The sequence below is a fragment of the Gastrolobium bilobum genome, unplaced genomic scaffold (assembly GCF_033153095.1).
Source record: "Gastrolobium bilobum isolate Gb01-03AN ecotype WA unplaced genomic scaffold, APGP_CSIRO_Gbil_v1 utg3218, whole genome shotgun sequence".
Classification (NCBI taxonomy): Eukaryota; Viridiplantae; Streptophyta; class Magnoliopsida; order Fabales; family Fabaceae; genus Gastrolobium; species Gastrolobium bilobum.
In genome coordinates, this window is record NW_026897874.1 from 216,040 (window position 1) to 276,987 (window position 60,948).

The 60,948-nt window shown below is 35.9% G+C and overlaps 5 protein-coding genes across 10 annotated transcripts; 4 read left to right on the plus strand and 1 right to left on the minus strand.

The window, feature by feature from the left end:
* The first annotated feature begins 11,705 nt into the window (after window positions 1-11,705).
* Window positions 11,706-13,082, plus strand: LOC133311012 (UDP-glycosyltransferase 13-like). Its single transcript, XM_061512014.1, has one exon. The coding sequence runs from the start codon at window positions 11,706-11,708 to the stop codon at window positions 13,080-13,082; it is 1,377 nt and encodes a 458-aa protein (XP_061367998.1).
* Window positions 13,083-29,860: 16,778 nt separating this feature from the next.
* Window positions 29,861-40,889, plus strand: LOC133311017 (uncharacterized). Of its 6 annotated transcripts, none has more exons than XM_061512021.1 (15): window positions 29,861-30,011; window positions 30,445-30,776; window positions 34,690-34,767; window positions 35,019-35,074; window positions 35,714-35,833; window positions 35,948-36,018; window positions 36,439-36,532; window positions 36,687-36,890; window positions 37,571-37,819; window positions 38,414-38,522; window positions 38,908-38,975; window positions 39,860-39,929; window positions 40,040-40,114; window positions 40,183-40,286; window positions 40,540-40,889. In XM_061512021.1, exons 2-15 carry the CDS (start codon window positions 30,456-30,458, stop codon window positions 40,613-40,615), a joined length of 1,695 nt encoding a protein of 564 aa, XP_061368005.1. In that variant the 5' UTR covers window positions 29,861-30,011; window positions 30,445-30,455; the 3' UTR covers window positions 40,616-40,889. The 6 variants fall into 6 exon arrangements, with proteins under 6 accessions (XP_061368005.1, XP_061368009.1, XP_061368006.1 ...); XM_061512025.1 differs by having other exon boundaries at window positions 40,195-40,286; XM_061512022.1 differs by having other exon boundaries at window positions 29,872-30,011; window positions 30,399-30,776.
* A 1,220-nt stretch (window positions 40,890-42,109) lies between these two features.
* Window positions 42,110-44,567, minus strand: LOC133311004 (pentatricopeptide repeat-containing protein At2g03380, mitochondrial). Its single transcript, XM_061512007.1, has one exon. It carries the CDS (start codon window positions 44,565-44,567, stop codon window positions 42,492-42,494), a length of 2,076 nt encoding a protein of 691 aa, XP_061367991.1. The 3' UTR covers window positions 42,110-42,491.
* A 2,255-nt stretch (window positions 44,568-46,822) lies between these two features.
* Window positions 46,823-47,644, plus strand: LOC133311005 (B3 domain-containing protein At3g25182-like). Its single transcript, XM_061512008.1, has one exon. The coding sequence runs from the start codon at window positions 46,823-46,825 to the stop codon at window positions 47,642-47,644; it is 822 nt and encodes a 273-aa protein (XP_061367992.1).
* A 3,493-nt stretch (window positions 47,645-51,137) lies between these two features.
* Window positions 51,138-51,647, plus strand: LOC133311006 (B3 domain-containing protein At3g25182-like). The gene has a single exon (XM_061512009.1). The coding sequence runs from the start codon at window positions 51,138-51,140 to the stop codon at window positions 51,645-51,647; it is 510 nt and encodes a 169-aa protein (XP_061367993.1).
* The last annotated feature ends 9,301 nt before the right edge of the window (window positions 51,648-60,948 follow it).

Consider the following 60,948-nt stretch of genomic DNA (forward strand, 5'->3'; position numbering starts at 1 on the left):
ATTAGATTTAAAAATTTATATATATTTAGTGGTTATTACATGTTTGACCAACGTTAGGAAGAATCTAACATGTTTTGGAATGGTTTCAGATTGTAGTTTTGGAAAAATTTTATGGGAACAATGTTTCTGCAGTTGCAGATAAGTTATCTGCTTTTTTTTTTCAAAGCGATGTCGTTTTGGTATTGAAATCTTAAAAATTTATAAATATAAAGACTGTTATAACCTTGAAAGAAATTAAAATTACAAAAACATCATGATTTTCGTCCTAAAACGATATCGTATTAGGCTTACTGCAGATAACTTATCTGCAGTAACTGCTGAAAAAGCGAACCCATTTTTTAATATACTCCCAGAGTATAAAAAAAATTTGTGCTCCTTTTCCTTTTTTGGTAAAAAAAATTACTCTTATACTCCTCTCTTTTCTTATAGGATTTTTTGAATGTTATGTAACAGGAAAATTAATCCATCATGTTATAGAGACATGTTTTTGTAGGGCTTGCAAATATTTAATTTTTTTTTTATATTTGCTTTTCCCTTTCTTATATTTCCCTCTCAATCTCTTTTTTTTTTTTTTTCATTTTTGATAAGGAACATCATGACCCTGGACCACAAAAGAAGCTATAGTAGTTTTTTTGAATGTTCGGCCTATAGAACAAAGGAGTTTTAATTTGTCCTTTAACATGACATTAAAATTTTTTTTACACACATAATATTTTGTGGGGCTCGCACTTTTTAAAGAAAAAAAAACTAAGACACACAAATCGAATCTCTATAACATTACACAATCATTTTTCCTATAACATAAAATGGGCTTTATGTTTATCACGTGACATAATCTAATTCCATTTTCCTACACACACATCAAAGAGGTGGGGTGGGGTCCACATTTTTTTCCTTCTCTTTCATCATTTCACTTTCTCTCTTTTTTTTATTGTGTGAGTAGGAAAATCAAGTTAGGTTATGTAACATAATAATCATAAAACCCAACATAAATCTTATAAAACCCAAAAACAAATTAGAGAAAGTGAGATTTAAGACCTTTTATAATAGCACATTTTGGATAGTAAGGTAACATCAACCAATGGGACATAAGTGTACATACAAAAGTGACTTTTTTTTTCTCTTTCCAGTACAGGTGACATAGCATATTCTTATTGGTCTGCTGTAGATACATCTGTGCGCTAGATTTTTTTTATAGGTGCAGTCATCAAAGGCAGCAAGTAAGATTTAGGACCTTTTATAGGTGCAGTCATCAAAGGCGAGGTGTTTTGGGAGGTCAACAGAAGACAAGTTCTTCTGACAGCTGTGCTGTTCAAGTGGAAGGATGGAAATCATATTTATTTTTAGATAAACCATATATATTTTGGATTTTATTAATATTATGTTAAAAGAGATAAGTTATCTCATGTCATATAAATAAACTTGTGAGCTCCACCATCTGAAAAAAGAAAAAAAAAATGGCACAGTTATCGAAGAATGTGTAGGAGAAAAATTTATCACATGTAACATAAAATTATTTTTTCCTAAATATTTTCTATAGTCAATTCTGTTCGGTCTAAAATTAAAATTTTAAATTTTTCACAAAATAAATTGAGAAAGATCAAATACATACTAGTCATCTTTTACACGCCAACTTGATGAAAACCATATTAGAAATTCAGAAACCATAAAACAAAGCACTTGCAACAGAAGATGCATAGGGCGTTTGGTTAAGGAAATTTTTTTGAAATAGTAGGGAAATGAGATAGATAGAGAAATAATTAGAAAGATAGATAAAGTGAGATAGGTAGAAAAATGTAAAAAAAAAGTTGTTTGGTGAGAAAAAACTTTACTGAAAAAATTAAGTAACTTTATGAAATCAACAGTGCATTAAAAGCCAGAAAACCGGTTTTTCGAAAAAAAATTACCTTCAAACTGGGTTTCTAAACAGTGCGGATATCTATGTTTCTCATAAATCTAGACAAATTGGATAGATGAGTTTTTGGTGAAAAAAGTTGAAACAAACATAATGTTTCTAAAAGCCATACTTGAAAAAGATAGATATCCGCTGAAAAGTTGTCAACCAAACACCACCTTATAGTCAAATCAGCACAACTTAAAGAGGTAGGAAGGAAGGCCATGAGTGCTGGTGGGGATTGCGAGCTTAACCTTCAGAAACTAATGGAAGAGAGGAAGAAGAATATTAACAACGTTTGAGGGTCAATGATTTGGCACTTTGGTCAAGTACTTCATATCATTGCAGGTGGGTAATTATTTTTCAATTACTAGGACACTAGGAAGCATATGTTTCCTATAGAATGTTTCCCTTGTATTGCAGTTCCTGGGGATTCCATTTGCATAGATATGGAATACTTGGCATATCACTAGAAAATAATAATAAAGATGAAGCCTTTATTAATGTACGTATTGTTTTTCTTACCCTTTCTTCCCAAATTCCCAAGTCAAGCACTGCTATTTTTCTAAATAGCTGGTAGTTCTCTGCATAGCCAAAGATTTTAGTGTTCCTTCTTCAACCCACTTGTAAGTTGAAGTCATTTGGATCAAATTCCTAACTTCATCAACACCAACCTCAGGTGTTCGTTTCTTTTTTAATTATTATATGAGTGGCAGTTTCCAAAGCTTGTGATACCCCAGATGTCATGAAACTTGCTAAGTGCAGATGCTAAAAGCATTAACGTCGCATTTGGATGAGGAGAGAAAATCAAAATAGAGGAAAAATGAACAAAGAAAATGAAGAGTGAAAGAGCTATTGTCAGAAAATGTAGTTGGTATATCCCAAAGAAAAGTTCTGAGCGGTGCCCATTTGATATGTACTAAAAATAGAGTTTATGTGCTTTGACACTTGAATTATTAAATTCAAAACAAACAATTTCAAGAAAACTAAGGCGATTTCATTACTCTTAAAATGTGTACAATTGTGCATCACTTTCTGTGTTCTGACGTGGATGGTGTAACCCTATCATGAACTATCTTTGTGGCTCTTGAATATGTAGATTAAATTTGGAAGTCTACATGTATTAGAGCTGGCCAGAAAGCTACTAAAACTGAAAAAAAAAAAAAAAAAAACATTCCCCATTAATGAATGACCAAGTTCTAGAGTTATACAAACTTGTGTCCTTATCCTCATTCTTTGTTGTTCGAGCATCACCAACGGTAGCAGAAGCTGATCTTTTGTATCATTCAACATTGTATTAAGGATTATGAAAATTCGGGGCAAGCGCTAATTAAAGGGAAGCTCGGGGGAGTTTTCGGAAAAGACCGAAAAAGGAGGGAATCAAGAATTAAAACAGAAGCGCAAGGAGGGAAAGCAAAACCTGGGCTTTTTGACCTTAGTAGTGTCATTTTCATAAGGTTTCATCGGAATAATTTCTTGGTCAAACATATTACCTATATAATGCATAACGACGCGGTACTGTGAGAATCACTTTAAGACGTGACACTTTAGCAACCACGTCCTTTGCATTTGTTCCTGACCACTGGAACGTGATACCCTGGCAATCACGTCCTATTCCCAAGACCTGGAACGTGATACCCTGGCAATCACATCCTATTCCCAAGACGCGGTACCCTCTCAGCCACATGTCAGTGGGCCCCATCCCAAAAAGAATTCAACGGGAAGCGGTAGTGTATAAGCCGCGTTCCAGGTTACAAGTCAAGTCGGAGTCAAGCAAATATATATATTTCACCTAAAATTTAGACATATTGATATATTCACGGTAAAAGAGTTCAAAAAATCCAATAAAAGCAACAAGTCATTTTCGTACAAAATGGTTTTTATAGTTGCTAGCAATTTATTCTTTACTGGTTAGAAGACTAACTCTTAAACCAGAGAATAATTAATTTAGAAATTTACTAACAATAAATTATAATTTTAAGGTGTTGGATGAAGGTCTTTATAATAGTTTATATTATTCACTTACACACTCACTCATACAAAAGCCCTTTGGGCTTGAAGTATGAATTTTGGATAGATTCTATTTTTTTTTTGTTTACCTTAATATAAATCATTAAAAAATTTGGATTAAATTGTTTCTTTCACATATTAGAAATCGGGAAAGCAGACCAAACACGAAACAGGGGTATAAGATTGGGTACTATTGGATTTATTAGATTTTATGTACTCTTTTACAATGAATATATCAATATGCCTAAATTTTAGGTGAAACATATATATCTGTTTGGCTTTGACTTGACTTGTAACCTGGAACGCGGCTTATACACTACCGCTTCTTGTTGAATTCTTTTTGGGATGGGACCCACTGACATGTGGCTGAGAGTGTACCGCGTCTTGGGAATAGGACGTGATTGCCAGGGTATCACGTTCCAGTGGTCAAGAACAAATGCAAAGGACGCGGTTGCTAAAGTGTCACGTCCTAAAGTGATTCACACAGTACCGCGTCGTTATGCATTATATAGGTAATATGTTTGACCAAAAAATTATTTCGATGAAACTTTATGAAAATGACACTACTAAAGTCAAAAAGCCCAAAACCTGCATTCTTGAGGAGCATCGATATACAAGGTGGGGGCAAGAGCATAAAAAGAATGATAGGGGAAAAAGAAAAAAAATGATAGATGAATGTTGTGGTGATTTCCCTTAATTGTGGATTTTAAACATGGGTTTTATGTTTATCATTTAACATAATATAACTTCACTTTTCTACACACACATTAAAGAGGTGGGGTCCACATGTTTTTCTTTCTCTATCATCATTCTACTTTCTTTCTCCCTTTTGATGTGAGAGTTGAAAACAACACTTACATTATGTTACATAACACTAATAAAATCCTTTAAACATATATTCTAGAGGTTAGTTTAACGTACGTTGGAGAAAGAAGTTTGAACCCTATTGATATTAGTCTATTAACTTCTTTTTTTTATCTCAACCGTATGTCAATGTGGGTGCATCTTTGTGTATTCTATTTGTTGCATTTGTGATATGGAGACCGTATGCTGACGTCGAACAAATCTTTGGTATTACTACTGTATCAAAGATTCAGTGCATCTCATCAAAGAAAATATTATATGTCAGTTAAAATTCTTTTTTTTCTGTCAATTTTTTCTCTTTCCTCTGATGTGTAATGCTCTCATTGATGGAATGCACTGAATCTTGGAACAACAGTAGTACCAAAAATTTATTCGCTGATTTCGGTGCATGAGTTTTGTCTTGTGTTTCTTACTATTTTCATAATATAAGGTAGAATAAACTAGTGTCTAATATTTCCTGAAGTTATCGGAAACATTAGATGCTAAAAACATCATTAAAATAATGAAGTTAGATGATATCACATGCAAGATTCACTTTTGACGAGGCACACTCGTGGATGTAGCCGTGTTATTTACTGAGAAATATGCATATCCATGATGCAGTATTGCCATCTTCCAATATTTTAATGTTTTAACAAGTGGCGGAGCCACGAATTCATGGGTGGAGGGTGAAAATGTACACATACAAAAGAACTGATTTTTAGAAAACAAAAGAACTAATCTCCAATAAATTTTAGGCACATTTAACTACAACAACATAACATAAAAATGAAATGGAAGCAAAAATCATAAGTAGAATCTCACTAATCTCCATTAAATTTTCACAGAGGCGCGATACTTCAACTCCACAACTAGTTTCAATCTCAAATTTGAACAAGTTAATAGCTTTCTCAATCTAGACTATTTCAAATATATTCAAAAGGGACTATTGCAAGAAAATGAACCATGAGTAAAACAAAAAAAAAAATGAAAAAACAAGATAAAAAAATTACCAATTTTAGAAAACAAAATAACAAAATAAAACAAGAGCAACCCAGAACAACCCTTTTGAAAATGAATTGATTTTCATGATTTTGAGCTCTAACCAGAGTGACCCAGATGGAAGAGAACGGAGAATAGCGAAGAACAAAGCCTGTTGAGGAATACCTAGAGGGGAAACTGGTGTAGGAAACGTGAAGCTCATTGAAAACTGTTGGGTCACCACCAAAAGAGATTTGTATTTCTAAAAGGAAAATACAAGCTGAAGATGGGGAATGTAGTGCGGAACTGCTAATGGGATTGCTTGATGAGGATACAACAAAATCTGAATTTGAGAAGCATGATAAAACTATAACTTATAAACCAACTGAAGAAGGGAATGTGATGCAGATGAGAAAACAAGTTCTTTAACAAATGATGGCGTAAAAATAGAGACCAATGCTAGATGAGAAGGAAGAAGTGCAGTCTAGCGTAAAAAAAAAAAATTCTTCAAATTTGGGGGCGGCCCACCCTTAGCACCCCCGTCCCCCGCCCTTGGTTTTAATGCAATGTTAACATCCACTTTGTGAAAGGAATATTTTAATGTTTTATAGGTTTTGGACGGTGCAACTTCAATGTTTTAATATTGTAATGTTGCTATCTTTTAATTCTTATATTTTAATAATTATAGATTAGCAAACTTTAGTTTTTGATCTAGGTACTCACGATGCAATATTGTCTCAATTCGATGTTTTAACATTTTAGTTTTGAAATGTTGCCATGTACTTTTGATTTTTATGAAAGACAAATATTTTATTATTATTTAAGCAAACATCATCTTTTGTCTCTGTCCATACACTTCACGGTGGCCTTTTGACCTTGGTGATGTGATTTTTAAAATGTATGACCTGAATAATTTGTGGGTCAAAAGTTTTGCCAATATAATGCATAACAACGCGGTTGGGAAACGGACGCTTAAGGACATGATAGGTGTAACACCCCGTGTATATCCGGTCTGTAACATATCATCGTATTAAGTAGGGGTGTTCGCGGTCTGGATTGGATCGGTTTTGGAAGCAAAAATCATCTGATCCAATCCCTCCGGTTTGATCATATAATCATTCATTCGGTTTGAATTTTTTTTCAAATCCGATCCAATCCAATCCAATTTTTTCGGTTTGGATTGAATCGGTTTTCAGTTTTTTAAAAATCCTAAAATTTATTTTGTAATTATTATGCAAATAACATCTTTTGTATATATTGGCTTTGTAATTTTATTTTTTTTTAAATACAAAAGCATTAGTAAACTATAATATAGTTTTTTTTTGGGCAATGAGATATGAAACTCTACAAAGATAAAATTGTTGATGAGATGTGACTAGATTTTTTCTTGGGTTTAGTTGATAGTTTGATACCCAATGAGTCTTGGGTTTAAAAATTTTTGGGCTATGATTGGGGAAAGATCCAAGTAGGTAGAGGGGAATTAATATATTGGATCGGTTTTCATCAACCCATCCAAAAACTGATCCAATCCAATTAAAATTTGCGGGTTTTTTTCGGTTTTCGATTTTTCGGTTTTCGGTTTATTCGGTTATTGGTTTTTCGGTTCGGTCACCGCGGTTTGAATCGGTTTGGATCGGTTGATGAACACCCTTAGTATTAAGCTGCGCTTAATTAAAATTGCAGAATATCTTTTTCTTTTCAATTTTGACGTCATTATACTTAGCCAAGTTGATTACTTAATCAATTTCATAAAATATCGCCTGTATGTAAATTGCAAAAAGACATCTAACTGAAATACCTTATAATATAGATAAAGTGAGTATCTATGTCACGGATCCACTACACGTAGTCCGGACTATAATCCTGATACATTAATACAACTCCAACATAAAATAAGACATAATCAAGTCTATGTGGCATGGACAATCCTCATGCTCACCAAATCAATAGCATAACCAACAGAGTCTCAACAGAGAAATTCATAAACTGAAGCTAAAAGCATAAGACAGTAAATAGGATCCAACATCCAATCATAACAGCATATCAGCATAAGCAGCATAAACATGTAACATCTATCAACTAAGCTCTGGCCTCCTGCCACTAGAGGTTCAACCCCCGCATTACCTGAACCTGAAATAAGCATTCCCCAAACGTGGGGTGAGATCTCTAAACCAGAAATCTCAGTAAGACAAGGGGTCTTCAAGGATCTTCCACCCCAAGTTCACTTACATGTTCAATATAAGTTCCAAAAGTAGTAATTCAATATATGTTCCAAAACTCAATGCAGTGCAACAGATATTCATGCCATGTGTGTTATAACTATTCTACTGGCCATAGAAATGCAGGAATATGTCTATTACCTACAGATAGTACAAGGAACACCGCTTGCACCTCACGCACAACCTCACCATATTGTATGTACTACATACTTAGGCTTACCGTATAGGTGGAACACCACATGCATATCATAAAGGCACTAGCATATAACCGCTCAATAGCATTTCCAAAACATCAAAAGCATGTAACACAGCATGCATATAACCATACCCCCATGGGACATGGTGGAACCACAACATGGCTAAACCGAGGACACGAAAGCCTACCTTGCAAGCTAACAATCCAAGCCAAGAGTCCACAGCTCAAAGTCCAATCACAGCAGAATTACAATCTGTTATGGACCCATAGAATATCAACAATCATACTCTGCAAGCATACAACATAAAGACAACGCCTTTTCTTACGTTTTACGTCTTAAGGGTTCACACAAGCCACAAGCCCTTAATCACTTGATTCTGACTTAGTTCAATTATTACAGAAGTTCAACTTCCTCAAACTAGCTAGGGTCCACAAACCCCAAACATCAGTTCTGGATGAACAGTAAGCTACTGTTCCTTGCAAACCTAGAATATCTGGATATCAATATCCGGATATCATATCCGGATACCAATATCTGGATATCCATATCCGGATATTTCATGACAGAATGCAGTTATGCATTTCGTGAAGATATCCTTCAAAGGTTCCATTTTTAACACTTCAAAACGTCAAAGCATGCATTTTAATTCTGTTTTAGGTCCACAAACCAGTGGGTTACTTGTTTCGCTCAAGAAACATGCCAAGACATCAACTTTAACTCATTAAAACTCATGATCAAGGTTAGGCAACTCACCTCAAGGCTAAAACAGAGGAAAGGAGTGCTCTTGGAGCTCACCAATGGCTCCTCACAGTTCTGACTTTGCCAAAAACGAAAAAGACAACCAAGCTATGCCCTTTCTTCACAATGAAGGCTTCTTGAAGCTCCACAAGCCAAGAAGACAACCCACACAACCCAACCCAAGAACTCATCCCCTCAACACCTCACAAGGCAGCCCTCACAACTCAGAAAAGGTACCCTTAGCACTCTCTCATGCTCACACACAAGTGTTTACTTGATGAAGAAGAGAAACAATGATCAAAGGTGGTGTCTTTGGTGAGAAAATGGAGAATAAGAGGAGTAGCAAGGTGGCTGGTCACAAGGCTTCAACAAGGTTCACGTAGAAGGCACAAATATGCCCTAGGATCATAAGTCACTAAGTATATATAGCCACTTAGGAAATAAACACTCAGTATTAACTTTAATTTCTACGCTTATCATATTAATCCCAAACTCAGGATTCTTAACCTACTCAATTTTACAAGAATTATCATATTTTTATTTTATTTTTCGGAGCACCTTTCCAGTATGCGTTTTTCATAGCCAGTATCAGTTTCTGGCACCAGTTCTCATTATTTTAACTTGAAACTCATTTTACAAGTCCTATATATTATTCTAGTAATATATACTCACTTTTTATAATTTTCCGGGATACTTTTTCGGTACGCATTTATACCGACTAGCAAAATCAGTATCTGCACTTTTCGTCCGAAAAGCGACTTTCACCATTATCAACCACTTTCTATATTTATTTAAGCCTCATAATAATTATTAGGGTCAATTATAGAATTATTTCCTAATTTCACATAGTTAATTAATTAACTTCCTTAATTAACAGTGCGGGTTCTTACAATAGGATCCATGTCGCGTCCTGTATAGTCTTTTGGAACGTGATACCTTTCCTGCCACGTCCAGTACATCTTTTGGAACGTGATACCTTCCCTGCCACGTTTAGTACAGCTTTTGGCAGGGTAATCGATGCTCCTAAGACGTGATGAATTTTTTGTTGGCTCTGTCTAGCTAGGCAAAGAGTACTTTATTTTATTTTATAAATTATATGTATCGTCTGCAAAAGATAATCTTGTTTGGGACGAATCCATCATTAAAGTTTTATGTATATTCTGATCCGGGAGTCACGAGTTCAGAGAGGTCACTATATTTTTTTTAAAAAAATTTATACACAAAATTACGTCTTTTGATGTGTAAAAAAACAAAAACAAAAACTCGTTGTTGCCTAGATTTAGAACTAATCTGAAATTTGAACTCGTTCTTCTTATTTTCTTCCGATCTTCTAGACCCAGTCTCCTTTTTCCAGTGATCTCCTCCACCATGCTGGTTCTCTCTCCCCACCGTTAATTTTTCGTGTCGCCGTCTCTCTTCTGCTATTCTCTATTGAATAAGGGATATCCTTTCTCTATTTGTGTATCTAAATATTTTTTAATGTTTAAAACCAGGTCAGTGAAGTTACCCCGTAACCCCCCAATTGAACCCGTGACCCCTGACCACTTCAATGGCCGTGCCGAATTTTAAACTTTAATGATGAATTCGTCCCAAACAAAATTATCTTTTGCAGACGATACATATAATTTATAAAATAAAATAAAGTACTCTTTGCCTAGCTAGATAGAGCCAACGAACAATTGTACAACTCATAGGTCATCTCTTTGTTGACACATTACTGTTCGATATTTATTTTAAGCATTTCACAACTTTGCACAGTGCCACTGAAATTTTTTTAATTAAAGTAAATACATGATATGAGCAAACAAACATGTCGTAGTTCACTTAAGTTCTCTTACCAAAATTTCATTATTAAATGCAAAAAAATGAATTGAAAGTTGAAACAGATAGAAAGAAAGAGAAGGGGCATTGTTTGTTTACAAGAGGCGGCAGGTAAGGTATCACGTCTTAGGAGCATCGATTACCGTGCCAAAACCTGTACTGGACGTGGCAGGGAAGGTATCATATTCCAAAAGACTGTACAAGATGCGGCATGGATCCTATCATGTCCTTAAGCGTCTGTTTCCCAACCGCGTTGTTATGCATTATATTGGCAAAACTTTTGACCCACAAATTATTCCGGTCATACATTTTAAAAATCACATCACCAAGGTCAAAAGGCCCTTCACGGTTCAACATTATTATCTTTAATTTTTTTTATTATTTCTTTTTTTCTAAAAAAAAAACATGATTTGTGTACCTTACCTTATATTGAGAAACTTTTTTTTATAAACTTGTAAATTATATTATGTCTGACAGGTAATACTCTCTAATCAAGAATGTATTACCGGTCAGACATATTATAATTTATAAGAATTTGTAAATAAAAAGTAGCTTGTAAGAGTTCATAAATAAAAAATTTGTAAATATAACTTCCCCAATTTTTATTTTTAGATAAACCATATCTATTCTCTCCCAGAGTCAATTCTGATCGGAGGAGTCTAAGATTAAGATTTTAAATTTCTCCCAAAAATAATATTGAGAAGGATCAAATACATGCTATTACCTCCTCGTCAGCTTTTTTTTATGTGTCACATGATGAAAATCATACTAGAAATTTAGAAATCAAAAATCAAAGCACGTGCAACAGATGAAAATCATATTAGAAATTCAGAAATCAAAAATCAAAGCACGTGCAACAGAAGATGCATGGAGTGCTAGCTACTACTTACATCTATTATATATATAGAGCACCGAAAATATTTTCCATAAAATATTGCATCAATCACTCTTTCTCTGTCTCTCTCAACTCCAACTGGGAAACCAAACCATTAGCCATAAGCCATGTCTGGTGATGGTGTTCATATAGCTCTGTTGCCTAGCGCCGGCATGGGTCTACTCACACCATGCCTGAGGGTAGCTGCTTTGCTTCTTCATCACCATTGCAAAGTCACTCTCATCACTCCTCACCCCACTGTCTTACTCTCCGAATCACAACTCGTGTCTCGCTTCCTCTCTTCTTTCCCTCAAGTCAACCAAATCCAACTTCATCTTGAACCACTTTCATCTTCAACACCCAACAACTCTGCTGCTGACCCTATTTTCCTTAGAGTCCAAGCTATTCGTGACTCTGCACACCTTCTCACTCCCCTCCTTTCTTCGCTTTCACCTCCTCTATCAGCTTTTGTCTCTGATGTCTCTTTGATTTCCTCTGTCCTTCCAATCACTGATGCCCTTTCTCTCCCCAACTACCTCTTGTCCAGTACTTCTGCTGCCATGTTCTCCTTCATCTCACACTTCCACACTGTTGCTGCTTCCTTACCTGGACTTGATGTTGTTGACATTCCAGGGGTTTCACCTATACCCAGATCATCTATCCCTCCCACGCTTTTCCAACCTGGCAACCTCTTTCGAAACTTTATCATGGAAGACAGTCCTAACGTCACAAAGTTACATGGGGTTTTCCTCAACACCTTTGTAGCACTTGAACCCCAGTCAATGGAGGCTCTTAATGCTGGAAAAGTGGTGAGAGGAATGCCACCAGTTTATGCCATTGGTCCTGTTGTGCCTTGTGAGTTTGAGAAGGTGGGTCAATTGGGTGCACCATTGAAATGGCTTGATGATCAGCCTAATGGCTCTGTGGTGTATGTTTCGTTTGGAAGCAGGACAGCCATGGCAAGGGACCAAATAAGAGAGATTGGAGATGGGTTGGTGAGGAGTGGATGTAGGTTTTTGTGGGTGGTGAAGGATAAGATTGTTGATAGGGAAGAAGAAGCGGGGTTGGATGAGGTGTTGGGGTTTGAGCTTGTTGAGAGGTTGAGGGAGAAGGGTTTGGTGATGAAAGAATGGGTGGACCAAAGAGAGATTCTTGGTCATAGAGCTGTGGGAGGGTTTGTGAGTCATTGTGGGTGGAACTCATTGACGGAGGCAGTTTGGAATGGTTTACCAATTCTGGCTTGGCCTCAGCATGGTGATCAAAAGATAAATTCACATGTGGTGGAGATGAATGGGTGGGGGATATGGAAAAGGAATTGGGGTTGGGGTGGAGAACGTGTGGTGAAAGGGGAGGAAATTGGAGAGGCCATAAAGGAGATGATGAAGAATGAATCTCTTAAAGTCAAGGCAGCACAACTTAAAGAGGCGGGAAGGAAGGCCATGAGTGTTGGTGGGGATTGTGAGGTTACCCTTCAGAAACTAATGCAAGAGTGGAAGAAGAATTAATGTTAACGGCGTTTGAGGGTCAATAGATTTGGCACTCTGGTCTGTACTTCATACTATTGCGGGTGGGGTAAACTATTTTAGTTATTAGGACTCTTTAAGTTTCGTACGTATTGCACACACTGGTGATTTCATTTGCATTTGTACGCAAGACTTGGAATATCACTCAGAAAATAATAATAAAGATGAAGCCTTGATGTATTGCTTTTCTTACCCTTTCTTCCCAAATACGTACCAACTCAAGCACTGCTATTCTTCTAAATAGCTGGTAGTTCTCTGCATAGTCATAGATTTTAGTATTCCTTCTTCAACCCACTTGTAAGTTGAAGTCATTCGGATCAACTTACTTCATCAAGACCAATCTCAGCTGCTTGTTTCTTTTTTAATAATTATATGAGTGGCAGTTTCTAAAGCTTGTGATACCCCAGATGTCAAGAAACTTGCTAACGTTGCATTTGAATTAGGCTAGTGGGCTACAAAAACTGGGGGAAAAAAAGAACACTCGCCATTAAATGAATGACCAAGTTCTAGAATTATACATACTTGTGTCTAATATTATTTCCTGAAGTTATCGGAAACATCATGATGCTAAAAACATCATTAAAATAATGAAGTTAGATGATATCGCGTGCAAGATTCACTTTTGACGAGGCACACTCGTGGATGTAGCCATGTTATTTACTAAGATCCACTTTGTGAAAGGAATATTTTAATGTTTTATACGTTAGCTAAACTTCAAGAAAACTTCACGGCAGCTTTGGTGTGACGTATCTATAAGATCTGATATTATAAGTTTATATCATATACGATGACATTTTCAGTTGTTTGGTGTGACTATCATATAGTATAGGCTTATATGTACAACAGAATCTCCTAATACATCAAAATGATGTATAACTTAATTCGGCTTAAGGGGGAGGAATAAAGTCTGATAAGAGGTTGGTGTATTAATATCGTTGACTAGTGTAATTCTCAAAAAGTAATATATTATTTTAATATTAATATATTAAAATTAAAAATTAATTTTTCAATACATTAATTTTTAAAATATTGAATATTTTTATTTTTATAAAAAAATTATATTTTGGACACACTGATCAATAAATTTTTATAAAAATTAATATCATATTATATTTTTTGAAGAATTATATAAATTCTTTATTAAAGGATATTTTTTTAAGAAAATTATTTTTATCTATATAGTATTATACAGTGCATTACCAAATACTAGATGATATTATCTTATACAATATATTATTTTATACAATACCGTACCAAACGCTGGATAGTATTAAAATTCAATCAGGTCTTATACAATCAGACCTTATACTATCAAGTCTTATACTATCAGACCTTATCCTATACTATGCACTAAACATGCCCTCAATGTTTTAATATTTAAATATTGTAATGTTACAAGGAATATTGTAATGTTAACGGCGTTTGAGGGTCAATAGATTTGGCAGGGTCAATAGATTTGGCACTTTGATCTGTACTTCATACCATTGTGGTGAGTTAAATGTAATTTATTTTATTTTTTAGGACTCTAAGAAGCATAATTTTCCTACGAAATATTGCACTCTCTGGTGATTCTATTTTCATTGATATCGAATTATTGGCATATCACTCAGAAAATAATAATAAAGATGAAGCGTTTATGTATTGTTTTTCTTACCCTTTCTTCCCAAATTACCAAGTCAAGCACTGCTATTTTTCTAAATAGCTGGTAGTTCTCTGCGTAGTCAAAGATTTTTGTATTCCTTCTTCAACCCACTAGTAAGTTGAAGTCATTTGGATCAACTTACTTACTTCACCAACACCAATCTCAGCCGTTTAATTTGTTTCTTTTTTAATAATTATATGAGTGGCAGTTTCTAAAGCTTGTGATACCCCAGATGTCAAGAAACTTGCTAACGTTGCATTTGAATGAGGAGAGAAAATCAAAAGAGAGGAAAAATGAACGAAGAAAATGAAGAGTTTATGAGCTATTGTCAGAAAATGAAGTTGGTATATCCCAAAGAAAAATTCTGAGCGGTGCCCATTTGATATGTACTAAAAATAGAGTTTATGTGCTTTGACACTTTAATTATTAAATTCCAAACAAACAATTTCAAGAAAACTAAGGCGATTTCATTGCTCTTAAAATGTACAATTGTGCATCACTTTCTTTGTTTTGTGGCTCTTGACTATGCAGATTAAATTTGCAAGTCTACATGTATTAGAGCTGGCTAGAGGGCTACTAAAACTGAAAAAAAAAAAAAAAAAACACTCCCCATTAATGAATGACCAAGTTATTTGCCATCTTATTTACTAAGAAATATTTTAATGTTTTAATGCAATGTTAACATCCACTTGTGAAAGGAATATTTTAATGTTTTATAGGTTAGCTAAACTTCAAGAAAACTCCAATGTTTTAATATTTAAATATAGTAATGTTGCTATCTTTTGATTGTTATATTTTAATAATTATAGATTAGTTTAGTTTTTGGTCTAGGTACTCGCGATCCAATATTGTCTCACTTCAATGTTTTAACATTTTAGCTTTGCAATGTTGCCATCTACTTTTGATTATTATGAAAGGCAAACATTTTATTATTATTTTAGCAAACATCATCTTTTGTCTCTGTCCATCCACTTGCATGAGTATTGTCTTGTGTTTCTCACTATTTTCATAATATAAGGTAAAGTAAACTAGTGTCTAATATTTTTTCCTTGGGAAACATCATATGCTAAAAACATCATTAAAATAATGAAGTTACATGATATCACATGCAAGATTCGGCAAGTGCACCAGTCCTGCAAGTAATAAAGTGTATGAGTAATAAAGTGTATGAGTACAGAATCGTTCCCACAAAAATTATAGTTTCAATCATTAATTCACTATTTCCGCTTAAGTTGGACAATCAAAATCAATTTGAAATTTCAGTTTGATTGATATTCATAATATTAAAAATAATATAAAACAAGAATAAAAACAAGAACTTAAAAATTTTGATTACTTGCACGTAAAAGAAACGTAGGTAGGGTTGCAACTTCCCTTCACTTCTCTTTTTTGCTTGAGTTTACTCTTTAGATTAATTGTCCTTAATATCAATTCAATGATTCTTTTAATTTAATTAGGATTCAATGCCTCCGCTTTCCTTTTTCCTTCTTGAAAAGTAAACTCAATACCGGAAAGCGTAACTCTGCTAGTGGACGAGTGTAGAGGACCCTCCTCCACATGACGAATAACCACCTCCAAACTAGGCCTTTCTTCCATCACCACAGGTGAAGACATGACTGGGTCTCTGAGCTGGTCATCGACGGCTTCCCCCCTCCCCCCCCCCCACTTTCCTTCTTCTTTTCTATAGTTTTAGAAGCCTTCTTGGCGAGCTTCCAGACGTCCTTCCCATTTTGCCAACTGCAAAAAATAAGTATCAGAAAACAAATGGTGGTAGCTCAGTTGGTGCATGGGAGCTAAGCAGGTGGGGGTGAGAGCATGTGCTCAAATCTCCCCAGTACCACCTTTGGGAGGGGTTTAAAGCCTTAATCATGGACCCGCCCCGAATCGGATTAGTTGCGAAGTAATGAACGATTGGAATATTTCCAAAAAAGAAAAAGAAAACAAGATGTCCAAATAAGAACATCCATGCCCAGACTGATAAACTATTCATACCAAAAGGATTATATCCATTGATAAGTTGTGAAGAATTTAACCATAGATAATCTCTTAACCATCCCATCAAATAGGTAGAAGATTCATTAAACTGTGAAACATTACCCTAAATTCTAAATATTTTAATATAAAAAATAAAAATTATACATTATTGTCCAATAAAGGATCAAACAAATATTAATGCTTATTATACTGGTGTTTCAGATTTAGTAAACGATATATCTAACTATAAATCAAATTAAAATTATTTGCATAGTGCATAACTGAGATAATATTAGTATTGTAAGTACATAACTTACGTAAGTCAATAAGTAACAGATCACAGATCACTTAAATATGTTAATTATGATTTTTTTGGAATTTTTTTTTAAAAAAAAACTTGGGCCGGGTCACCAGCTAATCAGTTTTCACCAAAATCGGCCGAGTCGCACCGGGTTACACCGGGTTTGGTACTTGGTTGATCGAATGTGATAACTGGATCGGTTAGATGACTGGTTCACCGGATTTCAGGTCTACTCGGCCGGTTCAGTTCGGTCCGATTTTTATAACATTGTTAAAGGATAAAGCAAATATTTTTAAAAACTATTAATAATTTGAACAATTACTTTAAGGTAATTGTTTTTAAACAGATGTGTCAGTGGTGCAGTGAAATTAAGTTTTCACCCTTTCCTATGCATAATTAGACTCCCTTATCTTTGATCTATAATTATAAAGACCAGTTTATAATAAAAGATTTTCTAATTTTTTTAAAGTAAATAAAATTGATGGCGATTCCATTATTTTAATTTTTAGTTTCCTTTCGTTACTGGAACATACCAAATGTCAAAACTTCAGTAAATCACCGAATGAGCAACATTGCTAAGTGAAAAGGAAGGAAAAAAAGTGTGCGATTAGATTGATGAATTTGATGTTCCATTGAAAGCGTTATTATCCAACTCAAAATCCAGCTACGGAAATGGGGAAAAGCAAGTCTATGAATTACAATCATATATTGGAAAACAAGTCATATGCAAAATCAATTGAAGTTCATATTCTATGTCAGAATAAAATCAAACCCAAATCGTGAATTTTCTTATTTTATTTTGTTATTATAAAAAATATGTGATTTTTTTTTAAAGAAACAAGTCTAAGATTATTTTTCAAGTTTTAAAAGACAAGATCTAATGTTAATCAATTTAATGTGTGTAATTCTTGTCGTTAATCAATCTAATTTGTAATGTTACGTAGATGATGTGGCATGCATGAAGTACAAAAGGGATAAATGTTTTTGATAGGAAATAATTTTATTTCCCTACAAACACATATAAAAGTGTGTGATGCCTATATATATATATATTTTTTTTTCCTTTTTCACATGATCTCACATGGGTTCCACACGTTTTATGTGTGTAGGAGATAAAATTATCTCATAAATCATGGGAAACATTAATCCTAGGAAAAAAATATAGTACCTAGAGTGAGAGAGTTTTTCTTTTTCCATGTAAATATTTTCTACATTCTAATTCAATCAATCAATAGAATTCAATATTTTCAGTTTATCAAAAAAAATAAAAATCGATATTTTCAATTCAACTTTTTGCCTCAATAGTCTCCTCTGGATCGCTATTATCGAGCCGTAAGTGGCAGAAAAAGAGAAATTAAGCATTTCTCGTTTTCCTTTTGTCGTAAAAATATAAGCTTTGAATTTGAAAGCTCATTTTCTCACAAACCCCACCAATCACAATCCTTGTATTTCTCATTTTCCCCACAAAGTCAAGTTTTGATGATTTTTTTTTTTTTTTTTGGAGAATAATGGAAATAAAAAAACATTGCAAATTACCTAAGGTTCCTGCTGGTATTCAAAGAACCAGCAGGTCCTATTCTACTAGACTCCTACAACCATAGAAGTGTTAATGGATTCGGTTGAGCTAAACTTTGATCTTGAAAATAGTATTTTTAAAAACTGGCTCGGAACGGCTAGTTCAACCCAATTTTTGGTGAACTGGACATGTGATCCATCCGCATAATACATTAGATCGGTTGTGCATCTTAACCGGTAAAAACTGGATCAACTCAGTGGGTTTCAATAAAAATCGGAGACCCACGACTCGCATTAAACCGAACTAGATCAAAAGAAAATGAAAGAAACTTGATAATATATTATGAATTTCCTTTCACTCCTATTCAATGTTATCATACCCGACCCGATCATTGACCCGACAGATGTACTAGATCACTGATTTGACCAGTGGGTCACCGGTTGAACCGCTTGACCTAGGTTAGTACAGGAAAGCCTATATTTTATACATAAAAGTACTCAAATATATTTAAAAAATTATTATGCAGGGTTGCAAACATATAGTTTTTGTAGGGATAAGAGTCATATATGGTAACCACATATAGTATATTGTAAAAGAAATAAACAAAGAAAGAAAATTTAAGTTTCAGGTAACCACATATAATTCCTCTACCAAGTATCTTCAAGTCTTCAACTATTCATGTTTAATAATTATGAGACATTTACCAACAATTCGTCACATAGAAATGGATTTGCAAGAAATCAATATGTCACATTCTCTTAATCTACTGTCTGCAAATTGCTTCAGTCTTTGAAACTAAAATTTGAGGTCAATGTAAAAAAGTATGTTACTAGCAAACAAAACTACAAAAAAATTTGAAAGGAGTTCAACACTTTGTTAAGACAAGAAGAGACAACTTTTTTTAATATATAAAAATGCATGACTCGCTGATTTTCATGACCCGATTGGATTACCGATTTTGATAAAATTTGGCCAGTTCAAATTGATTTTCACCTATACCCACATCATTTATATCCCTCCCATGCTTCTCCAACCTGACACCCTCTTTCGAAACTTTTTCATGGAAGACTGATAATTGATATTTACTACACTTATTTGTTACTCTTGATTGGTAATTTTTGGATGGTTTAGTGTGTAAATAATGGTCTTTGGGTGGGTTTTTAATTGGGTTTATTTTGAATTTCATAATAAAAATCCAGATTTACGTTACTGCAATATTTTGACTATAACTCATTCAACAGGTATCCGATTGACCTCATTCTTGTTGCGTTTTGCAGCTAACTCAGAGGGCTACAAATGTTATGAAGACATGGAAGCCCAGTTCGAACAATATGATGGTCGAAAGTTGAGCCCAAGTTTACCACGAGTTGTTGCAGTTTTAATTAGTTAATTTGATTTAAGTTTGTGATTGAGAACCCAATGTTTATAAGGCCCAAATCCATTATTTACCATTTATTTCCTTTTATGTTAGGTTAGTGTTGTAGAGCTTATATAAAGGCATGATTAGGAGACCTTGTTATTCAGATTCAATTTTATTTTTCGTTCAATTATTTTCAGTTTGATTTTACAGTTTAGAAATTAATACAATTTTATTTTCTTCTCTATTCTGTTCTTTGCTTTCTTCTTTTTAATCATGAATTTTGACTTAGCCATGCTAGGCTAAGCGCTCTTTAATCAATCCAAGAATTAAGAATTCCAAGGTTCAATCTGGAGGACCTACACTTTAATCAACCTAAATCGTTTCTCCTCCTTCAACTCGGATTCGAGTTCTGCGATTGCAGCTAAGGCAAGTGATTGAATGTTAGATTTAGTGTTTAGGTTGATTAACCCGATGATTTTAATTCAAATGGGCTGATATTCCGCGATTGCATGAGTATATGCACCATATTGATCAAACGTTAGGCGATCGCCTAGATAAGGGTTCCTAAGCAATTGCAGGGATTCTGAATTGCTTAAGGTCAACCACGATTTGGTAATCCTTTGTCCAGTGATGGAATTGATGCTCAAGAAGACGCTCAAGCGCCCAGTAGCACGCTTGAGCGCCCAAACACGCACCAGTCAGCCCAAGATTTGATTAGATTTGCCAATGGATATAGATTTGTAATATTTTTTATGAAAGTGGAAACAAATCAATCTTGATTGATGGAGATCAAGGGGAAGATTTGATGTGGGATCGTAACAAAGATTCGAAGATCAATCTGTCACCCAATCTACAAGATCTTAAATAAAAAGGAAGCAATTAAAGATTGGATTGCAAATTTGATAAGGATTTATTGGGAGATTCGACAAAGGATACAGCTTCAATGGTTATAAATAGGGAGCTGAGGGTCAGACCATCACACCAATTCACAAGTCCAGAGAATTACATAGAGACCTGAAGGAGGAATCCTGTTGCGGAGTGCTGGAACACTGAGGAACCAAGTCAACATAACACCAATGGAGGCTTGGGGTTCTCTTTTCTTTATTATTGCTTTTGAATTCAGTATGCTAGGCTATATTTTTATGTATTTAAAGGTAGATGGAACCCAATTGAATCTTTATGCTTTGAATTAAATTGTCTCTGAATTCTTTTCTTTTTGTAATTGAATAAATTTATCCGTTTTTAATGCTTTCTATGAGTTTGCTCCTTATAGATTGGTTTAGGGAAATTGTATGACAATATGGATGTTGGTGCATGAACCCTGACTTGGTAAATTTATCACAATCCTTGTGATCTAGGGATAGACATAGGATAATTGTGCAATCTTTAAATTCTTGATCTTAATGCATGTTTTCTTGGGAATAATCGGGGAACTCGAGTTCTTTCAAGATCACATAGATTTAGGGTAATAAGGAATTGAGCCTTAATTAACTTAGAAAGAATTGATTGGCATTATATTAAGAACAGATTCTTGATAATTTAATTCATAGTATATAAAGGAGATTGGGGAAAGTCGAAACCTTAACTACGCTTGTTTTAATTTCTTAATTAATCATCATCTTTCCAATTATTGTTTTTAATTTCTGAAAATTTTAATTGCATGTTATTGCTTGTTCTTAATTTTAATTTTTTCCGATTACAATTCTCTTCATCCAATTCTTGATTGTCCAACTAAGTCGTGGTTAGCGAACTAGTGCTTGAAAATCTGATCCTCGTGGGAACGATCTCGTACTCCGGTACACTTTATTACTTTACGACCGGTGCACTTGCCGAGTCGCAACACGGTCCTCAGCAAATTTTACGATGCCCGCTTTAGTCCCTAGCAAATAAAAAGGCTATTCGTGGTCCCTAAAAAATTCAAAGTAGATCCATTTTAGTCCTTTTGAGGGACTAATGTGAGTCTTTTTTGAATTTGTGAGGGATAACGATTTCAACTAATGGGTCCATTTTGAATTTTTTAGGGACCACAAATAGCCTTTTTATTTGCTAGGGACTAAAGCGGGCATCGTGAAATTTGATGGGGACCAAAAAGGGTATTTACTCTTAAATTTAAGTAGATTAATGACTAAGAATATATATAAATTTTTTTATTATTACGTTATATATATATATATATATATATATATAGGGAAAAATGTGTGCTATTTTAAAGGATATAAAATTGTGTAATTTAAATTTTAAGTGAGAAAAGAAGATAGATTATGGGGGGAGAGAGAGTGGTCAAAAAAAAAATAAAGGTGTGAGTCTCACCTCTTTGTGAGAGTGAAATGACACAAGTAGTGTCATTTAAAAGGACAAACATTTTTCATATATATATATGTGTGTGTGTGTGTGTGTGTGTAAATATATATGGGTAACCCCCAAGGGTAGTTCAGTTGGCAGCTGAGCTCCCAAGGGATTGCTTGGTGCAGGGATCAAACCCTGCCTCAAGCAGTTTCTTGGAAAATCTTTGGGGGCCAGAGGATAAGCCAAAAAATCTTCGGTTGGGGGATTAGTCTCGTCCTTTCTTCGGTTGCGAAGCTTAGTGCACCCACTGTTACAATGAGGGGCTAGCCCAAACGGGCCGTACCCCGAGGGCATGGTGCCCGGAGAAGGTTGAATGAGGATACCTCCTGGCAATGTACCAAAAAAAATAAAAAAATAAAAAAATATATATGGGTAAATATTTCTGCAGCCACATTAGATAAGGTTTTCTACAACTGCCCATTTTTAACTAAGTATGACCAGTCATACATAGAAATTGTATTTTCTCTTTCCGCCACGTCAGTCGATAGTGTTTGAGGAGAGAGAAAAAAAGAACAATTTTATTGTTATAACCAAGTATGACCGATCATACTTAGTTAAAAAGGGGTAGCTATTGATAACCTTATCTAAAGTGGCTATAGAAATATTTTTCCCACATATATATATATATATATATATATATATATATATATTTTATATTTTTGAACTATGCAAAAAAAATCATATTATATATATTTTTATATTATTCATGGATTTATTAATTATTTAAATCATCGACTTACGGAGATAATAATATACAAGCATTAGAGTGTGGTGGTGAGTCTACATCACTTCACTCACAATTTTCTTCGTTCCCTTTTATTAATACTAACTTTACTTTCTTCTTCGTTGCTCTTCTCTCTCTGTCTTACCCTTTTTTTCTTGCATTTTGGTTTGGGTTAAAGTAACAACCAACAATGGCTAAGGTGTTGGCGATGAAGCTCTTCTTCTCTTTCTTCATCGCCTTTGCTTCTCTTTCTCCCCTCCTCGTCAGATTCGACTCTTTTCTTTTTCTTTTTTTAATATCAAGCAACTCGATAAATTCGTCAAGTCAACCGAGTTTATCGAATCAACTCGTTGTTTCTTCCGTTTCTACTATTCTTCCAACACGTTTTTGAAAAAAGAAAAGAAAAGAAAAAGAACATTTCTACGAGTTGGAATGATGTTTTAACAACAATGACTAGGACTCTAAGAAGCATATGTTTCCTATAGAATGATTCCATTGTATTGCAGTTTCTGGGGATTCCATTTGCATAGGTATGGAATACTTGGCATATCACTAGAAAATAATAAAGATGATGTGCTTATGTATTTTTTTTCTCTTTCTCTTTCTTCGTAAATTACCAAGTCAAGCACTGGTATTTTGCTAAATAGCTGGTACTTCTCCGCATAGTCAAAGATTTGAGTGTTCCTTCTTCAAGTCGCTTGAAAGTTAAAGTCATTTGGATCAAACTAACTAACTAAATCAATACCGATCTCAGCTGTTAAATTGTTTCATTTTAATAATTATTTGAGTGGCAGTTTGCAAAGCTTGTGATACCCCAAGTCATGAAACTTAAAGCTAAGTGCAGATGCTAAAAGCATTAACGTTGCATTTGAATGAGAGAAAATCCAAATAGAGGAAAAATGTGTTGGGAAAAACTCGGTTCCCTCAAGCTCGGCTAAGCAGCCTTTGTGCAGAAGTCAATCAACAAGATCCTGATCTCGGATCTCGGCAATACCTCGGCCTGAACTTCACCAGGTCGGGCAGCGCAGCGAAAAAATCAAAACGAAAAACAGGAGAGAGAGGAGAAGAAGATAGAGAGAACACAAGCAATTTTTAACGTGGGAAGACCTTCTCCAATGAAGAAGTAAAAACCCACGGGACCTAGTCTAGATCAAAAATCCACTATGAAAATAATGGTTACAAAGAATCAAATACACCAATGTGGTGGTTAACACAACCTCTCCAACAATGGTGATAATCAATCCTCCCTAGAGATGTTTCACTCAAACTCTCTAGAGATCTCTCAAATACAAAGCATAAAGCTTTGCTCAAATCTCTCAAATAATTCTCTCAAATTTTCTCTCAAATCTCTTTCTTAATTTCTCTAACCTAGCCTCCACCCACAACTAATGAATATATAGAGGAGGTGAGATCTAGGGTTAGGGTTTTTAGGAAACCCCTCAATGGGCTTGGGCTTAGCATTGAAAGAGGAAACCCAACAAATCTCCCCCTCCGACTTCAATGCATCGGCTTCAGCATCAACCCGGCTCCTTCACAACAATCTTCAACTTTCCTTGCTGGAACCGTCTTCGTCATCATGTCGGACATTGCTTCTGGTTCAGCTTTATGTGTCCGGCTAGGGGGTGCTCACTGTTTTGGCTTTGCCCATGCTAAATCTCTTCAGAATCTTCTCAATATATTTCTCTTGACTCAGTCACAGTAGCTTCTTTTGTCTATCTCGGATAATCTTGATTCCGAGAATCTGCTTTGCAGGGCCGAGGTCGTTCATTGCGAAGGACAAGCTCAACGCCTTTTTCAGGGCGGCTATCCTCGATTTGTCTTTCCCTACTATAAGCATGTCGTCAACATATAACAACAAAATCAGGAAATCTCCGGCCTCATACCTCTTCACAAATACGTAGTGGTCGGCGTCAGTCTTCTCAAACTTATGATCAGTCATGAATGATTCAAACTTCTTGTACCACTGCCAAGGTGCTTGCTTCAAGCCATAGAGGCTCTTCTTCAACCGACATACCAAGTCTTCTTGGTCTGGAGCTCGGAACCCTTCAGGTTGCTCCATATATATCTCTTCTTCTAAGTCACCGTGAAGAAATGCCGTCTTCACGTCCATTTGTTCTACCTCGAGGTCCATCGAAGCCGCCATGGCTAACACGGTTCGGACCGAGGTCATTTTCACCAAAGGAGAAAAAATCTCCTCAAAGTCTATTCCCTTCTTCTGATTGTAGCCTTTCACTACAATCCGGGATTTGTATCTCGGCTTTTTCCCGTTCTCTTAATTCTTAATCTTGTAGACCCATTTGTTTTTCAGAGCTCATCTTCCTTTTGGCAACTCGGTCAGCTCATAAGCTGATTCTCGTTCAGAGACTTCATCTCGTCTTGCATTGCCTTTTTCCATTCTTCTTTCTCTGAGCTCATCACAGCCTCATCATAACTCTGAGGCTCACCGTCTTCAGCTACAACGGTGTATTCATCATATGGATATCTTGTAGAGGGTCTTCTTTCTCGAGTTGGATATCTCGGCTGTTCTTCAGCTTGAGGACCCGATTCATCATTCTCATCCTGGATCTCATCATCAACTCGGACCTCAGTGTCTTGGTCATCCTCAGCTGGTTGCTGGTCATCAATTTCTTCATTTTCATGATTTTCTCCCCCTGCTTCAGCTCGGACAGGAGGGATGGGTTCTTCTCTTCTGACAGTAACTCAGACTTTGGGCTTCGAGATGTCATGAATGTTCTCATCTTCATGAAAGATCACATCTCGGTTTCTCACTATCTTTTTATTGATTGGATCCCAAAGTCAGAACCTGAACTCACATTTCGGTGAACCAAGATAAATGCATTCTTTGGTCTTCGCATCGAGTTTTGCCCTTTCATTTTTAGGGATATGCACGAAAGCTCGGCATCCAAACACCTTCAATTGATTATAGGCCACTTTCTGACCTGTCTAGACTTCTTCTGGAATTTCTCCTTCAAGTGGCCGCGATGGTGAGAGGTTGATCAAGTCAACAACAGTTTTGAAGGCTTCTCCCCAGAATGATTTCGACAATCCAGCATTGGATAATATGCTTCAGACCTTCTCTTCAATAGTTTTGTTCATCCGCTTAGCCAGTCCATTCAACTGTGGTGTCTTGGGGGGGCGTCTTCTCAAGTCGGATCTCGGCCGCTCAGCAGTATGCATCAAATGGGCCGTAGTACTCACCACCATTGTCAGATCGGACCACCTTCAATTTCTTGCCAGTCTCTCTTTCAACCATAGCATGGAATTCTTTAAAAGATTGGAGTACCTGGTCTTTAGACTTCAACAAATATACCCACACTTTGCGGGAATGGTCATCAATAAATGAAACAAAATACTGAGCTCCTCTAAGGGATCTTTTCGACATGGAGCAGACATCAGTATGGACGAGGTCAAGAATATACCTGTGTCGTCTGGGTTGATCCGGTCTCACAAAAGAAACTCGGTGCTGCTTTCTAGCTAGGCAGTGCGTGCAATTCTCCAACGCTTGGCCTTTCAACCCGGTCAGTAATCCTTTCTTGTTCAGGATCTGTAGCTCTTTTTTGCTCATGTAGCCGAGGCGCTTGTGCCATAGCTCCAAGCTAGGTTCATCTCGAACTGAATTGGCTTCTCAGCCATTGATCTTTCCTTGCATCACGTACAAGAGCCTTTCTTCTTACCTCGGGCCACGACCAAGTTTCCCTTGGTCAGCTTCCATCTAACACTACCGAAGTAGTTCACTAACCCAGCATCATCAAGTTTGCCTACCGAGATTAGGTTCAAACGCATGTCAGGAACATGCCTTACATCTTTCAACACAAGTCGGCATCCAACATCCGTGGTCAGAGTTACATCACCGACACCAACAATCTTGCTGGTCACTTGATTTTCCATCTTCACGACTCCAAAATCACCACCTCGATAAGAGGAGAAAAAACCTTTGTGTGGAGTAACGTGGAAGGAGGCACCGGAGTCAACAATCCAGGTGCAGTCATCATATGCAACATTCAAATAATTATCCTCACCTAGGAGGAATATCTCGGCATCCGGGTTGGCAGCCACCGCAGTGGTGCTCTTGTGTTCCCTCTTCTTGGGAATAATCTGATCCGGCTTCACTGAGTCTTTCTTCTCGTCATTTTGCAGGGTCCAGCAGTCCGGCTTCTTATGACCTGTCTTTCCACAGTAAAAGCACTTCAACTCATATTTCAGCTTTGACCGACCTCTGGACTTTTCTCGCCTGTCACGACCTCGACCCCGACTCTTGCTTCTACCCCGGGAGTCGGGTTTCCCTTTGTTCTCAGCAACGTTGGCCTCAGACGTGCTAGAAGTACCTCGTTTTCTTCTCTTGGATTCTTCACCCAGAAGGCTGTCTGTCACGACATCCATCTTCAATTTTCCATCTGGAGTCGAATTATTCAGGGTCACCACCAAAGTATCCCAGCTTTCTGGCAACGAGCTCAACAGCAACAAGGCCTGCATCTCGTCATCAATTTTCATATCAACCTTTGACAGCTGATTCACAATACCTTTGTAGGTTATGAGGTGTTCAATCATACTCATGCCGTCCTTGTATTCCAACTTCACAAGTCGGCGAACCAGGTGTGCTTTGTTCCTGGGAGTCTTCTTTTGAATCAAGGACTCTAATTTCGTCCATAACTCGTACGCGTTCGTAAACTCGGACACGTGCTCAAATAGGCTTTTGACAATATATTTTCTAATCGTAGCTACCGCCTTACGACTCTGAATCTCCCACTCCTTATCGGTTTTGCCTGCCGGTCTCTCATCAAGGATAATGGGCTCGTGCAAATCTTTGCAGTAGAGATGATCTTCCATCACCGGTCTCCAATATGTGAAATTGTCTGCGGTCAGCTTGAACATGTCTCCATTATGGGTTATGTCACTGGTCTCCATCTCGTCTCCCTCAGAACCCGTCGAACTCGGGCTCTGATACCACTGTTGGGAAAAACTCATTCCCTCAAGCTCGGCTAAGCAGCCTTTGTGCGGAAGTCAATCAACAAGATCCTGATCTCGGATCTCGACAATACCTCGGCCTGAACTTCACCAGGTCGGGCAGCGCAGCGGAAAAATCAAAACGAAAAACAGAAGAGAGAGGAGAAGAAGAGAGAGAGAACACAAACAATTTTAACGTGGGAAAACCTTCTTCAATGAAGAAGCAAAAACCCACGGGACCTAGTCCAGATCAAAAATTTACTATGAAAATAATGGTTACAAAGAATCAAATACACCAATGTGGTGGTTAACACAACCTTTCCAACAATGGTGATAATCAAACCTCCCTAGAGATATTTCACTCAAACTCTCTAGAGATCTCTCAAATACAAAGCATAAAGCTTTGCTCAAATCTCCCAAATAATTCTCTCAAAGTTTCTCTCAAATCTCTTTCTTAATTTCTCTAACCTAGCCTCCACTCACAACTAATGAATATATAGAGAAGGTGAGATCTAAGGTTAGGGTTTTTAAGAAACCTCTCAATGAACTTGAGTTTAGCATTGAAGGAGGAAGCCCAATAAAATGAACAAAGAAAATGAAGAGTTTATGAGCTTTTGTCACAAAATGTAGTTGGTATATCTCAAAGGAAAATTATGAGCGGTGGCCATTTTGATATGCACTAAAACCAGAGTTTAAGTGCTACGACACTTGAATTATTACAGTCCAAAATACAATTTCAAGAAAACTAGGGCGATTTCATTGCTCTTAAAATGTACAATTGTGCATCACTTTCTGTGTTCTGACGTGTATGGTGTAACCCTATCATGAACTGTCTTTGTGGTTCTTCAATATGTAGATTGCAAGTCTACATGTATTAGAGCTGGCTAGTGGGCTACTAAAACTGAAAAAAAAAAAAAAAAACCAAAAACCATATCCCCATTAAATGAATGACCAAGTTCTAGAATTATACATACTTGTGTCCTTATACATACTTCTAGAAGCTCTTTTGTATCATTCATCATTTATATTAAGGATTATGAAAATTCGGATAAAAATACAAGATTTACTATTAAGGAGAATGTCAATTTTTAGTATCACAAAGGAAGGATGTAAATGTTTTAGATAGTGGCAAAATTTAACAGATTTTCCGTGCATTACCTTAAGATGAAAAGCAATATTTTAAAGCTTGATTAAGATTTCAGCAGCAATAGGAACATACCAAATGTCAAAACTTGAGTAAATCACCGAATGAACAACATTGCTCTGTGAAAAGGAAGGAAGAAAAGCGTGCGATTAGATTGATGAATTTGATGTTCCATTGAAAGCGTTATTATCCAACTCAAAATCCAGCTATGGAAATGGGGAAAGGCAAGCCTATGAATAACAGTCATATCTTGGAAAAGAAGTTCATATGCAAAATCAATTGAAGTTCATAGTTTATGTCAGAATAAAATCAAACCCAAATCCTAAATTCAACACTCAGAATTTTCTCTAGTCTTTTTATACATAACTTTCATGAGAAGAAGAAAGAAACAAAAGGTGAATTTTCTTATTTTATTTTGTTATTATAAAAAACGTGATTTTTTTTTTTTGAAGAAACAAGTATAAGATTATTTTTGAAGTTTTAAAAGACAATATCTAATGTTAATCAATCTAATTTGTGTGTCATTTTGTCATCAGTCAATCAAATTAGTAATATAACGTAGATGATGTGGCAAGGATAAAGATGAAAAATAGTACATAGAGAGGGTTTTTTTTTTTTTTTTTTTTTTTTTTTTTTTTTTTTTTTTTTCCTTGTAAATATTTTCTACATTCTAATTCAATCAATCAAAATAGAATTCAATATTTTCAATTTAACTTTTTGCCTCAATAGTCTCCTCCGGATCGCTATTATCGAGCCGGAAGTGGCAGAAAAAGACAAATTAAGCATTTCTCGTTTTCCTTTTGTCATAAAAATATGAGCTTTGAATTTAAAAGCTCATCTTCTCACCAACCCACCAATCACAACCCTTGTATTTCTCATTTTTCCCACGAAATCAAGTTTTGATTAATTCTTTTTTGACACCCCATAATTCCAACTGTAGATTTCCTCCAACAATTTCAGGTTTTTCTTTCTTCTTTTATCTAAATCTCAAATTAGGGTTCTAATTCTAAGTAATTATCCGTTTCAATGGTACTTTTTATTTGTGATGACGGGTGGTGGATATCAATTTTGCTTGCTTTTGGTGCTATGTATCTTCTTCTTTTTTCCCCTGTATTTTCTTCCCGGTTGTCAGAAAAGCATAATTCAATATTTGAATTACCCTTAAAATTCTCTCTGCAATCTAATTCCTGGTTTTAAGTTTGAAAGGAAGGTTCTTGTAGGTGATTGTATGGCTAATAGAATCTCTTGGATCATATTTCTGGATATTAGTATCAGTAGTTGATGTTTATCAGATGAGCTTATTCATGCCAACCAAACTCTAAATGTTAGATTGTTGATTGAATGTAGCTTAGTGATTGTTGAAGCTGAACAAGTAGAGTGATTCTGTTGATAGGAGTCCCTGAAATGTATAGGCCTGTGGCTGCTTCGTCGGCCACACCGCGCGGTGGATTGCCTACTGACAGTGGGGACTCTGTTGTCACTTTGGATCAAGTTCCGCGATGGAGTAATGCTGACCAGTCTTTGGGGTATGAAAATGGAGATTCTCCATTTTCTAGTTCATACTTTCCTGATCCTTTAGCATCACACTCAGGAGCAGACAGTGGTGATGGCAGCAATTCAGTGTCAAGATTTCCCATTGACCATGAAGTAAATTCAAAGATATATTTGTGGAGGGGGAATCCCTGGAATCTGGAGGTAGATGCTATGGTAAATTCGACAAATGAGGTAGACACTATCTGGCTTGTCATTTAGTATTGTTGTTTAAGTATTCCTGCATTAATTTAACTTCTGTAGGTTTGGTATTTGCAAAGTTTTATTTATCATTGTCGTGTTGTTTTCTATCTTTTCACTATGATTCATGGGACCTCAACTCACACCCATTTGCTTATTTGAATCTACTCTTGAAGACAACTGAGCGTGAGAGTTTTGTGATAGTATAAATTTTCCCTACTTGCTGAAAGTTACAGCCCAAACATCCATGTTGTTGACTCTTTATTGTAGTGTGATGGGTGATTTAGTCCATTTAGATGGATTTTTATGTGAATCACGCTGAGAGCAATGAGACCTGTCAACAAATAAGGAACCTAAGGACCGTTTCTACAATAAGCCAATAGGTTTGAATGGGAAAACCATGACCCCGTTACCTATAGAGAGGTAAGAACCTTGGTATAGTTGAAGATGTCATAAATGGTGGTGGAAATCCATTTGATATGTCAAATTGGTGAACATCACAGAGTGATTCTGATAAGTTCACTAGTTCTTCAAAGAACCAAAGAGAAAACTCTCATAATTTCACCAAATCGGACTTAGACTGCATCATTTAATACCGTTCCCATATTCACATCAGCTTTAATTTTCTTTCCTTTTTTTACCTTTCTTTATTTTTTTGTGAGGTAATGGCCATTTAGGACTACTAAGGAATAGGATGGACCCAAAAGAACACCAATGTGGTTATTTTGTTCTGTAAAGTGATTGTTCTGTTTATGAAACAAAACAATTGAAAAAGTTCCACCTCCCCACCACTCTTCCAATAAAAATATGATTTTTGCAAGCATCCTTCCTTTTGGTGAGGCCTCAATGAGGAACCCACCTTGTGAGGAAATGCATGAAATTCTTCTTCTTCTTTTTTAAGCCTATATTTTCTTGTTTATGAAGGTTGGAAGTGTCTAGAGAAGAAGAGTATAACTTGGCTCACAAAGTTGTTTAATGAGATAATGAGGTCAAAGAAAATGCCAAATGAATGGAGGTGAAGCACTTTGATTCCTATTTATTAGAACAAGGGATATATACAAAATTGTGCTAACTATAGGGGGATTAAGCTCATGATCAAAGAATGTGTTGGTACCTGTACGTTCCTACTTGAATTGTAATAACTAAATAAGTGGAATACAAAATTATCAGATCTACTCCAACGGCTATCAATATCTGAAATACATCTATATTACCATTATATTCGTAATCAGCGAACTAACCATGTTCACCTTCATCATTACAATCAACATACTGCTTACCTCCTACACAATGAAATGGAAATACAAAAAAAACAATAACGAAATACTCACAGCAACTCCATTACAGACCAACAGGGTATTGCAATTACAGACTCCAATTAAAATGGCAAATGCAATCAAACAACTATTACAGACACTTTAACTATAATTGCTACTATTACTATTATTCCATACTCCTAACACCATCCACAAATCAAACCCGTTTGCAGAGAGTGCTCTTCCTTTTACTCCAAGTTGGTGAATGACTTTTCATGCCTTTCTCTTTGTCTCTCTCTTCCCTATAACTAATTTCCGTCACACTGCTCTCCCTCTCCAATTCTCCCTTCTCCATTCAACATCTGCCAGCTGTCCATCTCTCCATTGTGCATAACTAACTTCTCTTTATGCATCTCTTGGGTCTCCGCTTTTGATTCTTTTTCCTTGTTAGCTGGGCTTGGGCCCGAGTTCTCTTCTTGGACAATTTGAGCATAATTTTGGCTTGTCTCACTTCTTATTTCTTTATCTTTTCTCTTAACCACACCTGGTAGTTGGGCTGCACCACTTTTAATCCTCTTTCTTGTATATCTACGTGGAAAAGGCTCCAATGGTCCATCAGAATGAAACTATGGGAAAGGGTAACTGAATAGAGATTAAGACAGGAGACTCATGTTTTAGAGAACCTATTTGGTTTTATGCGAGATAGGTTAACAATGGAAGCAATATGACTTTTACGAAGATTGATGTAGAGGTACCGAAGGAAGCAAAAAGCTCCATACATGGTTTCCATTAACATGTGAAAGGCCTATGATATGGTGCCTAGAGAAGTCTTTTGGAACGCTCTAGAGAAGAACGGAGTTTGTACTTATTTTTTAGCAATCAAAGATATGTATGATGGGGTTACAACTAGTGTTAGAACACATGATGAGGTCGTTAAGGATTTTCCAATAACTATTGGATTACACCAAGGGTCTACTTTGAGCCCTAATTTTTTTGCCTTGTCTTTCTTGCCACAATGCATGCTTTTTGCAGATGATATAGTCCTTGAGTCAAGAGAGGAAATGAATGATAGAGTTGAGTTGTGGGAAAAGTTTGGGAAGCACATGGTTTCTGATTAAGTAGAAGTAAAACAGAGTATTCAGCCAGGCACACACTAGTACTAGCATAGAGGTATTGAATGGAGATCATATTATTCCACGAGTTGCTAGGTTTAAGTATCTTGGATCTATCATACAAGATGATGGAGAAGTTGGAGAGAGATGTAAATCATAGGATTCAAGATGAATGGGTGAAATGGAAAAAATGCCTCAGGTGTTATTTGTGATAGAAAGTGCCTTTTAAGCTTAAAGGAAAATTTAACCGCACAGCTATAAGACCTTAAATGTTGTATGGTACTGAATGCTGTGCAGTAAAGAGTCAAAAGAGCATAAGCAGAGTGTTTTGGTGGATGAATGGACATACAAGGCATGATAGGATCACGAATTAATGCATTACAGAGAAAGTAAGAGTAGCACCTATTGAGGAAAATATGGTAGCATATTGCCTATGGTGGTTTGGCCATGTGAGCAGGTGACCAATGGAAGCCCCAGTGATTGACCTATAGCAAGAAGTAGAGGGAGACTAAGAAAAAGTCTAGGTGAAACCATTAAAAATGACTTACATCTAAATGGACTTGCTCAGGATTTAGTTCATGATAGAAACAATGGTTTCCTTTGGTCTATGTAGTTGACCCCATCTAGTGGGAAAAGGCTTTCGTTGTTGTCATTGTATAATTTGTTATAGGCACTTACTCTCTGTTTTGTTTAGTGTAACGTTTAAAAGTCTATGTTGAAATGCCTATATTTGTCATTGTTTAAAAGCAGTTACATTTTAGGTTGACAACCACTCTCTTGTAGATAAAATCAAAGTATCAAACAACATTTAACCCTTGTGATAGGTTGCTTGCATAAATTTATTCAAATATTAATCAATAAAAGCATGGTCTTTATTCTTAAATAAATTTGACAAATTACAATTCTTTTCTTCCTTTTCCTTAAACCTCAGATCACTCTCTTGTTGATACTTATCATGAGTCCTTTCAATATCCTTAGTCAGAATTTTTTATCATGCATCTCGATTAATCTTCCCAATAATCCTCCTTATAAAGAACTAATTCAACCAAAAAGCTTAGATTGTTGGGTGAGGTTATATTAATGGTTTTATATATCTCTAACACGTTCCTCCAAGAGAGCCCATTGGGCTTAAAAGGTGGATGATACATCAGGCCCTGCTTTCCTGTGCTAAGAAATTCCACAAAGAAAATGGGGGGCGGCGAGGATCGAATCCGGGACACTGAGGCTCTGATACCATGTAAAGAGCCAATTCAACCCAAAAGCTTAAACTGTTGGATGAGGTTACATTAATGATTTTATATATCTCTAACACTCCTAAATACTAAATAAAGAAAGTATTGAATGTACTTTATGTCTCTAGATATTAAATGCATTCATTTAATACTTTCTTTATTAAGTATTAGGGGTATTATTAGGAGGATATATCATTATTCATAATACAATGATACTAGTAAGCATGTTATAACTGAACTGCAGTAAATAAAATGGAGCTAATAACATCTTGTTTCTTACATTGTTTTCATTTCTTGTGGTCAACAGAATATGGATGAAGCACACAGCAGCCCTGGATTGCATGGTGCAGCTGGACCTGGTCTTGCAGAAGAATGTGCGACTCTGGTATACTTAATTATTTAGCAAAACTATATTATGTGCTCTATGTTGAATGTTGATAATATGTGAGCTTGGTGCATGAGTTACAAATTTATTATATTATTAGTTTTACGTTTTGATTTCCTGTTGTTCAATATTTCATAGACTTGCAAGAAGCAGCTCCATATAAATTGTCATATCTCAGTTCCATGTTGGGGAAGCAGCTTTCTGGAAATGATGTTTGATAGTAATGACTGATACATTTTTATTGTTGACAGGGTGGATGTCGAACAGGGATGGCTAAAGTTACCAAAGCATATGACCTTCCTGCTAGGTTTGTATGTTGGCCCTTTTTCTTTTCATTGTTCAATTCCAGATGAAGAAAAACAGACTCTATTTTAGAAGATCAATTCTACTATGCAATCATGTTTTACTTGTTTTTCTTTTATTGGGAGAACAGACACTCTGAGAATGTCTTTTGAGTAAGTGCTGTTGCATTGATTCAAAGGAGCTTTCTCATACTATCTTTGAGTCTCTTTTGAATGGTGGGCGTTGAGCATGGGGTTTGTATAAAATAAAAAAAATTCCTCATTAAACCCCAATTAGCAAGGGTGTGGTAAGGACAATCTTTGTACATAGTCTTACCCTAGCGTATTTACAAAGAGGCTGTCTCCAGATTCATACCTGTAACTTTTCAATCACAAAAGAGTAGTGTGTTACCACTATTCCAACCTGGTTGAGCATTGGATTTGTATATTATTTGTAAATGTTAAACAACATGCTTTTTCTTTTCCTGTGGTTTGGATCTAAAATCTGTTAATCATATGTGATGCTCCACAAATTAGGTTGTTGCATTCTATATTTCTACCCTTTGTTATTGACCTATATTTCTTCATTTGTTACTGACAAATCTCTGGTCTACAATTTGGATTCCTTGTATACCATGTTTTATTCTTTAATGAATTTCCCGCAGGAGAATTATCCATACTGTTGGCCCAAAGTATGCTGTAAAGTACCATACTGCGGCAGAGAATGCTTTAAGTCATTGCTATCGCTCTTGCTTGGAGCTTTTAATTGAAAATGGGCTTCAAAGGTTTTTTCCCCCAAGTGTTATATCATTTATTTTCTTGCAACTTTTATTATTTCTTGGAATCTCATGTTACTTTAAGATCTACAACTTACTTTTCTTTGGTATATATTGATGTAGCATTGCTATGGGTTGTATTTATACGGAGGCAAAGAACTATCCCCGAGAACCAGCAGCGCATGTAGCTATAAGTGAGATTTCTTTAGTGAGTTTTTTGTTTTTTCCTAAAAAATTGGGGCGGAGGGAGAGGGGAGAAGATAGAATGACTAATTATGCTCTCTCTTCAAGTTGTCAATCAATTCCTTGCAGTTTGCTGCGTTATTTGATTTTATATGTTACCAAGTGGTGTTTAGATTAATGGTCAAGGGGAATGCATGTTGGGTGCATCTTTTTTTTTATTTTATTTTTCATAAATCGTAATTCTACCATATTGTATGATTTCCAAAAGCCCCAGGTTTTTTAATCATGTCCCTGCTCAATACATCTAGTGTATATAGTATGATTTCTCTTAGTTAAGTTGACAAATGTTTTCAGAGGGTTGATGGATGATATATTAATCTTTAGGTTAAACCTTCTTTTATTTTCCCTTTTTTTTCATGCCTTTTATTCAGGAACTGTGCGGCGGTTTCTTGAGAAGCAAAAAAGCAACATAACAGCCGTTGTCTTTTGCACTACCAGCACAACCGATACTGAGATATATAAAAGGTATTTTCAGCATTTGTTTTTGTTTCTGTGTTGATACCTGATATATTTTTATTGACATGAACATTCCTATAGTTACCCAACTTTGGATGATTTTCTTTTCAACCTTGCCTTTCGACTTTGTAGCTATATTTACCTTTTGTATTGTTTAATGTAGGTTGCTTCCACTTTACTTTCCTCGGGATAAACACGAGGAGCAGGTTGCTTTGTCAAAACTTCCTGCAGACGTTGGGGATGAAAATGGTGAGACCATCATAGATGAGCGTAAAATCAGAATAAAGTCTTTGCCTAAAATGAGTGTTTCAAAACCACCTGAAGTTCCAGTTGATCTTCCTGTCAGTGATGTTGGATTGGTTCGCAGGTCAGTAAACTTTTGAAAATTTTAAAATATTTTTAATATTTGATTTCATACTAGATTTCTCTGTATTTCCATTATGAAGAAAATGTTGGGATGGGAATAATCAATCCCACCATATACTGGTTTATAGGACCAGATAATATAACTAACATTTCCTATTACAATGGGCCTGACCCTTCCATGGACCCTGTGCTGAGCAGGAGCTTTATAGTATCAGGTTACGTTCTTTTTTTCTGTTATAACTTTATAAGTTTCTGTGCTTCTCCATATTTGAAGTATTTTTGTGTCTGAGCACAATGAGAAGATTTCAGAGAACTATTGTTCTTGGATGCTAAAATTTTTGGATTGTCAATGCCCACAAAAGAATTCATACTGCTTGTTTGAATGCCCCTTTAGCTTCACCAAACATATTTGAATGCCCCTTGGGGCACTACACATTTTGTGGAGGGGAGAGGAGCTAGGTGGCCTTTGGTCCACCGTGCCGCTGCCGCCACTGTCCGGCCGGCTTGGCTCGGATCGGATCTAGCGTGCATGCGTGTGTGTGTGTGAAATAAAAATAATTTTTGCTTGGGTTAAAGGTGCTGTTGATGTTGATGTTGATGTGTATTTGATTAAATGGAACATAATCTATTTTTTCAATCTATCTTCTAATAGATTCTTCCTGATCCATGTGGCTTCTATAGGAATTCATATTTAGATTCATTTCTGGATCCTGCCTTCATGTCATTGATTAAAGACCCTGATCAAAAGCGTCTGGAGCAGTGGGAGAAAACTGCTGAAGCACAAAGGGGCTGGAATTGTGCTAAATTGCTTGGATATGGTGACCTTGGGGGACCTCCTTTGTCTGCTGCCGAAGAATATTCTCTTCACTCTAGATATCTAGCTAAAGCAAATTCTTTGAATCTTTCTGAAATTGCAGAAATGAAAATCATGTAAGCATCAATCTATTTCATCATCTGATTTGCTTGGATACTCTTAGTTCTAATATTAGTTGGGAACTTTATATGTATCTTATTGATAGGGTGAATGAATCCTTCTAATCAGCAATGTCTGCAAAGTTTTATTGTCCAAATATTTCTTCCCGGATAAGTGATAAACTGAACTTATGGGTTGTAAAATTCCTTTTATCCTTTGTGGCTCCTTTGTCAAAGAAGACATATTTTGCAATGCATTAATAGTAAGACTGTTCTCTAATGATTGCAATATGATGTTCTTTTGTGGAAGAGAAAAGAAAAATAATGTTGCTGGATAAGATGTAATTAATCTTATCAGATTCAATCATAATTAAACGAATAATGAAGTTTTATGCTTTTTAAAATTTCTCGCATTCTTGTTTCCCTTAGTCCATCAACGCGAATGCTTCATGCATGTGTTCAGGTTGATCTTTGCTGCTTCTTCTTTTTTGGGTGAAAAAAAAAAATAGTGAGAGGGAAGGTTTTCCCATTCCAAGGTTAAGGGCATGCCACAAGCGAGGGCTTACATTAATCTTTGCATTTAAAGTCTGCTGAGGTTTTTATGTTTTTCAGTTATCGTGGAGGGGTAGACACTGAGGGTCATCCTGTCATGGTTGTTGTGGGGGCTCACTTTTTGCTCAGGTGTCTCGATCTGGAGCGATTTGTAATCTATGTTGTGAAGGTAATTGTTGTAATAGTCTCACATTCTTTATCACATCATATATTTTGTAAATCGTTTATAATAATTGTAAAATATTCTATTACCATATATTAGCCAATATTTTAGGCAATGATTTCGCTAGGTTTATATATTAGAATGAACTCATGTACAGTGAAATTATTCAGACATAATATTCAGTTTTCTCCAATTCAAGTGTAATTAACTTATAATCCTCAGCTTGACATCTTTTACTGCTCACAAGCATTAGTTTGCATACTTTAAGTTTTTATCTTCTGGCTATTGGCAATGCATACTTCTATTTGAAAGTCAAAACTGATTTATGTCCATTAGTTTTAATCTTTATGTCTTTTCCCTTTCCTTTGTTTATCTTTGTATTAAATTTCAGGAGTTCGAGCCTTTAATACATAAGCCTTATTCTATTGTCTACTTCCACTCTGCTGCATCTCTGCAGATGTAAGTGTTTAATGTTTGAATACTACGATTCACTGATTGGTCTAGTTTTCATGAAATAGAGGTTTGCAATATGCTACGGATTGTCTCCATTAAAAAATATTTCATGAATGTGCAAGGGGAATGGGCTAATTGTTAAACTTCCTTTTACCAACTAGTTATTTTGTGTTAATTATATGATTATAACGTCAAATTAATCAAAATAGTTCCATAGCCGAAGTTTTGGTAATTCACTCCTTTTATTCAATTTGAAAAAGGGAACCAGAAATTAAACAGACAAGTGTGGAAAATATGTTTGAACATTTTTGTTTTATACATTTGCAACAGTATTTTGGTTGCCAAACTTCTCGTATTGTATTGGTAGTACTTTGCATAGTTGCTGAATGCTGGAAGCATCTGCTTGGCCATTGGCTTAGTCGCCGTGTAGTATGTACCTTCATTGAGATTGGTTCTGCAGTATTTTTCTACCTGTTTATGTTAGTAAAACTTAATACATAGCCCCATATTAATTTCGAGCAACCCTTTGTTTTGATTCATTGTGACTTAACTATATGCTTCTTTGTTGAGGATGGTTTGCTGAGGGTAGATAGTCCTGTTTGAGTGGTACTGGTAGGCTTTGGGATAAATTGTGTTAAAATGAATTGAAGTTGTGCCATGGAATGAAGTAATGAACCATTCTTGAATGCAAGAAAAAGGGAAAGGAGTAGTAGAAAAAGAAGTGCGTTTTGAAGCTGGGTTAAGGACATTTTAAATAAACAAGTTGCTAGTGAAACTGTGTATAATTAACTCCAATCATTAGTTGCTCCTATTTGTGTGCAATGCCCAGGATTTTGGTTTGTTGACATAGTTTACTTCTACTTCTCTCCATCCTGCTTTGACATAATTAGGCAGCCAGACCTAGGTTGGATGAGAAGATTGCAACAAATACTTGGTCGGAAGCACCAGCACAACCTGCACGTATGCACTATTTTATTTCTTTCTTTCTTTATTTGTTTGGTTTGGTACATGTATGCAATACATTAGCCTTGTACAGCCTTTGTTCTGATTTCTCAATATGAAATGTGTAGGCAATATATGTACTTCACCCAACTTTTGGACTAAAAGCGACAGTATTTGCACTTCAGATGTTTGTGGACAATATGGTACGTTAGTGGAATCTAAACATATTTAAGGGCCTCATATGTGTATTTATATATTATTTTCAATAAAGATTAATTTTCAGGTTTGGAAGAAAGTTGTATATGCTGATCGACTTCTGCAGCTCTTCAGATACGTACCTCGCGAACAGCTGACCATCCCAGATTTTGTGTTTCAGTTGAGTCTATGTTTTCACGTGATGCCATGCCATCAACATTTTTTCCTTTTCATGATGTTATTTTGTACACTTTCACTTTCAATTTATGGCTTCTGAATGAAGCAGTTGTAGCATATTGGGGATGCCCTTTGCCAATAGGGTGGTATCCTCATTGCTGCAAATTATTATTCTTGCTGTATCCATTTCCTTATGGTGAATGTGGTTTAGATCATAGGCCGGGCACTAATTTGTTTGATACTTTTATTCATACAGGCATGACTTAGAAGTGAATGGAGGGAAGGGTGTTATTGTGGATCCCAGAACAAAATATGTGTATCACAGACCATGACACATGCAGTTGTATATCATTTGGTTGATAAAAGAGGATCATTTGCTGCAGTTTCTTCATTTTTTACCTTGTCCTCATTCCCGCTGGTAACAGAAGAGTTGCATGAGTTTGAAATGTGTATGAAAGTATTTTTTTTTTTATTATTATTATTTTTTTGAATTTTTGGAAGCATTGGTAAGTTTTCTGTATGTATGTATTGTAATTGATCGTGGAAGCGAGTTGGTTGGCTTTTTTTAATTGTCTTGTACATTCAAGAGACCATATTTTCAATAAAATTAGGTTTTGAAGTTGTCGTTCCTCTCATTGCATCCTTGATTTTTGCTACTGTTCACCGTGGGACCAAACTAGTCCAAGCATTATGCAATAATTTCTCCTTTTTTCGTGCTAGGATTATGAAAGATCTACGTCTTCCAGAAATATAATTACGCATAATTATTGTACTTCATCTTCCATTTAAGCCTTTTGTGCCTATTATGCTAATTGAGTGAAAACTTACTCTTACATTTTTTTTGTAATCACTTGGGAACAAGTTTCAACATGTCTGCTAAGTTCAGAACTTCTGAATCACACAAAACTCAAGTTTCAACATGTCCACTTTTTCCTTTTTTTTTTTTTTTTTGATGAGCTCAACATGTCCACTTTAATACAAACTCAAAATACAAATTTTTGAGTTTGCTTTCCTAGTTTCCTTGCTTCTCTTCAAGCAATGCACCTCCTGTGACTGTGAAGCTATCCACTCATTTTGAATCCTCTCTTTACTGATACGTATTTTATCAAACTTGTTTCTCTATTGCGTCTCTATTGCTATTTCTAACCTTTCTCTTTATTTCCTCAGAAAATCAATTTTGTTGCTCCAACAAATTTCTCACCGCTTCGTTGCGCATCATGGGAATTGAAAGGCCCAAAACCTTAACAATTTAGTAAAGGAATCGATCAGAACTTCGATAACGTGATAGCAATCTTATTGTTACTTCTACAATAATTACTGCCTGTCTGTACGGTAATTCATTATGGGTAAGAGGTCCTATTTTTCCTTACCTTTGCTATTAGTGAGGATGCTGAAGCTTGTCTTCATACGTATGAACAATTATCTCTGCTACCCAGCTTGAAATGGTGGAGATTGTGTTCGTCATTAAACATATTTTGCTTTATTTAATAAAATCTTACCATACACTTAAGCAATTGAGATTATAAATGAATTATAGACTAATTTTATTTTTGCAAAGTCTTTGTTTTATTCAAACAAACTTCTAGATACTAAACTATTTCTAAATTTTAAAATTAGAATTGAGATTATAATTGTAACTCTCAATTATAATAGCGTTTTTGGAGACGATAACAGATGGAAAAATTGGTAGGTTATTTCTTTCCTATGAATAAAGGGAAATGCTTGTTATTTACCCAAAAATGGGGGGTGAGGGGATTCTTGTTCCCCTTTTTGACACTCTTTACCCGCAAAGTGCTAAAGCTATACTTCAATTTCTCTTCCTCTTCTCGCTCCATTTTCCCGTTTGTAACCTTCACAAACTGAAACACAATCACGCACAGAAACAGGAGTTTTCTCACTGTTGGTTAGCCAAAAACTGTCACTGTACATGCCATTGTTCATGCCTTTTTCTACTTTGAGGCCATTTACTCAGTTCCATGCTCACCTCTTGGTCACTGGCCTCCACAGAGACCAATTGGCTTCTGCTAAGCTCCTTGAGTCTTGCGCCCAAAAGGTTATCTCCAATCTTCCAAGACTTGTTTTTAAAACTTGCCTATCTCTAAGTTCCTCCATATGTGGGGGGTGTCAAGAAATGATACCTGTGGAACCACTTTTTTGAGCAATTAGTTTTGCTTACTATCACATGATCATGCACAAAGGCGTATATGATTAAGGAAGAACTGCCACTCTGGCATATCTATCATTGTTGATATCCATCTTCACTAAACTACAACCAGGGACCTTGTTCAATCCTCTTAGCTTTATCATCTCTCTCACCTGCTTAACCAAGCCCCATCTCCCATCTGAAGCATATAGGTTTGAAACGAGCACGTAGTAACAAGCTTCATCAGGATGCAACTCCAACATTCTCCTAATTGCTACTTCTCCTAATTCAAACCTTGAATGAAGTCCACATCCATGGAGAAAAGCTCCAAATACACTAACACTAGGTTGAACAGGCATTTTGTCAATGAAGTCCAATGCCTCTTCGAGGTTGCCAGCACGTGCCAATAGATCAACCATACATGCATAATGCTTCATGGAAGGAACAAAATTCAATTCGCGACACATCAAATCAAATAACCTCGAGCCTTCTCCAACCATCCCTGAATGGCTGCAAGCTGCTAATATAGTAGTGAAGACCACATCATTCGGCTCGAATTCCTCTTTCAACATATCCTTAAAGAGAGCAAGGGATCCACTTCCATCACCTTGCATGCCATAACCACCAATCATTGCACTCCAAGTCACGGTATTCTTCTCTCCCATCCCATCAAACACCATACGAGCTGATTTTGCATCCCCACATTTTGCATAAAAGTTCAGCAATGCAGTGCCAACATAGATGCTAGACGACACCAGGCCATCCTTCAAAGAGAAAGCATGAAGGGAAGCACCAAGTTGAAGAGCACCAATGGAAGCACAAGCAGAGAGAACACCAACCACCGTAACAGCATCAGGCGAAAATGAGTCTGATCTCATCCTTTGAAAGAGCTCAAGAGCTTCATAAGCAGAACCACTGTGTGCATAACCAGAAATAATCGAGTTCCAAGAGATAACATCCTTCTCAACCGAAGTTTCAAACACATAACGAGCATCTGAAATGAGGTGACACTTTGCATACATATCAACAAGAGCATTCCTCACAGGAGGATCATCCAAACCACACTTAACTAAAAGAGCATGGAGTGACTTTCCCATAACGGTATTGCCGAGTTGAGCAGATGCAGAGAGCAAACTAGCAAGGGTAACAGAATTGGGCAATAGTCCTACCCATTTGTTGTTAATGAACAATTCCAAGGCCATGAGGGGATAACCCCTCTGAGTATACCCCACAATCATTGCTGTCCATGAAACAAGGTCATCATCATCAATGGAAAACTCATCAAACACAGAACGAGCATCCCTAATATCCCCACACTTAACATACATATTCAAAAGAGAAGTTGCCAAGAAAGAATTGAGCTCAATCCCATTCTTAATGATATACCCATGAACCCACTTCCCCTGATGCAAAGATCCCAACTTGGTGCATGCGGTGACCAAGCTTCCAACAGTAAACTGATTCCCATCAACAAACCCTTCTCGCATTCTATTAAACAATGTCAACCCTTCATGGGCACAATCATTTTGCACGTAAGCTACAATCATCGAAGTCCAAGAAACGACATTTCGGTCAGCGATTTCGTCGAACACTTGTCGTGCACTCTGAACGCGTCCGCATTTGGAGTAAACGTCGACGAGAGCGGTCATCACGAAGCTATCGGGTGGCTTGGCTTTGATAATGTGGCAATGAAGAATGGCACCGTGAACGACGTCGCGTAACTCGCAGCAAGCTTTGAGAACGATGGAGAAGACGACGTCGTCGTTGCAGAGTCCGAGGGTGACCCTCATGAGGTGGAAGAACGAAACGACGTGGGAATGCATGTCGTTGAGGAAGTACCAGCGGATCATGACCTTGAAGGAGTAGAAATCCGGGGAGGGCAACCGGTCGAACAGGTTGCGTGCGTGGCGAAGATTGCCGAATGAAGCGTAGAGGCTGACGAGCTTCGTGTCGGAGAGGAGGTCGCCGGTGACGCCGTGGACGAGGAGAGAGGCGTGAAGCTTCTTCACAGTGTCAACGTTTCTGCACATGCGAGCGAGGTAGAATGTCGGAGGGAGTGGCGGTGCGTGGTTGTCGTTGAAGAATCTCCGTTGAAAACCGACGTTTGGGGCATGACGGAGGAATCTTGATACCACTAACATGTGTAATTATTGTTAAAATCATCCTCTTTGTTTGTTATCTTATAATTCCATAAAATTAATTCAAGTATATAGACCAAATTAAAATAAGTTTGATTTTTTTTATTTTTTTTTGGTAAAACAAAATAAGTTTGATTTATAAAGACTACAAGTATATTTTAACCTTTATTATAGTTAGTTGACATTTTGATGTAATAGTGTTGGATATTAGTAGATAAGGTGTACATGAAAAAAATAGGTAAAATGATCTATTCATTTTAAGAAAATACAAGTGTTATGTAATAGGAAAAATATCCACTTTCCTACTGACTCAATATAGCGTGAGATCCACTTCAATTTTTTTGTTTTTCTTCTGTACAATAAAGCCCACAGCGTTTTTATGTCTGTAACATGACACAAATGGTGTCATGCTTCATGACAAACGATTATCCCTTCATTTTATTATATTATCTCGTTGGATCAAATAGTTATTTGAAATCAAAGATTAATCATATTGGTCTCAAAAATGATTAAGATAGGTAGAATATTAATTAATATATAATTTACAAGCAAATAAATAATTGATTCTGTTTAATAATTAATTATCAATAAAATTAGTTCTCTTTTCTCGTGACATGAGATGATATCAATAGACAAAACAAGTGGGTTTTCTTTGAGTTTCAAAGTAACTACAATTTTGACTAGTTGGGTCTATTTTAAATTTCAGACGAATTGACTTTTTCTTGCTAAGAAATTAAAATGGGCCCCCCGATTTTTGTTTAGGATCCAAAATGTACTTTATTCTTTTTTTATAGAGTAAGGATATTGTAACTACTAAAAATTCTTACTACTAACTTACTATCCATCACATCACCATTGGATCAAAGAGAGAGAATGTTAAAAAGTTTTTGAAGAAAGAGAAAATGTTAATCTAATGATGACTAGATAGGTAGTAAGTTGGTAGTGAAAATTTTTAATACTTAGAATATTCGTCCTCTTTTTTATATTAAAAAAAATTAAATAGTTCATTTGTAAATTTTTAAAAATGAAATCCTAAAATTGTTATGTTTAAAGGGTTTTATAATTCTCATTTAACATGAGAATTACAATTTTCCTACACACCCTTCGATTTCCGTACTGACATGGGTCTTACATATACTTTTTTCTAACATATGGGTCCCACATTGAGATTTCAGTTCTCCTTCAACATGAGAATTATAAAACCCATGTTTAAAAGACCATAAAGATATTAAAACTTTTTTCTTAATTAGGGATTAATGATGGAAAAATATACTCTTATGTTATATGAGAGAATTTTTCTCTCCTACACATACATCGATTTCCGTGTTACTTTTTTATTTCTTTTTTCTTTTTCTATAATAAGTGGGTCACACACATAATTATCTCTATTACATGAGAGAATTCTCTCTTATTACATGAGATTAATAAAGCCCATTAATGATATGACTTCGACTTAAAAACATGTTTTGGTTTGGCACTTTGCATCACCCCCTCCTTCCATGCCGGTGAAAACACATTCTAACTGTATATGTGAAAGTATAACATAACAATGACAAAGCCCTTGGATATCTTATTTGAAAGTTATTCGTGGGAATTATTTTTACTAATAACAATTCCTTAACCGAAGTCATAAAATGATAAATGATTAACATTTTGAATGATCAGACTAATATTAAACCAGAAATTACCGTGTGTTAACAGGTACAATTAAAAGCTTATCTCCAACCGTGTTAGTTAGTTACAGTGTTAAACACATTAAAAGCTTATCTTCAAAGGTTTTACTTCCGATCATAGCTTATCTTCTGATCACAGCTTATCTCTCCAGAAGTTCGTTCTACTTTTGATAACGGCTTATCTCTCCAAAATCAAAATTGAAACTCAAGAGCTTCAGAGATTGCATCAGGATTTCCTTAACCGAAGCCATAAAATGATAAATGATAACATCTTTAATAATCAGACTAATAACAGATATAATTAAAAGCTTATCCCCAACGAACCGTGTTAGTTAGTTAGTTACACTTACACATTAAAAGCTTATATTCAAAGATTTTACTCCTGATCATAGCTTATCTACAAATTCGAGAAGTTCTATTTTGATAATGGCTTATCTCCAAATTCAAAATTGAAACTCAAAAAGTGTTTCAGAAAATGCACATTGATTGAACGAGATTCATCAGAAACCCCTGACCTTAATTAACCATAAGAATTCATAGATAAAAACTTTTTACCTTTTTGCTGCTCTGTTTCCTTTAACCATCATGAGCCAGAGGGACAAGAAAACACTTTGGGATTTGATGGCAAATATTTCAGATAGCGAGACACGTCAGAAGATGTCTTGCAAACCCTTTAGGCCTCACTCTTTGGACCTAACACTATCAAGCCTTGCACCACAGTTTTACAATGAAGAAGAATTGGCTCAGATAAAGAGTCTCCATGAACAACTTGATTTGCCACCTGTTAGAACCACAAAGACAGAGAAAGAAAAGGTGACCCCAAATCAAATGCATGAGGACGAAAACGCCACCTCCGTGAATAATAAAAAACCAAGGAAGATGCGTATGCCAAAGAATGCAACACCATCATCATCTTCACCACCATCGTTACTGTTACCGTTACCGCTACTGTTACAGGCTCCACCAATACCACCACCACCACCACCACCACGGGGTCTGCCGATTGAATTCATGAATCGTATCAGAGAATTGAACGGCACTAACATTAAATTTCTGATGACCAAGACGCTTTTCCACACAGATGTCAGCCCTAGTCACAATCGTCTGTCAATGCCTATTAACGAAATTAGGTGTGATTTCCTCACGGAGGCTGAGAATGGAATGTTAGAGGAAAGAGAAGGCGCTAACGGAGGACTTGTTGGTGTTGCAGTGACGGTGTTGGATCCATGTCTCAGAGAATATCCTTTGATATTGAAGAAGTGGAAAATGACGAGTTCCAGCATCTACACTCTCATCAAAAACTGGAATATCATTGTTCCTGAAAATAATTTAGAAAAAGGCCATCAAGTCCACATATGGTCTTTTAGAGTTGATGCCAAATTATATTTTGCTTTAAACAAAGTTTGAAAGCTAGATGTCGCATAGAGACACAGGACAAGTTAGTAGGTTTATAGGCGAAAAAAAAACAGTTCATGGCGATTAGTTAGTAGGTTTACAAGCGCTAACAAAACAAAAAAAACATAGTTCATGGCTTTGTGATTAGTCCGATTCGGAACAGGTTTCGGGATCAAGGCTTTAAACCTCTCTTTCAATTATGGTACTAAGGAATATTTCACATATGCTTTCACATCCACCTACTTCTGCTCAATTCTCCAACACCAACTGAACGATCATCATTTGGTAAAAACTCTTACTTCTTGTTGTAAAGAATCTGTTTGCCTTTTTCTCTTCTCTTCAAGTTTTTTTTTTTTTTTTTGATCCTCTTATCTTCAAGTTTTCCTTCAAAGAATGGCTGCTTTCATTCTATTAATTTATTCTTTAATACAATAATCATATTTCTTGATAACTTTTGTTCAAATATACTCTATCAAGTGATATTAAAATATAGTTTTTCTAACAAGATTTTTTATTGATCAATCTGTATATTTTTATTATTTAAAATTAAGAGAATTTTTTTTTCATTTTCTTACCCTCGTTATACTCAAAATATATTGTCTTTTTTTTCTAATTAGTTATTAAGCTTTATTATTTATTTTTACTATGACCTTCTAATTTTATGTAACTAGAACGTCACTTCGTTCTTATTTATTTATTTAGTTTTCTTTAATTGATTAAAGGGAAAGTAGTTTATCATATTGTAGAAATGACACTGTTTTGTCCTGCTATAGGATCCAGTTCCGTATTCTGACTTTTTAACAGGTCCTAGATCCTGACTCTCTTTTTTTAGTTGAGACTCACGCTTGATTTGTGTGTAGATAAAAAACTCTTGTAATGTGACATGACAAAAAACTAACCCTTGATTAAAATATATATTCATTTTTTATCAGTTCGATAACAATTGGGTTTGGTAATGAGTCTCCAATTTACTATGTATTAAGGGTTAATATGAGCATGAAATTGATTTGAAAGTAATTAAATGTTATGAGAATCATAATTAGATTATTATTTTATTTTCAATAATATTCTCATAAGATTTCTTATATTTTGCAGTAAATTTCAGCTGAATAAAGAGATAAATTGGAGAGATCAAGTAGAGTTGATTTGGATTTCTCAATCATTCAAGATCTTATCAAATCTTTGTTTGAATATTTTTAAGGAAAGTTTTTCATTAAATAAAAAAAGGGAAGATTTGAAGGATTGAATCAAAGATATGATAGGAGATTCTAGTGAAGATTCCATTGAAGATATTATGGGAAATTAAAAGATATGATTCATAAAAATGCATCTCTTGGAAACACAGAGACAAAATTTGACAGATGCAAGCATATTCAGAGGAAGGAGGAGAACACCGGAGTCCAGAGTTAGAGATATCAGAGAGAGAGAGGAGCTTGAAGGAGACTGAGCAATATTGATTCTTCTTCTTCTTCTTCTTCTTTATGATTTCTTTTCTTTCTTTATTTTGTTTAAGCCAGCTATGTCTGGTTCAAAAAGTTTTTATTTTTATTTTTATTTTTATTTTTTCAAGTTCTCAAGTTATGGCTAATAGTTGCCCCAACCAAATCATACAGATTTGGAAAAGGAGCCACGTTCTTTCTAACTAAAAAAAATAGAAAATGTAACTCTGTGATTTTGTTTGACATTGATATACAACTAGTGCATAATTTCAAGAACGGGGATGGTATAGTTTCTATATTTGGTTAAGTAAGCTTGATTTTTGTCGTCAAGAGTTCTTGATAGTTATATATCTCAAAGCAAACTGAAGAACTTTGTATTTTAAAATCAAATTTTACACACCTTGCTCAAAAATGAAATGGATGTGAGCAAGCCGAAAGAAGTGTTTTTTTTGTTGAAAATAAACAAGTGTTTTCTTTTTTACTCACTGTTGAAGCCTTATGTGATTAAGCTCCCAAAACTGAGCTTAAGCGCGCTAAACAATAAGAATTGCAATTTCTCCACTGCCTCATCGTGCTTAAGAGCGACAATCCCCGCTTAAGAGCGATGCAAAATAAAAAGTTTGGTTCAAAAACTTGTTGCGCTCACGGCAAGTGTACCGGTCGTACAATTAATATAATGATTAAATAAGAGATCGTTCCCACGAGGATTATAAATCAAGCACTAATTCACTATTATAACTTAAGTTGGACAATCGAAATTGTATTTGTAACAGAATTTGAATTGAAATTTAAAATATTAAAACTAATTAATATCAAGAATTAAAAACAAGAATTTAAAGATTTGAATTAACTAATAAGAAAGAACGTAGCTAGGGTTTCGATTTTCTTCAATCTCTCTATTACGTCTGAATTCCTTCTTTAAATTAATTGTCCTTAATATCAATCTAATCGATTCTTTCTAATGTATTTAGGGCTCAATCCCTTGTTACCCTTAATCTTTATAATCCTGCAAGAACCCTAGTTCCCCGGTTATTCCCCAAGAAAATAAGCATTAAATTCAAGAATCTAAAGATTACGCAAACCCTATGTCTATCCCTAGAATCACAAGGATTATGACGAAATTATCAGATACAGATCATGCACCAATATTCCTATTGTCATGCATTTTCCTAAGATCAATATATAAGATTCAAGCTCATATAAAGCATTAAGCAAAGATAATTTCATTCATGATAAAAAGGAAAGTTAACGTAAAGAATTGTTCAAGACATAAAAGATTAATTAAATTCCATCTAACCCTAACTACTGAAAGATTTAGTCGGACATAGCAAGATCAAGAACGAAAGAAAATATAAAAGTTTCCCCAAATTTCATGGTTGATTGGTGAATCTTCAATATCTCCAGTGCAAGCTTGATTTTGATTCATCTCCGCCGCTCACGAACATGAACTGTGGATTTATCCACTTTCCCTCTTCCTCCGAGTACCAAGAACTCTTTTAGAATGTGAAAAAGTGATTGATCATGCCTCAAATTGTGTTTTTATTTGCCAGAAATTCGTGCCCTAGATGGATATTTCAAGTGGGCCTAATTAAGTTGGGTTTCTGGGGCGCTTAAGCCTGAATTTGGGGGCTTAAGCCTCCTAAGATTTGCGTGCAGAATTAACGTGGTGCGCTTAAGCGCGCTCTTCGAATCAGAATTTTTCTTCTTGGTAGCGCTTAAGCCCCGAGTTGGGGTTTAAGCTTCCTCAGGCGGTGCGTGGTTGTCGTTGAAGAATCTCCGTTGAAAACCGACATTTGGGGCACGACGGAGGAATCTTGATACCACTAACATGTGTAATTATTGTTAAAATCATCCTCTTTGTTTGTTATCTTATAATTCCATAAAATTAATTCAAGTATATAGACCAAATTAAAATAAGTTTGATTTTTTTTTTTTTTTTTGGTAAAACAAAATAAGTTTGATTTATAAAGACTATAAGTATATTTTAACCTTTATTATATGTTAGTTGACATTTGGATGTAATAATAAAAAATGCCACCTCCGTGAATAATAAAAAACCAAGGAAGATGCGTATGCCAAAGAATGCAACACCATCATCATCTTCATCACCATTGTTACTGTTACCGTCACAAGCTCCACCAATACCACCACCACCACCACGGGATCTGCCGATTGAATTCATGAATCGTATCAGAGAATTGAACGGCACTAACATTAAATTTCTGATGACCAAGACGCTTTTCCACACAGATGTCAGCCCTAGTCACAATCGTCTGTCAATGCCTATTAACGAAATTAGGTGTGATTTCCTCACAGAGGCTGAGAATGGAATGTTGGAGGAAAGAGAAGGCGCTAAAGGAGGACTTGTTGGTGTTGAAGTGACGGTGTTGGATCCATGTCTCAGAGAATATCCTTTGATATTGAAGAAGTGGAAAATGACGAGTTCCAGCATCTACACTCTCATCAAAAACTGGAATATCATTGTTCCTGAAAATAATTTAGAAAAAGGCCATCAAGTCCACATATGGTCTTTTAGAGTTGATGCCAAATTATATTTTGCTTTAAACAAAGTTTGAAAGCTAGATGTCGCATAGAGACACAGGACTAGTTAGTAGGTTTATAGGCGAAATAAAAAAACAGTTCATGGCGATTAGTTAGTAGGTTTACAGGCGGAAACAAAAAAAAAACATAGTTGATGGCTTTGTGATTAGTCTGATTCGAGACAGGTTTCGGGATCAAGGCTTTAAACCTCTCTTTCAATTATGGTACTAAGGAATATTCCACATATGCTTTCACATCCACCTACTTCTGCTCAATTCTCCAAAACCAACTGAACGATCATCATTTCGTAAAAACTCTTACTTCTTGTTGTGAAGAATCTGTTTGCCTTTTTCCCTTCTCTTCAAGTTTTTTTTTTTTTGATAGACCTCTTCTTCTCTTCAAGTTTTCCTTCAAAGAATGCCTACTTTCATTCTATTAATTTATTTTTTAATACAATAATCATATTTCTTGATAACTTTTGTTCAAATATACTCTATCAATATCAAGTGATATTAAAATAGTTTTTCTAGCAAGATTAAATTAATATTTTCATTTTTTATGGATCAATCTGTATACTTTTATTATTTAAAATTAAGAGAAATTTTTTTCATTTTCTTACCCTCGTTATACTCATAATATATTGTCCTTTTTTTTTCTAATTAGTTATTAAGCTTTATTATTTATTTTTACTATGACCTTCTAATTTTATGTAACTAGAACGTCACTTCTTTCTTATTTATTTATTTAGTTTTCTTTAATTGATTAAAGGGAAATTAGTTTATCATATTGTAGAAATGACACTGTTTTGTCCTGCTATAGGATCCGGTTCCGTATTCTGACTTTTTAACAGGTCCTAGATCCTGACTCTCTTTTTTTAGTTGAGACTCACGCTTGATTTGTGTGTAGATAAAAAACTCTTGTAATGTGACATGACAAAAAACTATCCCTTGATTAAAATATATATTTGTTTTTTATCAGTTCGATAACAATTGGGTTTGGTAATGAGTCTCCAATTTACTATGTATTAAGGGTTAATATGAGCATGAAATTGATTTGAAAGTAATTAAATGTTATGAGAATTATAATTAAATTATTATTTTATTTTCAATAATATTCTCATAAGATTTCTTATATTTTGCAGTAAATTTCAGCTGAATAAAGAGATAAATTGGAGAGATCAAGTAGAGTTGATTTGGATTTCTCAATCATTCAAGATCTTATCAAATCTTTGTTTGAATATTTTTAAGGAAAGTTTTCCATTAAATAAAAAAAGGGAAGATTTGAAGGATTGAATCAAAGATATGATAGGAGATTCTAGTGAAGATTCCATTGAAGATATTATGGAAAATTAAAAGATATGATTTCATAAAAATGCATCTCTTGGAAACACAGAGGCAGAATTTGACAGATGCAAGCGTATTCAGAGGAAGAAGGAGAACACCGGAGTCCAGAGATGAAGATATCAGAGAGAGAGAGAGAGAGGAGCTTGAAGTAGACTGAGCAATATTGATTCTTCTTCTTCTTTATGATTTCTTTTTCTTTCTTTATTTTGTTTAAGTCAGCTATGTCTGGCTAGTTTTCTTTGTAGTTAGGAATATGGATCCGACGTGAATCCTTGTTTTTGTTTAATTCTTTTCATTAAACACCTTGATTTGCATGCTTAAGTTCTTGTATGATCTGGCCAATTATCTAGGGATAAAGAGGGTTAAGGTTCACAAATAGACATATTGGGATCTTGAACTAGACAGGGGTAGAACACAAATTCTTGCATGATCTAGACATAGGCTTGTAGGAATTGCAAACTTTTATAATTCATCGCGCTTAAGGCTTAATCTAAAAGGGATTTCTAAGACATTAGGATTCTGATTGGGTTAAAGGGATAGAGAACTAAGACATTATGGTTTAACCAATTAATTTTTAGATGATGAATTATTTGAAATAATTGAGATAGAATATTATTGAATTATAGTTAAACCAATTAAGGGGGATCAGAGGTGAAGTAAACCTAACTGCATTTTTATTCATAATTTCAATTTAACCAATTTTTAATTAAATAATAGTTACCTGCGAAATTACTTTTGAATTGTCTAACTTAAATAAAAACGGCAAAACTATTGCTTGAATTTAGTCATCGTGGGAACGATATTTTTACTTAATGACTTTATTACTTGTACGACAGGTATACTTGCCGTGTTCGCAACATTTGGACCATTCAATATTAAGCCTGATCTATTGGTTGTTTAGGTATTTGGTGCTATATATGAGATGGAGTTTTCCCGAGATGCTATGCAAGAATGGATGTCTTGAAGCTGGATCTCTTAATTGTTTAGGGCGATTGGGGATTTCAATGCTTAGCTGGAGTTTTCTCGCTTCTCCGTCATATCAGCTGATGTGGAAATTGAAAAAAAAAAGTAACTTTTCATTTTATATCATAGTATATAGTGTTAAAAATTAAAAGGATATAACTTATATTATTTAAAAGGAAAAATAATAAAGCTTTTATTTATATAGCAGTTTAGCATCCTTGATTATGTCGTCTTAATATAGAAACAGTGCATAGAGGTGGCTCTTGGAGACTATTTCGTGTGCGCAATATTTATTTGTGGACTATATCTTGTAGATGTTGCTAGTAGTAGTCTATCCCTTAACTATTGGCTATTAGGATGGTTATAGACTTCTAAACTGCTAATGTTGTGCGTCAATATTCCAACAAAATTGACAATGTACGCAGGATGATAGCTTTGAAGTCTTTAGTTATTGGGTCATTTTGAACTTTTATGGATTGGGCCTCATATCTGGTATGAGATAGGTCTAGATGAGTTTTAAATAAAAATTCTAGCATTTTTTATCTTTTGAAGTAAAAAATAACAACTTATTAATGAGTCTTTTTTTTGTTGTAATTTATAGTATATAAAAGCTGAAACGCAAGTTGTAATTTATTTTTCTGCCTGTGCAATGGTATATCTACTTTTAATTATTTGACACATTCACTACGTAGTACGTACCCTGAGTTGTAAATATAAACCTCAATGCTTGTATATATTTATGAGAAAAGTATTTTTTTTAATTTAAAGTACACAATTGTTTTCCTCAATGCTTGTAAATATTTTTCGTCGATAAATTCTGTCGGTATTTGAGACTTTTATAATAATGTCACATTTAAAAAAATTCACATTTATGTTGTTTTCACATTTTAATGCTAAGGGTAGATAAATATTTTTTAATAATTCCCTCTTAAACCCCCCCCAATTTGGGGGAAATTTAATTTTAAGAAGAATGAGGGTTTTGGAGGGTATAATATAAATCTCCAATTTTTTCCTCTCATTTTTTTTAACTCACAAACAAGAGAAGAGCTTACTAAAACTCTCTCTATCCTTTCCTTCCCCTCCTAAAACCAACTTCCAAACAAAGCCTTAGTCAAATTTTGTGGCTTATTTTTGCGGCCCATCAAAATGGTCTTCTATTTCTATCCGAAGCACAAATTAAGTTAACATGCTAAGGTATATTAATTGGAAAAATAAATTTTATACTTCTAATTTAAAGTTTTAACATTTGAAAGTTCTTTTTAAAGATAAAGAGTACAAATTCCCAAACACAAATTAAAACTACATAGGATTCAACATATGAAATCTAGAATCTCCTAGTATATTTGTGGTAAACATAGTTTATCTCTCGAGACATGTTGTGACGCATGTGGAGTCATTCACCCTTAGCAATGGCATTGCTCGCAAACAAGTCTGCGCAACAGTTTCCATGCTCGATTCCTGATTATTACATATGTCTTTTGAGCTTCATTATAATTCTTGATAATCATGAAGATCAATAGAATGAAATCTCCTTCCACAGGCATATTCATACTAATAGGTTGATAGGATAGCGAATCCTATTCAGCAATCTCAACGAAGGATCAGAAGATCAGAGAGAAAGAAATTGAAGAAAGAACAATGCAGTATCTGTATATTTCAATGAATCAACCAAAAGTTTCCCCAATTCGTATCTATAGGACACGTTTACTTCACACTCTGTAACTGACTCTAACAAACAACACGTAAGCTTAAAATGATAAAAGGCCCAATACATGTGGGTCAGGAAATGCCTAAACAGATGGCATAATATGATAATGCCTAACACAGATGGCACAGTAAGGACCAACCAACATATAATGGTGAACTATCTTGGGCTGATTACACAATGTAATCCTTGGCCCAAGATGGGGCTCCAGCCCTTCTCTTTAGTCTAGGACTCTCCCACGTAACATTGCCTCCTGGTGCAAAAAGGACCTTGTCCTCAAGGTTCATGGGTGGCAACGAAAATTCAGGGTAGAACTTGAGAAGATCCTCTTCATACTCCCAAGTAGCATCTTCAGGAGGAGAGCTTGTCCACTGTATCAGCCACTGTTTGCGAACGACCTGCCCCTCTTGCAGCATCCGGGTCATGACAGCAGCTAAAGGCACCTGGACAGGGTGATTCTCCTTAGTAAGTGCGGGTAAGGGAACAACAATAGTAGAACTATTTCCCTTGAATGGTTTAAGGACAGAAATGTGGAAAGAAGAATGAATACGGCAACTGGCAGGCAATCCTACTTGGTAGGCCACAGGACTCAAAACCCGAGTAATAGGATAGGGACCAAAGTACCTCTTAGAGAGTTTTTGGCACCTCCTCCTGGCCAAGGTGAGCTGTCTATAGGGTTGTAATTTTACCAATACCAGATCTCCTACTGAAAAGCTGACATCCTTCCTATGCTTATCAGCTTGAACTTTCATTCTATTTTGAGCACTTTGCAAATGACTCTTAAGGCTCCTCAACAAAGCATCTCGATGGCTTAAGGTGGCATCAACAGCCTCCACCCTTACGGACCCTGGAATATAAGATGGAATCATTAAAGGCACCTTACCATACAATGCCTGAAATGGGGTCATACCAATAGCAGAGTGCACAGCAGTATTATAGTGGTACTCAGCCCACCCTAAATACAAAGCCCACTTATGGTTCTCCTCATGGCAAAAAGCCCGAAGGTACTGCTCTAAGTATCGATTAGTGACTTCGGTTTGCCCATCAGATTGGGGATGATAAGAGGTGCTAGTACGCAGCAAAGTCCCACTGTGTTTGAATAACTGGGTCCAAAAGTGACTTAAAAAAACTAATCCCTATCAGATACAATAGTTTTGGGAAAACCATGCAACTTGATCACAATGTCACAAAATAAGGAAGCCACCTTAGTAGCCGAATAAGGAATGGCTAAAGCACCAAAGTGTGCAAACTTGGTTAAGCGGTCTACCACCACTAGTATAACACTGAATCCTTTAGAACTAGGCAAACCGGTTATAAAATCCATACTCAAGTCCTCATAAACTCCATCAGGAATTGGGAGAGGCTGAAGCAAACCCAAAAGAGGAGAGGTAGTAGTTTTAATCAGTTGAGTACTGCGCAACAAACTCTTGCACATCCCTCCTCATGTGCTTCCAATAAAAAGAAGCAGAAAGCCTTAGAAAGGTCCGGGTGATGCCTGCATGGCCACCTACCAAGGTGGAATGGGCCTCCTGGAGAAGAATTTCCTTCAATGCAGAACCAGTCCCAAGCAGGAATCGATTGTTGTGATATAAAATGCCATTTCTATCATTAATGCCAGACTCCACCAACTCATTATTTTGCAACTTCAATCGAATTTCCTTCAACTCAGAATCAGTCAAATTTTCATCTCGAATCTGATCAATCAAGGAGAAAGAGACTTCAGACAAAAGAGTCAAATGCAAACCTGTATCATCCTCATCAAAGCATCGAGAAAGGGAATCAGCAACCACATTAGTTGAACCCGGTTTATACTCAATGGTGAAGTCATATCCCATGAGCTTATAGGCATATTTCTGTTGTTCATTAGTCTGCACAGTTTGAGTGAGGTTCTCCTTCAAGCTTCGATGATCAGTACGAATGATGAACTTTGACCCTAGCAAGTAGTGCCTCCATTTTTTAACAGCCTCAGTTAAGGCATATAACTCCCTAACATATGTAGAAGCAACCTTCATCCTTGGTCCAAGCTTTTTGCTAAAAAAAGAAATAGGATGATTTTGTTGCTGAAGTACAGCACCTATCCCCATAGCAGAAGCATCCGTCTCCACAACAAAAGAGGAAGAAAAATATGGTAAAATGAGGACTGGAGTTTCGGCCATTGCAGCCTTGAGTAAAGCAAAAGCCTGAGCAGCTCCCTCTGTCCAAAAAAATGCCTCCTTCTTCAGCATGTCAGTCAATGGAGAAGCAATAGCAGCATATTGCTTAATGAACCTACGATAATAGCCTGTGAGACCAATAAATCCTCTTAACTGCTTGAGTGTCTTAGGTTGTGGCCAATCCTGCATTGCAGCAATCTTTTTGGGGTCAGCCTTAACACCAGAACCTGACACCAAGTGACCTAAGTACTCCACTTCTGCCAATGCAAAAGCACACTTACTCAGCTTGACCATGAAAAGATTAGCCTGCAAACAACTCAGAGTCAATCTCAAGTGATGATAATGATCCTCAAGTGATCCACTGTAAATAAGGATGTCATCAAAGAAGACTATGATGAACTTACGAAGATGAGGTTTAAACATGTGGTTCATTGCCGCCTGGAAGGTAGAAGGTGCATTGGTCAAGCCAAAAGGCATCACCAAGAACTCATAATGCCCTTCATGAGTCCTAAAGGCAGTTTTAGGTGTATATTCAGGTACTAGTAAAATCTGATGATAACCACTCCTTAAGTCAAGCTTTGTGAACACATGTGCACCTCGAAGTTCATCTAATAATTCATCTATGGTCGGAATGGGAAATCTGTCTCGGATGGTAATATGGTTCAAAGCTCTATAATCAATGCACATTCTCCAAGAATTGTCATGCTTTTTGACCAACAATACAGGTGAGGAAAAACGGCTTCTACTCTCTTTAATAAAACTAGAAGCCAATAAATCATGAACTTGCTTCTCAATTTCCCCCTTTTGATGATGAGCATATCTATAAGGGCGCACATTAACTGGGTGAGATCCTTCTATCAAGTGTATGGCATGATCATAACATCTAGAAGGTGGCAGCCCTTGTGGTATCTGAAAAACTGACTGGAATTGAACTAAAATATCCCAAACAGCAATAGGGATTTTGCTTTTCATATCCATAAGCTCAGGTAAGATACCAGGTACCAAGTCCTCTCCCTTCCCCTGAAAAGTCAAGCACTGTTTAACAGCCTTGGTGCCCTGCCCACCAAAAGATTCTCCATGTAGAACCACCCTGTTATTGTGGAACACAAACTCCATGGACAAATCACTATAATCATGGATGACTCTGCCCAACTTGCTTAACCAGGACATTCCCAAGACAATATCAAAACCAGATAATTCAATAACCCACAAATCAACAATGAAACAGTTTCCTTGAATATCCAATGACACACCCAAACATTGACTATCACAGACTAGGAACTCCCCATTACCCAAAAAGACACGCATCTTAGGAACCTTTACAGAGGACAACCGCAACACATCCACTAACTGTTTCTGGACAAAGTTATGAGAACTACCTGAGTCAATAAGGATATCCAAGAATCTGCCATGTAACAGGACCCGAAACTGTAGGGCTCGAGGGTTGGTATCCCCTTTCAACGAGTGTAAGGCAGCATCATGAAGGACTTCTGGAACCAGTTCAGGTTTCCATATAATTTGTTCATCCGATTCATCACCAAATTCATCAAAATCCCCCACCATTAAGAATAATTTGGAAGGGCGTTTGTGACGTGCATTCCACTTCTCATCACAAGTATAGCACAACCTGAGTTCTCTCCGTTTGCGTAATTCCTCATTACTCAACCTCTTATAAGGAACATTAGAGGGCAGAGTAGGCAGAACAGGTTTCTCACTTGGCAAAATGGCAGCCAAAGGTTTGGGTTGCTCAACAGTACAGGAACTTTTGACAAAGCTCTTCTTACTCCCCGAGTTTGGAGAAGTAAAGGAAGATCTCAGTTCCACGAAATGGGCATCATAAGTAATAGCCAGCTGCATGGCTTGGTGTAAAGATGTAGGAGTATGAAGCTGAATAGCACGACGAAGATCAGGTAACAATCCAGAAACAAAAAAACTCATCAGAATGTCATCCGAAAAGTCAGTGACCTGATTGATCAGTGCCTCAAAATTGCGAATGTAATCATTCAAGCTACCAGTCTGAGACAACTTCGACAATACTCCTTCAAATCGGTATAAGCTGTACCACCGAATCGCTGACGAATAGCCAGCTTAAATTGCTCCCAAGATTGAATAGATCCATCATTGAATAACTACTGAAACCAAGGACCAGCCAAACCATCCATGCGCATCCCCGCCAATTTGACCTTAAGCGAATCAGGAACTTGTTGTAAACCAAAATAGAGTTCCGTGCGAAAAATCCAACTATTTAGATTAGAGCCATTGAAAATAGGTAACTCCATTCGAATAGATTTCATAAGAGAACGCGGATCATCAGTACCAAAACGGAACGGTGAAGTACCTCCAGAATCATGACCAGAACCAGAGGGTGCACCATGTGGTCGAGCATTTGCCCCAACCACCGCAGCGTGAATTTCTTGTAATTGAGCATTAAAACTGATAAATTGGTTTTGATGCTCAGTGAAACGTAACTCCACACGAGCTTGCAGATCGTCCAAGCTGCGATCAACACGAAGCTGAAACGCACTGAACTCATCAACCAATTCCTGCACACGCATCGTGAAATCTCTATGAGCTCCAAAGAGATGAAAGCACCAATGATAGGATAGCGAATCCTATTCAGCAATCTCAACGAAGGATCAGAAGATCAGAGAGAAAGAAATTGAAGAAAGAACAACGCAGTATCTGTATATTTCAATGAATCAACCAAAAGTTTCCCCAATTCGTATCTATAGGACACGTTTACTTCACACTCTGTAACTGACTCTAACAAACAACACGTAAGCTTAAAATGATAAAAGGCCCAATACATGTGGGTCAGGAAATGCCTAAACATATGGCATAATATGATAATGCCTAATACAGATGGCACAGTAAGGACCAACCAACATATAATGGTGAACTATCTTGGGCTGATTACACAATGTAATCCTTGGCCCAAGATGGGGCTCCAGCCCTTCTCTTTAGTCTAGGACTCTCCCACGTAACATAGGTACACTCCATAGTACTACATTAATAAGGCTGCATGTGCCAATGAAGTGAGAATACCCTCGTATGCATTGCCCTCGATAGCTTCTTTAAGATTACCCCACATCATGTTGTCTTTCTAAGGTGAAAATTTGTATTTTAGAGAGAATTGTGAGAAATTATAAACGTTGATTAGAAAATTAAGAAA

Coding starts and splice junctions, on each gene's coding strand:
- LOC133311012 (XM_061512014.1), top strand. CDS start 11,706: ATGTCTGGTGATGGTGTTCATATAGCTCTGTTGCCTAGCGCCGGCATG.
- LOC133311017 (XM_061512021.1), top strand. CDS start 30,456: ATGTATAGGCCTGTGGCTGCTTCGTCGGCCACACCGCGCGGTGGATTG. Junction 35,075..35,713: donor GCATATGACCTTCCTGCTAG/GTTTGTATGTTG, acceptor AATTTCCCGCAG/GAGAATTATCCATACTGTTG. Junction 40,115..40,182: donor AGATGTTTGTGGACAATATG/GTACGTTAGTGG, acceptor TTTTCAATAAAG/ATTAATTTTCAGGTTTGGAA.
- LOC133311004 (XM_061512007.1), bottom strand. CDS start 44,567: ATGTTAGTGGTATCAAGATTCCTCCGTCATGCCCCAAACGTCGGTTTT.
- LOC133311005 (XM_061512008.1), top strand. CDS start 46,823: ATGAGCCAGAGGGACAAGAAAACACTTTGGGATTTGATGGCAAATATT.
- LOC133311006 (XM_061512009.1), top strand. CDS start 51,138: ATGCGTATGCCAAAGAATGCAACACCATCATCATCTTCATCACCATTG.